The sequence below is a fragment of the Camelina sativa genome, chromosome 20 (genome assembly GCF_030686135.1).
Source record: "Camelina sativa cultivar CO46 ecotype springtype chromosome 20, ASM3068613v1".
NCBI lineage: Eukaryota > Viridiplantae > Streptophyta > Magnoliopsida > Brassicales > Brassicaceae > Camelina > Camelina sativa.
In genome coordinates this window covers 11,397,920-11,457,984 of record NC_141899.1, presented here as the reverse complement: position 1 = coordinate 11,457,984, position 60,065 = coordinate 11,397,920, and the positions used below count along the sequence as shown (strand labels likewise).

The window sequence follows — 60,065 nt, the reverse complement described above, 5'->3', positions numbered from 1 at the left end:
CTTCCTAAACATTATGAAATTCTTCCTAGACTAAAATAAATGAATTTTTGAACCTTCTTCTATTTATATGTTGCCTTAATGTATCACCGATTACTCAACTATGATGAATTTCATTCACTTTATTGTTTTTAATCACTACTCCATTATTTTTATGAAGAGCATCCTAAATTTCAAAGTGTCCTTCTTGAATATTATTGTAACTTTCCTGAAATTTGAATAAATGTGTTTCTAAATCTCTATTTATATGTGTTTTGCTTTCAATATGTCAAATATTACTAGATTATTCCATTAGTGAGGGATAATGATTTCATTTTGTGCACATTCTGATGTTTGGAAATCTAATTTGTTCTATGAAAGTCATCATGAAGTTCAAGGAAATCCTTGTTGAAAATCATAGAAATCTTCCTGAATTTCATAGAATTCTTCTCGAATTTCATACAATCCTTCCTGAATTTCATAAAATCTTTCCCAAGTTTTATACAATCTTTCATGAAGTTCAGTCACAGTTAAAGCAAAGTGCTAACATAAAACACTAGTGTACTGAAACAGAATACAAACATGCTCATAAGACAAAGATAAGGTGTTGTAACACATAATTTGAAACAGAATACAGTAGAAGCATTTGGCGATTTACTGCACAAAATTAAATCACAATAAGAAACATTACCTAAGATTTGATTTTTCATTAGTGATCTACAATTTGTTTGAAGCTAACACACCACCGAACTCAGTACAAATACTAACACTGTTTGTAACTGCTTAGTACAAAAGAACAACATCCAAAGAGAACATCTTTGCGAAGCTGAGCACCCCATCATCGTTGAGAAGGTTATGAAGGAAGAACAAGTGTTCTTTAGTGAGAAGAAGATGACAGGTCTTCCCCAATTTGTCAAATGTTGGAAGAAACTTCTTCTCTAAAAGACTCCCACCATTCTCAATTATAAATGTCTGAAACTTTATTTCACTATTACAAAACCAATGTGATGAACGATTTTGGTAAAAATGTAATAGAATCTGGAAAATAAAAAAATTCTTCAATCCCAAGCCCATATTCAATCAAATACAAGCTTATTACTAATCAGAGTTTCCCCAGACCTGGACAAATTCTCGACTTTGATAACCTATCCTCCATAGAATTGCATAAATAACCCTCACAATTCCCCTTCAAACAGCCATTGTTTTCCAATTTATCAAATAAACCATGGTCTTCTTCCCAGAAAAAACAAATTAGAGCATTGAAATCTCCTATAGAGCAATCAACACTCGATAGGATACAATATAATTTACAATCAGGAGTATATGACGAGCAGAGCAGATCCGTACCATAGTCAATAGACGGGTCGGAGCTAGATTCAGGAGGCGGAGATAGAGGCGAAGTCACATTCTCCTTTCCCGGATCATGACTGAGTCTGGGCTTTCTGTTTGCAGAGCGGTGAGAGATGTTTCTGTTAGCGTTTGTAGGTTGAAGAGGTTTACAAATCTAAAGCTGGGAGGAAGAATGAATTTTGAAATCGTCATCGTCATCTTCGTCGGAGTTCCACATAAGTTTCGTCAAGTCGAAAACATGTAAAACGATCGTATGAATATCTTATTTATTTTATTTTTAATAATTTTCTCCAAAATTTTAATTGTGCTAAACTTGGAATTTTTAATAGTGTGTGCTAGTTTTGGAACAAAAACCTAAAATAGTGCTATTTTTGAGAATCTCCCATCTTTAATTGTATTTGTAAACTATTCTCATTTTTCAAACATTTTTTTTTTTTTTTGACATCAAATATTTACTTTCCTTTTTTTTTTTTTTTTTTTTTGCCAGCAGAATACAAGATTAGCTCAAACGAGCCAATTAGAAGGAAAATTGTTCACAAAGGTAATTGTATGCGACTCCACTCTAGCTCGACGCGCCAGTTTGTCCGCTCTACCATTTTGTGTATGGGGATCTGAACGACAGAGAATGAGAGGAACTCAGCCTTGTCTTCTTTAATAACGTCTAGATATGTCTTGAAAGCAGGCCATTCAGAAGGCGAATACCATCTTCACCAAGTCAGAACAGTCTGTGAGAAAAACAACTTTCTCATTATCCGCACCAATCATACAATGCATTGCCCATATGAGGGCTTCCACCTCTGCATGGAGGGGTGACAAGCTACGGCGAGAGTTAGATGCACCCATAGTGGGAGATTCTCCCTCAGGAGAAATGCAATACCATCCTCTACCCATAAGCTGGTCAGTCGCCTTCCAAGATCCATCTACAAAGCATCGGTAACTAGATCCATGACCATGAACCGTGTCATAGGTCTGAGCCATAGACATAGATAGATGTCTAGGGCCACCCTGAGGGAAGGATCCTAAGAGATCTTCTTGGGCTAAAGACCAAAGCTTTGATTCCTCTTCCGCTATCCGTAAAATTGCTACCGGATTGGCCTTCCAGATATACCATAGAATCCACAGAAACACTTCCACCGAAGGAATGTCCTGAAATCTCCAAAATACTGAGTCCATATTATCATAGACAGAGTTCGAAGGAAAGCAACCCGAAGATGTCGGGAATTGGGACAAACCCCAAACCTGCTTAGTCGTAGGACATAAGAAGAGGACATGATTGACTGTCTCCTCCGCCCCTCCACAAATCGCACATTCCATATCACAGCTTAGTCCACGGCGCCGTAGATTAGCTGTTGTTGCCATACAATCCGTAATTACTTGTCACAAAAAGTATTTAAGTTTTGGTGGACACCGAATCTGCCAGGTAAATGCCTATAAAGAAATAGTGATTACATTCTTTTAAAAAGGAAATTAATATGTTCATATATTTAATACTACTACTATATTACTATTTATCACATTTATTTTACTTATTTTGATGTTTACCCATATTGTTCGTTAAAATTTATTTACTTGTGTCACCTATATAGTTACCGATTTGTGATTGGTTTAGTTATCAAATAAAAATTAGGGTTTGAATCAAACAGTTTCCAGTTACATTCCAGTTAATACCCACCCAAATCAAAGACCCAACTAATCAAATCAATCATCCTCAATCTTGGAGCTCTGTAGCTTCTCTCGTCTTCAATCAAACATCCCCATATTTGAACCCATATCAAAGTTGTTTCCTTTTTTGTTTTGTGTGAAGCGCCATGACTGAAGTCCTTCACTTTCCTTCATCTCCAACCGCTTCTCCTTCATCTTCTTCTTCTTCTTCTCATTCACCTTCTTCCTTATCCTACAATGCGGCTCTCCGGAGCAGGAACAACAACAACAACAACCCAGTTCCTGGATTCGCGCAAGATGTTGACTTTTCAATCGAACAACAAGATTTGACAAGACGGAGCAGCGAAGAAGATGATGATGGTAATGGTGGGGAAGATCAGATTTCGTTGTTGGCTCTTCTTGTCGCCATTTTCAGGAGATCTTTGATTTCTTGCAAGAGTAATCGGAGGGAGCTCTGTAGCATGGAGATCGGATGGCCTACCAATGTCCGCCACGTGGCTCACGTCACCTTCGATCGTTTCAATGGCTTCTTGGGTTTGCCTGTTGAGTTTGAGCCTGAAGTTCCCAGGAGGGCTCCCAGCGCCAGGTACATTGTCCAAATGAGTTTCCTGCAATTAGAGATTTCAAGAAGAATTTAAGGGTTTCTTAGCTCTCTTCTAGAGATTCATAGGTTTCTGTATTGTGGTAGAAGACTAGAAGGTACTACATTCATGGTTAGGCTCGTAATTTGATCTTCAATGCGATTAAGATCCAATCTTTATCTTGCATTTACTCGTGAGCATCGGTTGTAGATTGGATACAGAATGCTTCTGATTAGGCTTCCTTGTCTGTTTAACCTCTCTACTTGTGGAAGCCTAATCAGAAGCTTAGAGCTTTATGTTTCTGCTACAACATATATTAGCTCATTACTTGTGTAAACCGTTTCAAGATTGGGCTATTGACCCATGTGAATGCATCTTGAATAGCTTAGCTGAAGTTAGATTATGACAAGGATTGCATTGTTCTTCCAACTATTTTACATGCTTGATTTATAAGATCAATGTTTAAAACTGGAAAAACTGTGCCTATGCAATTGTAATGCTGCTCTTGGCTCTTGCTTGCTTATCTCATCTCTTACCTCGTTTGCTATCTCAATCATTTTAGTGCAACAGTCTTTGGGGTATCAACCGAATCGATGCAATTATCATATGATTCAAGAGGCAATTGTGTACCAACCATTCTTTTGTTGATGCAAAACTGTTTATATGGTCAAGGAGGCTTGCTGGTATGTTGCCTCATCGAGTTTCCTCCAAAGTGGAATTATCATAAGCTTTCCATGTAATTTACTTTCTGTTTTCTCAGGCAGAGGGCATTTTTAGACTCACTGCTGAGAATAGTGAGGAAGAGGCGGTTAGGGAGCAACTAAACCGAGGATTTATACCTGAACGAATTGATGTTCACTGTTTGGCAGGGCTTATCAAGGTATGTAATTTATGCAGAAGCACAGATTTCATCCACAAAAATTGTAATATTTTTTTTTTTTTTGTTTTCCTTTGAATTTTCTGTATCAGGCATGGTTTAGAGAACTCCCTACAAGCGTTCTTGATTCGTTGTCGCCTGAACAAGTGATGCAATGCCAAACAGATGAGGAACATGTCGAGCTTGTTAGGCTTCTTCCACCTACAGAAGCTGCTCTGCTTGACTGGGCCATCAATCTAATGGCTGATGTTGTTCAGTATGAACATCTTAACAAGATGAATTCACGCAACATCGCCATGGTTTTCGCACCTAATATGACACAGGTATGTCTTCTGCAACAAGGTTTTATTATCAAGTTTTACCAGTGTGAGTCATATTTAAACAAAAAGATTGAGAAAAATAATCTTATTGTAGATGGATGATCCGTTGACAGCACTGATGTATGCGGTTCAAGTGATGAACTTCCTCAAGACACTAATCGAAAAAGTTCTAAGGGAAAGACAAGACTCAGTGGTCGAGCAAGCTCATGTATTCCCTTTAGAACCTTCTGATGAGAGCGGTAACCAGAGCCCTTCACAGTCTTTGGCTTTTAACACCGTTGAGCAAAGTGACGAGACGCAATCAGACTACATTGAAAACACAGAAAATCAGAGCTCAAGCAGCGAGATATCAGACGAGTTAATCTCAGAGAGCAATGCATCTGAACAGAGAGAATCAGACTGTGGAAAATACAGGACCAGGAGATTGAGCGACTCGGATATACAGGTGCTGACTCTGGCTCCTCCAGCTCAGTGGCCTGTGAGTAGAACAAAGGTATTAACCAACTTGAGCCGTGTAGGTTCGAGGGTAGAACGTACTGAAGCTTGGCGGTGAATTAAAACGAGCAGAGAGAGAATCCCTTGAGGAGACTGTGAGCTTGTTCTTCAAAATCAAATGTTGCTTGATTTGTTTTGTATGTGTTAATGTGGTTTCTGTTGGTGACATTGTTCTACATTTTTGGTCAATGTTCTCAATTGCCTTCTTTGTGATAAACCGTCCATACCAATACTTAACCAAATTTGTAAACCGGTGTCTCTCTCATGCATCGGCAACGAAATTGTGAAGCATCTTCTCCCTATCCGCCTTTGGTATTGTTTGTAAAAGCTACAAATTAATTGCATCTATGGAAATTGAAATATTGAAATAAAAGTTGAGATCATGGGAGAGATGGATTTAAAAATTGGTTCTTCAATGGACCAAGGGACCATTTGAAACAAACCCCCATCAAAAAGTGCATAGACAAAAGCATATTGTAGAGGGGAATATCATTAGAGGATAGTTGAATTCAACATATTTGTATAGTCATGTAATTTTTTTTTTGTAGTGGGTCAAAAAAAAGTTGCACGTCAATTGCATACTTTATACACGTATTTGGAATTTTGGATACGCCTTTTCCCAAATCTTGATTTTATTGAACATTACTTTTGAAGGAGAAAAAATGGCAAAAAAGCAAAATCAGAATATTAAAATTGAGTATTTTGTAGTATACTGATTATTTATTATGTGAATTTTTTTTGCTAAAATATACTATTATATTATATTATGTGGCTTTGGTAGAGTATTTAAAAAGGTATTTTGAAAAAGGGAGAACTGGTAGTATTTTTTAAAAAATTAACGAAATCCCCTGTTTTAAGAAATAAAATGTTAACATTTCAATCGTCGATCATACATTATTACAACATAAAAATCAATCTATCCATTCTAAAGTTAAAAGTTCTAGATACTGTATTTTGGTTGATTAATTGCATCAAAAACACTTCTCCACGAGATCATATTTTCTGACAATTATATTTTAAAAAAATCTCTTTACAAATTATCATGCACTATATTGGAATAATATCTTGACACCATGATTTATTATCTTTTATTCTTGATGATCATACTTTTTTTGTTGGCACTTGGAATTTCTCACGTGGGTTATAGTTTGTATTTTAATTATTTTTTCCAACATATATATTTTTTTTTTTGATAAAGGCAAATGATGTTCGATTTCCAACTAATTTATGTTTATTGTATTAGCTTTTTTTTTGCATGAAAGATTTAGGCTATAATGCTGATAATGACTTGACCATATAACATATATATTGTTATTTTGAAAAACTACAGTGTTGTCCATTCGTACCAATAAGAAACAACTTTTAATGTGTTTACTTTTGTAAATAAAAAATCATATACATTCTAATTTTATTGAATTGTTTCTGACGAGAGATATGAAGAATAAGAATAATAGATGATCAACGAAAGTTAATTATTAAAAAATATTTAGAAAGCTTGGGATATATATTTTTAAAAAGTTTACCAAACGTTAAATCAACTCTCCGAAACTTTCACGAGTAAGATTCTTTTGGTCTTCAAGTGATATTCCTAATGGCTATAAATCTTACGAGGAGCAAAATGCTCCAATACGTACTAGGAGACATCAAGGCTCCATTCTATGGATTGGGTATCCCATCAGTCGCTGACGATTAAATCATATTTTTTGTGGACGTTGATTATATAATTCGTATAGAATTATTCGCAAAAAAAAAATTATATTGTCTACGTGTGTTTGGGAGTATATATGATAAAGATATAGATAAATGAGGTAAGGACGAAGAAGATGTCGTTGGTCATTGACCAAGTGGAAAAGGTGAAGTCGTGAGTGATATCTGTTTGGTGGATAGATTCGGACAGGGCTCCACGGACCACTGTTATGGAGACGTTCGTCATACATCACAAATTCATGTCCCTTTGTTTTTCCTTTTCCCTAAAGAAATACATGAAAAGAACTTATCATTTTTATATTAAACCAATATATGTGTAAATATATAAGTAACAAAATCAATACAAATTAAATTAATATTGGATTAATAAATATCTCGATGCTCGATATATCAGGATAAATTGAAAAATCTATCTATATATATAAAGTTAACTTTGCTCACTTCTCCTTCCTCCACATCAGCTTCCACCTAATCATTTTTTTCATAAAAAATATTATTTTTAATATTTATTTATTGCATATTTATTATTTATAATTAATAATAGTAAAAAATAAATAAAAAAATTAACTAAATTAATTAAATCACATCATTACTTATTAATGTGATTCATAGAAAAAAATGCCAAATTTATTTACTAATTATATATGGTTGACGGATTAAAAAAACTGAAAAAGTTAACGGCGGCGGCGGGTTTGAGAGAGGCTCAAAAGGAAAAATGGTACATATTAGGGTTTGAGAGAGGCTTAAAAACTTTTATTTGTACTTGGTGTCTTTTTTGGGCCACTTTTGGGCCTTGACTATTGGTGTAGAAAAAGGCTTCAGCTTTACGTCTACTAAATAAAGTGGAATCTTCAAAGTCAAACAGTGTCGGATTTGCTTTTGGCATGGCATGATGACATGTATAATATGTGTGATGTGTAATAACTAAACAGGATGACATGTTTTTGGCATGGCACGATTTGTTTTTGGCATGGCATGATGACATATGTAATAACTAGACCTCACCTTTAAGCTTTTTTGGTTTGGTGGAAGAGGGAACTGATTTCGGAGGACTCGCTGTGAACACCGGTAAATAATTGTAGGCACCTAAAAAAAGAAGACGAAAATGTTCCCAGCGAAAATAATAGGGTAATCTACATATATAAAGTTAACTTTGCTCACTTCTCCTTCCTCCACATTAGCTTCCACCTAATCATTTTTTTTTTTGCGTAAAAAATATTATTTTAAATATTCATTCATTGCATATTTATTATTTATTATTAATAATAAAAATAAATAAAAAACAAATTAACTAAAATTAATTCACATCATTACTTATTGATGTGATTCATAGAAAAAAATGCCAAATTTATTTACTAATCATATTGGGTTGACGGATTGAAAAAACTGAAAAAGTTAACGGCGGCGGCGGGTTTATCTATCCAAAAAGAAGAATGGTACATATTAGGGTTTGAGGGAAGCTTAAAAACTTTTATTTGTACTTGATGTCTTTTCTGAGCCACTTTTGGGCCTTGACTATTGGTGTAGAAAAAGACTTCAGCTTTACATCTACTAAATAAAGTGGAATCTTCAAAGTCAAACAGTGCCGGATTTTTTTTGGCATGACATGATGACATGTATAATAACATGTGTAATGTATAATAACTACACATGATGATATGTTTTTTGCATGGCATGAATTATTTTTGGCATGGCATGATGACATGTGTAATAACTAGATCCCACCTTTAAGCTTTTTTGGCTTGGTGGAAGAGGGAACTGATTTCGGAGGACTCGCTGGGAACATCGGTAAATAATTGTAGGCACCTAAAAAAAGGAGACGAAAATGTTCCCAGCGAAAATAATAAGGTAATCTATATATATAAAGTTAACTTTGCTCACTTCTCCTTTCTCCACATCAGCTTCCACCTAATCATTTTTTTGCATAAAAAATATTATTTTTAATATTCATTCATTGCATATTTACTATTTATAATTAATAATAGTAAAAAAATAAATAAAAAATGAATTAACTAAAATTAATTAAATTTAAAATAGTTTAAATAATAATATAATATTTTAGTAAATAATAAAATTAATAATTATCTAAAAATGAATTAAGTAAAATAAATGAAAATTTTAAAATATTAAAAATAAAACTATAAATTTGTTTTAGTAATAATGTTATTATTAAAATTTTATAACCAAAAATGATTATATTCCAAAATTTAGAATGGGTTAATGAGTTTTAGAATGTAAGTAAGAATTTAATGCATGGTGGAGTAAAAAAACAAGTTATGTAATTGTATTTATAAAAATCTAAACATGTGCAGGAGGTAAGTCCATTTGCAGAAGGCACCATCACACCCGGGATCGAGTCCCGGTTCCTACGAATGTAGGAATTTGGCTAATAGGCTGGCCAGTTGTGGCCCAATGGTTGACAAAAAAAAAAATCTAAACATGTAAATAAAATTGAAGTGAAACATTAGTTTCTAAGAAACATATACCATAAAGATTTATTATTAAATTTTACTTATAAGATAGAAAATATTAATTACTTAACTTAACTTAAATTAAAAGTTTTGATCTAAAACAAAGACATTGTAAGAGGCACACTTTTTTTTGGGAAACATATGAAAAAGAATTTTGAAAAGATAATCTATCTAAAAAAACAAAATCAATGGTCAGGAAATATAGAAAAAATGATATGTAAGGCATTACAAAAAGTGGCATGTGATTTGTGTAGCATATCTCATAACGTATATTATCAACTGGAGCTACAATTTTATAACATGATACAAAACATATATAACAAATATAACATATATATATATTATCAAATGCTTTTAACCCAAAACATTGGCAAAAACAACATATTTAAAGTACACTATGTTTTTTTTAGAAGAGGAAGCTGGGGTTGCATCACAAAATTAACATCTGTAAATAACATATGAGATTTTAGAAAATATGTAACTTGGATTAGTGAATAGATATTCATTATGGGGTTTAAACATTTCATCATTTAAGCATTCTTGACTTACTCGGAAATTCTATTATGGCAGATGATGCATTTGGACAACCTCATTGTAGCGACATAACACTAAAATTGTTTCTGAAACTTTGTATATTCGCATTTAATGTAGGATATCGATATGTTGAAATGGTCTCTATAATTAGGTCAACGATCGTCATTGACGTTAGAACTTTTAAAATTATGTTTTCATGAGATATGAATATGGAATGAATTCTTTTAAAGATAAAAGGTCACAAGATTGTCAACAATATTATTGCGACAGTAGACAATATATGTTATATATAGATTAGTAAAATAAGTACGACACTTATAGATATTTATCTTTTAATCTTCAAATTATATTCATATTTAATGATTCTTACTGATATAAATTTTAACTAAAATCGCAAATAAATATAACAAAGAAATATTATCTTCAAAAATATAGGGGGGTTTTCAAAAATACCTCTTTTTCTATGTCACTTTTCAAAAATACCATTTCATGATGTCTATTTTCAAAAATACCCCTTTTCAATATATAAAATGACAAAATTATAAATCCTAAACCCCTAATACTATAAACCCTATCCCTTAAAAACTATACCCTAAATGTAAATTGGAAACCCAAACCTAAAAAAAAAATCTAAAAATTAATTTAACATGGTGTAATTGTGTAAAAAAGGGCAAAAATGAAAATGTATAAAATAATGGACATTTTTGAAAATGGATATGCCAAAAAGAGTATTTCTAACAAATTGTCAAAAATATATATGTTGTATATCACTGAGTAAAGTAAGTTTAGTATTTATATAAATTTATACTCAAAAGTTGGAAAGATTATATTTGAGCTTAAGAATTTCTATTGATAAGAAATATTTAAAATTAAAATCCCGCGCGTGCGCGGGTACAAATTCTAGTATCTTTATATAGTAAACCTTTTTCAAAAACAAATCATCTACCACAAATATTTTTAGAAATGTGTATCGATGATCTATGGCAATAAGGCAATAAGTATGGTGATTGAACCTCCAAAACATTTTTATAAAATCTCTCAAAATTGTGTAAAATAATAACTAAGAACTAGATTTTATAATCATTTTTGTAAATCCTTTCAATTTTTTTTATAAAACTCTATAAAAAAAAATATAACTGAAAATGAACAACATTTGATAGTAAATATTAAAAAGAGTATATTTGAAATTCCCCAATCAAACTTCCACTATGTGGCATACCTGCAGCTTACATATTTTAATTTACCGTGGTGGAAAGATGAATATCCAGCCCATGCTGAAACGGGTTTTATGAGCCCACCGACCATTCCACATTAACAGACATCACCACCTATTAGCACAAACTACACCAAGTCCTCTATAATGTTTTATTTATTGTCGTGATAGTGTATGAATTTAAACTCGTGTACAATTTAAATATCTTGAAATAATTTATAGTAAAGTGACCGATACATTTATTGATATTCAATTCATTCTATACGGTTATGTTGTATATTTGTGATCTATGTGTTTAGCTAGTCTCCGGCCATAACACCTGGTTATAAGAGAATATCGTGAAATTAGATTATGTGGTTGAGGATCACGAGGCTCCCACGGCCCAACCAATCACATCGACTCAACTATATATCTCGAATCTGTCGTGGTTTGCCACCATTGGAAAATTCAATATTTCTTTTGTCCAGAAAAATCAAATGTTGTTATCTCTTGAAAAATTCCACGTATAGCTTAAGTTTACACTTCACCTAATCTTTCCTTCTTTTTTTCCTATCAAACAAACCTTAATAACAAAAGCATTGAAACATAGGAGATCCTGAGTTTTAAGATAATACTTTCAGCTATTTGTATATATTAAAACAAAAGATGCGATGTTTTAAGGAAAAATCAAATCCAACAATATATGAAAAGAGAAATGAACAGTGGTATGATTCCATAATATAAAGAATATATAAGTTGTCCATACTAAATTATTTCGCCGTGCCCAAATAAATCATAGCCACCAAAATTGGCACCACTTGGTCGTTCCTCTTTATTCCATTCTCCTCATTATTCTTTCACTAGAAGAAATCTTGATTTATTTACGTATAATAAGTAATATTTACAGTTACTGTGTAACAAAGGCATGGAAATGTGATTTCAATTTATTTAACAATTTACCAAGACAAACATATAAAATTATATAGTGTATACGTCGTCTGTCATGCTAGCTAGCTATATCATTTCCATTATCATTATTAATTCCGCCATTTGTTTTTTTGTAGTCTAATACCAAAATCTCTCATCTCTCTAATTAATCATTACTAGTAATTTACAATGTAATGCATGCAAATAAAATGGAGTACGTCATATGATATAATAATACGTACGTAACATATATAATATAAGTATAACATACAAAAGGTACTCGGTCTAGATGACTAATTAGGACGAGTAATATTAATTCCTTCACTTTGAAGTTGCTTTTGTTGGTAGGCAGCAACTAATTAAAACTAATAAAACTATGCTTATCAAAGTCACAGAATCACCTAGAACAATATTGTCATCATTCATTACCATCGTCAAATTCAAACTAAAAAAGATGTCAACAGATTAATATTTGAATACCCATTTGAATATTTGAATATAACAAAACTTTTATCATATTTATTCCAGTAATTTTCCTCACTAAAGAATATATATTTGACAATACCATCTTCTCCTTCATGCTCATCTCGTGTCCTCTCTTCTCTCTCTCTTTCTCACAACCTCAATACCAACAAAAATAAAATAAAAACAAAGAGGAGAGCAAATTCTCAGTCTCTTCTTTCTCCATAACAATGGCTGCCTATGGAAGCTTTCACCGAATATTCGAGAACCCAAGACAAAACAACTCTACAAAGTCGCTTCTTGATACTCTCTCCTCTACTTCACCTTGGAACCCAAGCAAAGGGCTCCACCTCACCACCGACCACCACGACGAAACGCCGCCTCCGTTTACAGAGATATTCGGTGAGCTTCATTTCAGGGAAACATCCCACTCTTCTTACGAGAAAAACTCGACCGAGAACAGCAGTCTACAGCTGTGTACTGAAGGTCTAGGGTCAGAGAGCTATTACGGCTTGGAAGACGAAAAAGTCAACGGTAAAGGAGAAGAAGAAGTTGATGACGAGATGATTCAAGTGAAGGGTAAAGATGAGGGAAGCAGCTATGAAGAAGAGTGGGAACCACGAGGGAAGGAACGTAGAGAGTATCCTCCGGCGATGACGAGGATGAGCTTCAAGACGTATAGGAAAGAAGGGAGGCTTGTGTTGGAAGAAGTTAGGATTCCGAGGAGAGAGTTTCTACGAGCCAGCCGTGAAGATGGTCGACTCAAGTTGAAGTTGGTTCAACCTGAGGATGACGACCATGACGAATTAGAGGAAGAAAATGAAAAAGATAAGCATGAAGAAGAGCAATAATTTTTGCGATTTCTCACAGGATTTTATCCCTTTATTCCGCAAGATCAAAATGTAAAAGCTTCTTTATGCGGTTTTGTAGTTAAAATCATGCTTTCGTTGCTCAATTATTTAGCCGAGTTTTTATTTACTACTACTCTAACCCTTCTACAATCTAGTTCTACCAATGGCAAGAACTTTTTATCATCATGAAGAAGTTAGATATACTTTTGTGATCCATGAAGAATAATTTTTGAAGTAATAACAAAATATGGAAATAAGATGCATTCAAATTTTGTTCTTGGCCACATAAAAAGAAGTTAGTATATTAAAGCCAAACCTCTTAAAATATAATGTCGTCATATTAAACTAAATATTTTTTTTTTTGATAATATTGTGAATAATTAACTAAAATTTTTGAATTTGTACAAACTAAAAAAAGTAAAATAATCAGTTTTTGTAACACAAATATTATTTTCAGAGTCAACGCAGAACGTGTAGTGAAAAGGTTTTTTGGCTGTCGATTCATGATAACCAAATGTAAACGTGTGTACCAGAATGAAGTTTTTGTTTTTGTTTTTTGTAAATGAAAAATGATCGTAACAGAGGCCCAGAGATGAGGTTGATGTTGTAAATAAAAGCCCAAATGCTGAATGATTTATTTGAATGTTACCAATTTGTTTATTTTTGTAAAGTGCTGTTTAAAATTAATCAAGTCAATAGATGATAGTCTTCTTTTGTGTCCTCAGGTCGTCTGGAGTAAGATAAACATATTTCCTAGAAATGATGATTACTTGTCGCCAAAAGATGAAACATATAAAGACAGAAACTGTAACTCATATACAGGTCTAGCGATAAGCTAATTGTTATTTTAATCCTGTTTGACATTTTCTCATATAACAAGAAAAAGATAAAACATATACCAAAAAATGATTATTTATTGTCTTTTTTTATATGTTAAAAAAATGTTTGATTTTTGTTTTCATTTTGAGAATTTGTTACTAATACTCTTTCTTTGATATCCTTTTTTAATAATACCCTCTTTCATGATCATTTTTAATTATACTCTTCCATTATTTTTTAAAGACATTTTTGCCCTTGTTTTATAATTATACCTTCGCCGTCGACCTACTTCGTCTTCGTCTTCGTCTCTTCTTCTCTCCTTCTCCGGTCGGATCTCTCCTCCGCCGTTATCATTGTTTTTCCCATCGTCTTCGTCTTCGTCTCTTCTTCTCCCATCGTATTGAGCAATTGAATTTTTAGGTCTTATAAAGCAAATCTCTCCTCCGCCGTTATAAATTGAATTTTTTTAGGTCTTAATCACTTGCTCTTTTAGATCTGTTCGTGATAATAAAGTCTTTTTCTCCCATCGTGTAAGCTTGTTTCTGTATTTTTGTTTTGATTTCAATTTCAATTTTGTGTTAGCTATTAGATTGTTGTTTCGATTTCAAATTAGATGTCAGAATTTTTTTAGGTCTTAACACTTGCTCTTTTAGATCTGTTCGTGATAATAATGTCCTTTATTAGATCTTTGGACATCTACTGTTATTCTTTGATATAGTTGTTCGGATCTCTCTTCTTTTAATGTAGTTTTATTGGTTTGTTTTCTCAGGATTTGTTTGGGTGTACAAATGATTGAATTGTATTCAGTATGTGGTTTGTGGAAGTTGAACAACAACATTCATTGGGAATTTGAGATGGATAATGAAAGGGGAGCTTCTTTGATTAACATTGATGAGAATACTAGATTTAGTGAGTTGGTAAAAATTCTATTAGAAGATTTTGACATTGATATTCAGGCACAATGTTTAAAGCTTAGTTATTCATTGCTTGCTAAGTCTTCTACTATAGGTAGTATTCCTATCTTTATTAGAAATGATAGGCAGCTTGAAGCTTTTAAACTCAAATATGCACAAAGTAGAGGAGTTCTTCATCTATGTTTTACTGTTGAGGATTTTTGTGAGATTGTAGAGCAGGTAGTTTTAGTAAACTCATTCTCTTGTTCTTTCTAATATTGTTTTAGAAAAGTAACTAATTTGAGGAATGTTTCTTTATCAGGGTCAACCTAGCTCTACTCCTTTTATTGAGAGTGTTACTGCTGTTACTCAGGTAACTTTCTACTTTAGAATTTTAAATTATTTATTGCTTACAAAACCTTATAAAAATCTTTGAAAACACTTGTAAAACGTTTTAAATACTTTACAAATCCTTTCAGGATCAAACAAGCTCAAATTTGTTAGTTGGGAATGCTATTGATGTTTATACTCATACTCAGGTAATTTACTGCCTTTTCAACCCGTTTTAAAAACCTTTGAAAACAGTTGTAAACCTTATTAAATCCTCTGAAATCACTTGTAAAATCTTTTAAAAAACCATTGATTTGTACTTTCAGGGTCAACCAATACCAAATCCATATGTCGAGAGTGATCCTCCTGCTGCTTCTTCAAGTCAACATACTGGCACTTCTGTTGATTTTACTGCTACTCATTCTCAGGTAACTTACATTTAAACACTTTAAAAAACCTTTTGAAAACGGTTGTAAACCTTATTAAATCCTTTGAAATAACTTGTAAAACCTTTTAAATAACTTGTAAAACCTTTTAAAAAACCATTGATTTGTACTTTCAGGGTCAACCAATACCAAATCCATATGTCGAGGGTGTTCCTCGTTTTTATTGTTCTCCTGTTGCTTCTTCAAGTCAATATTCTGGCAATTCTGATGATTTTACTTCTACTCATACTCAGGTAACTTACATTTAATCACTTTAAAAAACCTTTTGAAAACGGTTGTAAACCTTATTAAATCCTTTGAAATAACTTGTAAAACCTTTTAAATAACTTGTAAAACCTTTTAAATAACTTGTAAAACCTTTTAAATAACTTGTAAAACCTTTTAAATAACCATTGATTTGTACTTTCAGGATCAACCAATACCAAATCCATATGTCGAGGGTGTTCCTCGTAACATGACAACCTCTGTTGGGTATCCATCTGGTTCTTCACACTCAACTGGTCTAATCGATGTTGATTCACTGTTTTGTGGAAAGTTATTCAAAGACAAAACAGAAATGAGAAGTCAGATGCGGATGTATGCAGTCAAGCATAGTTTTGAGTTTCATACTTTTAAGTCAGACAACAAGAGGTATGTTCTTAAATGTATTGATGAAAAATGTAGTTGGAGGCTACGTGCAACTAAGGCTAAAGCATCAGATAGCTTTGTTGTTCGAAAGTATATTAGTCAGCACAGCTGTGACTCTGCTTTAAGGAATGTTAGTCATCGCCAAGCATCTGCAATGATGGGAGAAAAAGACTTTATTATCTGCAGACTGGCTTTCTACGAAATCTTCTCTAGCAATATCTCCATCAACATTTTGTTTGCCAGCCTGCCACAAAACAAAAGAACATATAACAACATCATTTTTAAGGTTTTACATTCTGTTTCAAAAGGGTTTTAAAAGGTTTAAGTCACTATGGTTGCCCTTTAATCAGTGTTATGCTGTAAATCCGTTAAAAACACTTTTTAAACAGAAAAACTTTTAAAATAGATACTGACCTCTTCATTTATAACCTCTTCATTTCTATTCTGTCCATCTTCATCTTCGTGAGACTGCAAAGGGAAAAGAAAAAAAAGAACCTCAGTTTAAAGAGTTTAGTGTCCAATATATGCGAAAAGGTGCGATCTTGTAATCTTACTCCTTTATCCTTATCTTCCCCTGATATGGTTTTGACAGCTTCTTCAATGGCTTCTAGTCTTTTGTTGAAGTCATCTAACATAAAGAGGATTATGTCAAGTTTTTCTGAATCTGACAAATTTTTCTCCATTTTCTCTTGTTTCTCAAAGACTGGCAATTTTTCCCCCATTTTGTCACCCAACTCTCCCAAAGCATAGTAAATATCAACTAATCTAGAAGACCATTCTTCTTTCTTCAACCTATAGCCTTTCATAACCAAGCCAATAACTTCTTCAAAATCATTGTCATCTTTATCAACCAAATGCTTATATTCTTGTGGATCTCCAATTATTGTTTTGACTTCAACCTACAAAAATAATCAAAATCCATCAAAACAAAACTCATCAAATATAGATAACCAATGAATAATCAAAACTACACTTTTAATAGAATTCAAAACTTACACAAGTTGCTTTCTTAATAGCTTCAACAATATCATCAAACTTTGTATATCGACTTGATTGCCAGTTGAGAATCAGTGGATAAAATGTTCTGGAAAAATTACATCTTCTCGCAAATGTATCACCAAAAATTGGAACAGTACTCAAGGCCCATATATATAATGCCATGGGAAATCCCTTGACACTATACTGACCTTTTGACCAAGAATCTTTATCGAATTTCTGAATGCATGTGGCGAGAATGTTATACGCTTCCTTGCCCCATGGTTGGGCTGTATACATCTCGAAATCCGATGCATGCTTAAGCCTAGACAGAGGTATCTTCTCTAATGAATATGGTGTCATCAAAATACCTTCTGTTAATACCACTGCAGCGAGGCATTCCTTTTCCTTGTCATCCAAAGGTTCTTCACCCTCTTCCGGTTCATTAAATAGTCGATATTGAAGTTGAGTTAAAGTGTAATCTCCTCTCACCGCCCAAGAATATGGTTCACTAATTGGATCTTTGCTTGGTTCTCTATGAATAGGTTCGCATTGAATCCCTATGTTTAATAAAACAATGATGTTAGTTTGTTCAAACTTGCCTACTATAAACTGTTTCTAAAACCCTTTTAAATCCCTTTTAAAAGAGTTTTAAAAAGGTTTTAAAACTTCTAAAACGGGAAAACCCCTTTTACAATAGTTTTAAAAGGTTTTAAAAAGGTTTTAAAACCCTTTTAAAACCCTTTTACAATAGTTTAAAAGGTTTTAAAAAGGTTTTAAAACTTTTAAAACTTTTAAAACTTTTAAAACCCCTTTACAATATAAACCCTTTTACAATATAAATTGTTTGTATTAAAAGGTTTAAAAGGTTTTAAAAAGGTTTTAAAACCCTTTTAAAACCCTTTTACAATAGTTTAAAAGGTTATAAAAAAGTTTTAAAACTTTTAAAACTTTTAAAACGGGAAGAACCCTTTTACAATAGAGTTTTAAAAGTGTTTTAAAAGAGTTTAAAAGAGTTTTAAAAGAGTTTTAAAAGGGTTTAAAACTTCTAAAACGGGAAAACCCCTTTACAATATAAACCCTTTTACAATATAAATTGTTTCTAAAACCCTTTTAAATCCCTTTTAAAAGAGTTTTAAAAGGGTTTTAAAACTTCTAAAACGGGAAAACCCCTTTTACAATAGTTTTAAAAGGTTTTAAAAAGATTTTAAAACCCTTTTAAAACCCTTTTACAATAGTTTAAAAGGTTTTAAAAAGGTTTTCAAACTTTTAAAACTTTTAAAACGGGAAGAACCCTTTTACAATAGAGTTTTAAAAGTGTTTTAAAAGAGTTTAAAAGAGTTTTAAAAGAGTTTTAAAAGGGTTTTAACGGGCTTTTAACAATTTTAAAGTTTAAAGGGGTTTTAAAAGGTTTTAAAAGGGGTTAAAAAGGGTTTTTAAAAGGGTTTTAAAACTATTGCAAACACTTTATAATTACCTGTTGTAAGGAAGAACTCTCTCAAGGAGAACCGAAGAGGTTGCATGTCCACTGTAAACCATAAGTTTCTCCCTCTTGTCTTCAGCCTTCTCAGCATCAAGTAGTGGAATATTTTCCCAGAAAATTTGATGTCTCTGGCTGAAAGTTCGATGATGTGCCCAAGGAAGGAAGATTGAAGCTTCGTGAAAGATGCTTTTCCTAATGCATGTTTAACTTTGGCAACTAGGCTTAAGTCCGAATGTTGACATATGTTTGCTCCAACAATTGGTTCTAAACCCATACCATATGTTGGTTCTGGTAGTGCAAGGGGTTCAAAATCACTTGATGCCATCTGTTAAAGAAACACACTTAATTAGACTTTTCAACGGATTAACAAGAGTTTTAAAAGGGTTTTTAAAAATCAACATCACACGTTATCGATCTGAAGTCATCTTATCAACACACTTTATCAACATAATTCAACTACGACCGATCTAAAAATTGATATCAAATAGTTTAACAGGGACTTTCTAAAATCCAAGAGATAACAAAAATCCAAATTTACAAGTCTTTACTAATTTCAAATCCATATCAAACACAATTATCGATCTGGAATGCATCAGATCTGAATCTAGATCGATATCAAAGAAACTGAAGGGGCTATTAAAAACTGTTTTAAAAGAATATAAATCCAAATTTAAAAGAGTTTACATATTCCAAATTGATATCAAAGAAATCTAAAAGCCCTAAATTTAACAAAGCGATAGTCCAAATTGATAAACCCAGAAAGAAACAAAGAAAGAATGAACCTGCCTGCGATAGAACCAGAATCAATGTCGGGAATTACGTGTACGAGAGACGAAAGCGCAGAATCGCCGCGAAGAAGGATCGAGAATCGCCATGAAGAAGGATCGAGAATCGCCGTGAAGAAGGATCGAGAATCGCTGCGAAGAATCGCCGATGAACGAAGGAGAGAAGATCGTCGGTTGAGGAAAGAGAGAAGCACGGCGAAGTGGAGAGAAAATTAGGTTTCCTTCATTAAGGGTAAAAAAGTCTTTTTTACCAGAAAAAATGGTACCCTTAAAAATGGACCCTTCCCAAAGGCATTTTTAAAAAGTGGAAAGAAAAAGAGGCATTTTTGCTTTTCTTCCTTTTATTTTTGTTAAAATGTTACTATCATTTTTTGTAGTTACCAACGTCTCATACAACTTGAATACATTTTTAATGCAAATTCGTTATTGGCAAAAAACCCCACGCTCACTCAATTTATTATAGAAAACTCCTCATGTAGACAGTTTTATATAAAGTAAGAAATATATTAAATCCTTTTATATTATTTTTGATAGTATGTGTTTGACTTATATTATTTTTTTACTTTAGTTTTTTCTTCTATCAAAGAAAATATTAGATCAAAATAATATTAACGAATTAATTTTCAAATTTGAAGGAAAAAATTTACAAACAAAAACATTATTAATCTGAACTAAGTAATGACCCGTGCTAATATACACATTTCAAATTTTTGAGGATGTTATTAACGTTCTAAGATATATTTTGATAAAGAGTATTAATACTAGTATACGAAAAAATATTCATAACGATGTGATTGTGTAAGAAAAAACTATTCGTGAAATGGATTAAAATATATATATGGTGAATATGAAAATAAATATTATCTGATCGAACAAAATCAGACAATTTGCAGAAAACATGATTATTATGTATAACTAATATCACACGTTAGTAGACACACACACCAATATTTTTTTTAATAATCATCACGTGTTATAAATGGGACACAAAAGCTCTAGAAACAGTAAAACGTTACGTAGCTAATTCGTATTAGGCTGGAACGGACCAAGTCTCAAATCTACGTTAGCCACAAGAAAAGACACCTCAAAAACTATCAGTACGATGACAATTCTGTCGTCGTTAAGAAATAAATGCGGAGATTTAATTCTTTCTTGTAATTATCTGTGGCTGATGGCTCCATCGATCGATTTGTTTTCTTTCTCCTCTAGACTTTTCCTTAAGAAAAACTAAAGAAGTCTACGGGTTGACGAAAAAAAAAAAAAAGTCTACGGGTTGTCAAAACTTCCACCAGTTTTTATAATTCTACTTTTTATATCCAAAACTTACAAATTAACTATATAAAACTAAAAATAATAAATTTTCTAAGTAAAACTTTAAAGATAAACTAAAACTTATACTCGTCGTTGCAAGGTTTTCATTTAGCAAATACAATATTGATCTACAAAAACCGAAACAGACATAGATGATTAATATACATTCACCAAGTTTTGTAGTATGTTGATAAATCTTTTGGTTTTGGGTTCTTCTTTATTGATTCTTTATATCCGTGAATGTATATTAATTGGTGGTGCTTGTCGTAAGTGGCTCGTGGGTAGCATTTAAACACATGAGTTGGTGCTTCTGTCTACCTAGTGATCGAGCACCTTTTCCCAAACCAAACAAAATTAAATGACAACCAAAAGTGGTAGTTTGCCAAATTAACTTGTTTCAAATTGCATTTTGACAATTCTATATTAATAGAAGCAACCTCATTTAGGAAAAGTCTCGAGTTGACTCGTTTCTCAAGTATAAGTTGAGATTAATCAAGGTCGCAACAACACTTAAAAGCGAATTATTTGATGGGGACCCCGTGCACCTAACAACCCATGACGGTGATTATCTAACTACTGTATATTGGTTTATATTAGTAATTTAAGAGAGACCCCTAGTGATAGGTTAGATGACCCCTAAGGCATCTTTAAAGGGATAACTTTTTTTTTGTGTTCTTAGATTAAACATATTAGGAAAATAATCTAAGATCAGTTGTTAAGAACTTTTGCTAAAAAGTTAGTTATAGAGAGAACATGTTTAAGATCATAAGATTTAATTTTTTAGAAGTTGTTGCATATAACATTTGACGTAGGCAGCAGAAGAACCAAGTTTGTTTTGACGTCTACAAAAGTTGATATACTGAGAATAAGAGTACGCAAAGCATAGTAAAGGAGTAGTAACCTGAGGCTCTGAAAACTTGATACCGGGTATGGAAGCAAGTCCGACGAGATCATGATCAAGCCTTCGCATAACAATGATCTCTCTGGCCATAAACTTAACACTCTCTAAATCGCTAAGATCAAACCGAACTCTTTTAAGCGCAACAATCTTGTTATTAAGAAGATCACGAGCCTTGTATACACTGCTATATGTACCTTGTCCAATCTGCATCCACACAAGAAGCATTGAAGCAAGACATTCATGAAACAAGTTCATTTCATCAAAACAGAACAGATCGAAAAGACAAAAAAAAAGAAACAACAGCTTACTTACTTTCTCCAGTTTCTCAAAGGTACTTGCACGTCGTGGAGTCCAATTCACAAGTGCCTCACCAGCAACTGAGACTAACCAAGCTGGCCATCCTGCAGCCAATTCAGCCTCCTTTGAAACGGTTTCAACACAGGGACGAATCAAAACACTAGGCTCTCTCTTCAATTCCTCAGTAGGAGGATGAACATCATCTTCATCTGCATCAGTATCACCAATCTCAGAAATCTCCAGATGTTGTTTCTCAGAAAACCTACTTGAACTAAACTTGTCAGATTCAATCAACATAACTTTATTCAACCGATCTTGTTCCTCTTTAGTCTGGCTAGAATCATCAATCCTAGATGAAGTGATCCTCGAAGAACGTTTCTCTAATGGTTCTTTCCATGGTGGATTCTTCTTTGGAGACTTCCTCTTAGAGATTATACAACCCATGATAGAGAAGAAGTATCAACAACAAACAACAACAGCTCAGAATCTAAATCCCTAATTCATCATCCATAACAAAGACAACAACTTCAACGGCTCAACGAGACTCAATTTCACCATCCCTGAACACACACACAAAGCAATAAAAATCAAAACTTTGATGTCAAATTCAAACTCAATCAAGAGAGAAGATTGAACCCGATTAAGCAGAAGGTACAAGCTCAAGAATCCAAATTCATACACTGTAGAAGAACCCTAGTTGTTCCTCCAAATAGCAAACAAAGACAACACCTTTTGGGGGAGAGACAACGATCTTGATTGCAAAGACTTTAATAAACAGAACTGAAAGCAAAACCCATGAAAGAGGGAACTCGAATCAAGAGAGCAAGTGATGACTTTTTGGCGGAGACAGTGGGCTTAGACGAGGAGACAGAGGAGATGAGATCGGCATAATATCAAAGAGAAGAAATTGAAATCGCCCGTTTCGCCGTTTGGGAGAGAACAAAATAACCCGAAGAAGATGAAACAAGATTAATCTCTCGACGACCAAAATTTTGTTTCCAGTTAAATTTGAACACGTCACACAAGAACATAACAAATAACAGTTCTCAAATAAGATCAGTTTTTCTGATCTAAGCCCAATTTCTATTTTTTTCCAAATAAAATAAGCCGAGGAACACCCACCAAGTTATGCCTATAAAGATGGCCTAAGAGCATAATTATTGGGAGGCTGTTATAATGGAGGTTCTTAAATTTTTTATGAATTAATTGTGTATTGTTTTGAATATAAGGACCCATGATCTCTTAAATAAAATTTTCTCTTCCATTGGTAGATTCTTATTTTCGGTATCTTATTTTTGAAAATATTGTTTTTTAAATTTAAAAATTTTAAATAGAATAGAAGTGGTATAAATGTGTAAACATTTAAAATTTTATAAAATTAGAAAATATTGCATTTTAATTAATTTTCAAACATACAAAACATAATAAAAACATTAATACATATTACAACAGAAGTACAATACATAAATGGAGAGAATGATTAATTTTAATAGGGGTGGGCATTTAAACCAAACCGACCCAAACCAACCGAACTCAAACTGACCCAAACCAAACTCAATCCTACAATCCAACCATTCGGTTATGTTTTTTCTCAACCCAAATAGTTCGGTTTAAAACCGAACCAAACCAATAACCCAATATGTTTCTTAAATTAATTAATAATATTATTAAAATTATAATATGTGATTTTATCTATTACCACTTGCATTTGGTTTCTATATTACTTTATTTTAAATTTTCTAATAAAATTTACTAAATATAAATATAGATTTTATTATATTTAATATTAGGTATTAATTTAATTTTCTATTTTTTTCTAATTTATTTGATTACTTAACTATTCTAAAACCATAATCAAATTTATTTTGTTACATTAACTGATTTTTAAACCGAATTAAAACCGAACCAAACTAAAACCAAACTAAACTGAACCAAACCAAACGTAAACCGACCCAAAGACAAACCAAACTAAACTAATTTCGGTTGAGTTTGGCTAGAGTTTTACTAAAACCGAATAAACCAAACCGAATCGAACCCGAACTTAAACCGAAATGCCCATCCCTAAATTTTAATATTGATTTGCTCTAAATTTTGCCCAAATATTCTCAACCAAATCATCTTGCAAGCATTTATTTTTTTCTCGATCACGAACATCCTTTCGATTCTTGAGCATAGTAGTGACACATGAAGGCCTGGGTGTTGGAAGCATGTAGTCAACTTCTGAAGCTCTACTTGACTCCATTTGTGCGAATTCAGTTTCATCAAACAGAGTATACCCATCTCGTTCGTCCTCTACTATCATATTGTGCAGTATGATACACGCTCTCATTATTTTCCCAATTTTTACCTTATCCCAAATAAGAACCGGATTTTTGACTATGGCAAATTGAGCTTGCAAAACTCCAAAAGCACTCTCTACATCTTTACGCACAGCTTCTTGTTGTCTTGCAAATAAAGAGGCTTTTGGAGTTTGTGGCAGTGGAATAAATTAGATAAAAGTATACCATTTTGGATAAATACCATCCGTCAGATAGTAAGTCAATTTATACTCATGTCCGTCAAAAAATGTGTGAGTACATGAGATATTTGTGTCACGGACTTGACAATATGTGGTACACAAAAATTGTAAGCAATATGTGGTAAAGTACAATGGCTTCACGGGAACATAGAGGGACTGTCACGGACTTGTCCTTTACGCTTCACGGGAACATGGAGGGACTGTCACGGAAATCCACTTCTTGGTCGACCTGATTCATAAAACAGAACATATTCAACTAACAAACTTGGTCGACCTGATTCATAAAACAGAACATATTCAACAAACAAACTTAATCCGATTCATAAAACAGAACATATTCTACTAACAAACTTAATCCGATTCATAAAACAGAACATATTCAACTAACAAAAGCATACATCTGATTCCTTGAACATAAGCATACATCTGATTCATGTTCCAAACACAAGATAGCATAGAACACTACAAACATAGTTAATAAAACACAAAGATTCAACCCGATGACATCAAATCATTAATTAATTTTTCCTTAAGGGCTTTTTCAGTTTCAGTAAGTGAATCCTTTTTAGCAATGAGAGCTTCAAGCATCACATGTAAGCTATGTTCCTTTTTCATAGCAAACTCCTTCTCCTTCAAAGCGAAATCCGCTTACTTCATCACATACATCCGCGTAACACGTTCCAGCTGAAACTCCAAGAAAGCTTTTCCATCCTCCTCCATAGCCGGTTTAGCCTTCCCCTTTGCAGCCTTTGCAGCATTTGCAGCCTTAACACCAGGAGGATGGGGCTGTGGTTCATCTTCAACATCAATCACAGGTTGTGCGGACACATCCTCACCCACCACCCTTCCCCTTTTCACTCCATTAACTTTAGATGATGTGCTAGCACACCATTTCTGATTATATCTTAACTCTCGCCAAGCATGCTCCAAGGTAAACCTCTGATTCTGATCATTGAAGTAAATTTAGTGTGCTAGCTTCATCATATCATCTTCGTTTTGTCCACTAGACTTCTCCCTTGTTGCAGCTTCGAAACAACCAACAAACTTGCACACCAAGTTGTTTATCCTCCCCCACCTCTGTTTACAATGACGAGCCTCTCTTTTTGGCTGACCTTCAGTATTCAGACATTCCGCATAGTAATCCGCAATCCTCTCCTAAAATGCTCCACGTCTTTGCTCATTGGATCTGATCGGATCCTTGCTAGTGTTAAGCCATGCGCTAACAAGCATGACATCATCAGAAGGTAACCATGCATTCCTTGACTTCCGGTTTTCTAGAGGAGATGCAGGTTCAGATGGAGCCTCCGAACATGGACTCTCACAATGAGTGTATTCGAGGTTTTGGGTTTCAAGTTGACTGGCTAACAGATTGAAGAAGCTTGGGGGCGGACGATATGGATTCATGGAGTCGTCTGAATCCATATCGTGTGTTAAAAGGATATTGAAGAAGAAGTTTTTACGGTTAATAGTGTGGTGTGTGTTTACTTGGTGTTTTTACTATGAGGATCAAGTCTTTCAATTTATAATGTTAGTTAGATGAATTTAACTTTCACAACTAGTTGCTTTAAATTTTGTATTTATGTTTTAACCTACACTACAACAACCACACAATAAACATCTTCACAACCATAACACAAACCATCATAGTTAAATTTTGATGTAGACCTCTCTAATAGGCAAGTACTAAACATATTAATAACAACCAACAAACAAAGCAATATCATCAATGTGAGACTCGACTCTTACCTAAAATAACACCAAATTAAATGAAGAAAAAGAGGACGATGCTAAAATACCTTCCTTCATAGCCGAACAGGTAGCAGACTCTATACTCATGCACTTCCATCAATCCATTTGTCCCCATTTAACCTCAAAACAAAATAGAGACATATATCACAATCCGCAAATTACAATGAATATCAAACAAGGCCAATATACTTTGTTTTCTACAATCTAAATCGAACAATAACAATATACTTTGTTTTCTACAATCATGTCTAACCAACACAAAAGATCATTTATCAATCGGTACACAAACACAATCACACCAATAACAGAACACAAGCAGACCACAAACTGAACACACCAAAACGGAACACAAACACACATAATCAGAACACTAACAAACCAAAAAACTGAACACAAACAGACCAAATCGGATCACATGATTCTCAAGAACCCTAATCCCAATTTAAGCATCACTTATCAATCGGTACACAACACACCAATTCGGAACAAAAACAGACCAAATCGGAACACAAAGAACCAAGAACCCTAATCCGTGTAAACCATCAATTATAAATCAGAAAACAAACACACAAAGAATCCAATTTTTGAACAAACATCAAAAACTCTAATTTGCGATCCAAAATCAAATAAACCTAACTGTAAACCTAATCTTACAATTGAACTGAGAAACTTACACTCTCAATCGGATTGATTCCAGCATTGAATCGCCTTCCCCTTTGCAGCGCCTCCAATACAACCTCCACGACGATTCACTTCGCCGCCGCTACAGTCGCCTCCACCAAGATCTCAGCCGTGTCAAATCGCCTCCGACCAAACACGAGACTGATTCTATAACCTCCGATTAAAGCAGACATCCTTTGTCGGATCAAGACTTCGATCGCGAGTGAAGGAGAGAAAGGGAGAAAGAGAGAAAGGGAGAAAGAGAGAAAGTGAGAAACAAAAAAATGGTGGTCTGCATCCTAATTTTTTTTATCCTTTTGTATTTTACAGCCCAACCACTGAAATAAGGACACATAGCGTCCCTTAAAACCGAGTTCAGACTGTTAAATAAGAGGCTCCCTTCAATTTTTTCTTTTCTTCTGATTTAATTTCTTCCTACTAAATTCTAACAACCCCACTAACAACCCCTGATGGAGAAGGTCTAAGGCCCTAAACTATATATTTATATGTTCCCTATTAAATTCAGTACTAGTGATGCTCTACTAGTCATGGAGACGAACCTCACCTTGGTGTCCTTTATTTTCCGAACTGGTACATGGGTTCCATATCTAGAATTCCGAACACTTAATTCGTTATATAGTTTTTTAAAAATTTTAAATATCAGTTTACTTAGAGTACCACAAAGCTAGTTGATATGGGAAGCTCCTGCTCTTAATCTTAAAAAGTTATAGGCACAAATTTATCATCATCTTGTAATTAACTCCGAAATATGTGACGTGGAAATTTTCCGAATCTCTTGAAACATGGGGCATATAGTCTGATGGTTATATCGGTGTCACAATCTAGTAGTATATACATGGGTGAGTTGTTCACGAAGGAAAAAAAAAAGAAGCTAAAATATCAATACAGTTACATTCAAATATCTCCAAAATGTACACTTTATTTGATTTTCGGATCTGTGGTACAAAGTATCACGGTATGTATAAAGGTCATGTAGTGTAATCATACTCGATAATTAAATTTTGGAAAGTAATTTGCAACTATAAGATAATGCATGTACCAAGATAACTAACTTGCAAATGGCCGAACTTATGTCATGAATTAACGAAAATACCCCACAGCCAAGTCTTCTTCATCTCTTTGAACATGTTACATATACACTTAAGTCTGTATATGTAAATAAATTAAGTGTTATCTGAAATTTCTAACGAGAATTGTTACATGTACTTCAATTTTACAACTACATACCTCCCAAAATAGTTCGATTTTTTTTGTTAGGTCAAATATAGTTTCTTCTTTAACATCATACTTTTATAATATTACGCAGAAACTAGATAACAACCTGCACTATGTGCGGGATAAATCTATGTAGATAAAATTAATATTAATTATAAGTAAAGTTATTTTTGAGGATCTAAAATTTGTTTGTGTAAAAACAAAATATATAATCCATGAGAATATGTTTAGATCAAACTACTATGTATGAACTTAATATATAATCCGCTCTCTCTTCAATCTATGCAAGATTTTTTTTTTTGTTTGATTTTTTTGTGTAAGTATATGTTTCATGGAATAATATACCAATGGTTTTAAATAAGTTAATTGCCTGTGATAATTTAATTTTGGAAAATTAAATATGTGAATAGTAATCAGTTGTTTTAATAGGTGAATAAATTTGGGTTTTGAAAATGTTTTAGATCCAATAATGTTATAATAATTATATATGTTATAAGAATGACTAAAATATATTTTTAAATTGAAATGTTTGATTTTTTTAATTAATTGAAAATGAATATTCCTTAATTATATAATAGCAATTATGTGTAAATATCCATAAAAATGAGGGCAATAAATTCATTGATGTCTCGAGCTCTCTAACGACGACACATCAGCATTTTCTTGAAAATGCTTCTCAATTAATATATAGGGGATAATAATGATTATTGTGATAATTTAATTTTGGAAAATTAAATATGTGAATAGTAATCAGTTATTTTAATAGGTGAATAAATTTGGGTTTTGAAAATGTTTTAGATCCAATAATGTTATAATAATTATATATGTTATAAAAATGACTAAAATATATTTTAAAATTGAAATGTTTGATGTTTTTAATTAATTGAAAAGGAATATTCCTTAATTATCTAAAAGCAATTATGTGTAAATATCCATAAAAATGAGGGCAATAAATTCATTGATGTCTCGAGCTCCCTAACGACAACACATCAGCATTTTTTTGAAAATGCTTCTCTATTAATATATAGGGGATAATAATGATTATTGTGATAATTTAGTTTTGGAAAATTAAATATGTGAATAGTAATCAGTTATTTTAATAGGTGAATAAATTTTTTTTTTGAAAATGTTTTAGATCCAATAATGTTATAATAATTATATATGTTATAAAAATGACTAAAATATATTTTAAAATTGAAATGTTTGATTTTTTTAATTAATTAAAAAAGAATATTCCTTAATTATTTAATAGCAATTATGTGCAAATTATACTAAATAAAAGTAGGAGCTATAAGCTTCTTAAGGTGTCCAAATAGGATTTTAAACAACCAATAAAGATTAGCCATCTCAGTAATTAACAATTTTTTAAATTTCCAGAATTTCCTATATTAAGAATTATTTTAAAGAACCTATCATGATTTGACATGTTATTTATTAACATTTTCTAAGTTTCCAGAATTTTAAATTTATGGAAATAAAAGAACTATGTACAACATCCCACATCGGCTATAAATTTTTTAGACAATAGCTGAGAACCATTATAAATAAGACTAATATGCTTTCAACTATGAATGAGCATGAAGCTTGATTTACCAGACATCCAAGTTTTAAAATTTTTAAAATTTAAAATATTATAATTATCTATACTAATAAAAGTTGGAGCTATAAGCTTCTTACGACGTCCACATAGGATTTTAAACAATCTATCGAGATTTGACATGTCACTGATTAACATTTTTAAAATTTACAGGATTTTCTATATTAAAATTTTTAAAATGACCAACCATTATCAGATATAATATTTAACATTTTTAAAATTATGTAAATTTTTTTAATATGAAAAAACTTATAAATAAGTGTATGTACAACATCCCACATTGGATATAAAATTTTTAGAACTGGGTGAGAACCACTATAAATAAGACTAATATGACGAACACACTTTTTATTAGCTATACATGTGTTCATATTACTTTCTTTGCAAGTAATTTGCAATTTTATAGTATTAAGATTTTGGTTCAAGAAGTTTCAATACATGTGGATCTTAAACCGAATAAGTATACATGTGAAAATATCAATAATTGAGTGCATGTGGTGACTATGCTGATCCATGAAATTTTATGAGAAAATAAGCAATGATTTTGGTCTTGGAGTTTGATGGGTTAACAAATTATTAAGTGGAAGAATGTGAGAAAGCAGATTACGAAGAGGAAGAAGAAGAGTATAACGAAGAATCAGACGGTAAAAGTAATAATGAAAATTTGACAATAAAAATGACGAGAAAGAATATAAAAAGTAAGAAAACAATGGAAAAAAACACGAAAACAGAGATGGTGTTGTCAATTAAATATGAGAAAACAAGATTAATTCATGATTCAAAAAGTGTTTTGTTTGTTTGGCCGTGAAAAAAATGGTTTAGTATATGCAAGGTCACCAGTTCGAATGTCTGATCTGCCTCTCCTGGACGTCCAGTTAAATCCATGATTCTTTTGATCAGATTAGATTTTTTAGCACAACTGATTTTTATATTTTTAAAAATTTTGGTGTATCGTAAATAAAAGTTTGGCCTTAATAGTAATTTAAAATTTTCTATAAGATAATATTTCATATCTGTCATCAATAATATATAATTTTCACCAAAATATATCAAATAAACCCACGCGCAGCATGGGTTCAAAACCTAGTATCTATAAAAATAAGGGCAATAAATTTATTGATGTCTCGAACTCTCTAACAACAACATATCAACATTTTCTTGAAAATGTTTCTCTATTAATATATAGGGAATATATAAGGGATATATCTTCTCTAACCCTATAAAGTATGATTAATCTGAGTTTGCTTTTAAAAAAATACTATTTTCTAAAATTGGTAAGCCCAAATTAAGGAAAAGAAAAAAAATACTTTTTACGAGCCCAAAAAAAATACTATTTTCTAAAGATAGAAACTAAGGAAAAGAGACCGAAACTTGACGTCAAGACGAAGGCTTGACTTGTTCAATACACGTACGTCGACGTACGTGGCTCGTAAAAAGTTTACTAAACAGTAAACACAATAACGAAAGTAATCAAACCCACACACACAAAAAAGAACATCGTTGTCGTTACCAATCTCTCGTACAGTGAGTTAAAAAAAAAAAAGAAAAAAATAGAAAAACGCGTAGAGAACTTTTCTCCTTTCACTCGGAGAAACCAATCTCTACTTCGACAACTTATTTAATGTCGATGAGTCCATGACATTTAAGTTAATAATTAATACAGCTAGCTGCAATTAATGTGTTCGCTATATCATACAGAAATGGCAGACGAGGTTACAACTGGGTTTCGCTTCTATCCCACGGAAGAAGAACTGGTTGCGTTCTACCTACGGAACCAGCTCGAAGGAAGGAGTGATGTATCAGTACACCGAGTCATTCCCGTTCTTGATGTCTTTGAGGTCGAGCCTAGTCATCTTCCAAGTACGTTTTACGTTAACCTCTCTCAGATTAATGTCGTCGCTATAAACTATTGCATCAGAATTCATCATTACGAAAGTAGAGTCATTAGGGCATAATAAAAGTTAGGTTTTCTAGCACGTAAACTTCTCCATTTTGATGTTCGGTTTTGTTGTTTTAGAAAATTGTTAACCGTATCTAGATCGGTTTAGTCGGTTTATTCAGATTGAACACATGACTATATATGGTACGTAGTGTTGGTTTATTATACTTACACTGTCTTGCAGATATGTCGGGAGAGAGATGTCGAGGAGACGTTGAGCAATGGTTCTTCTTCGTGCCAAGACAAGAACGCGAAGCTAGAGGAGGTAGACCGAGTAGAACCACTGGTTCAGGATACTGGAAAGCTACTGGATCACCTGGTCCAGTGTTTTCCAAAGACAACCGAATGATTGGAGTCAAGAAAACTATGGTTTTCTACACTGGAAAAGCACCAACCGGAAGAAAAACAAAATGGAAGATGAACGAGTACAAAGCCGTTGACGAAACAGTCAACGCTTCCACAGCTCCTCAGGTACTTTCACTTGCATATATATAAAAGTTTTCACTGAAAAGATTCTTGATTAAAGTTTGTAATTAACTTTTTGTTTTCTGGATTTCTTGAAATGTTTGTAGGTGAGACACGAGTTCAGTTTATGTCGTGTCTACGTAACAACAGGAAGCTCGAGAGCTTTTGATAGACGTCCTCCTGTGGGAGTTTTGCCGCCAGAGAGAATGCTTACAAGTGAGGTTGCAGTAGCTGGGACATCATCGTTTCGTGTCGAAAGCTCGCCGGAAACTTCGATTTCAGGTGGAGAACAACATGTTGATCTCTCTATGAATGTAGATTTGGTTGAAGGATTAACGGAACCAATTTGGGAATGGGAACAGCTGAGTTGGCCTTGAAGCTTATATAGATTGGCATTTATAATCAAGCAATGTTTGAATTGCTTATAGTTTCTGACCTGAAATATTATCTTCTCATTATTTTACCTTGTAATAACGTCATACTTTGAGCAAGAATAAATGACCCAAAAAGTTGCATTTGAGATGTTTCTCTAGAGAATGTGGGAGCCATGAGCACGTGTGATTTGTAATTCAGAAACTCAAAAAGTCCAACACCTTGACATTATAGCTAACCAAGACGGAATAATCAACGAAGTGGAAAATATAGTGAGACAAAATTTAGCAAAAAAATAGTACTCCTACTAATTATGTGACTAGTAGTAAATTTTGATAGGCAGAAAATATAAAAGGTGCAAACAAGGTGATTAAGTCTGATTAGTTTACTCATCTCAAAATTAGCATATTCATTGAACCAAAGCCAGTAAGTTGTGTGATTGTGTAGACTTAAACCGAACCCAACAATACAAAAAGGCTCATACAAACCGTTACATGGTTTGGTTCAGAGAGATTTAAACCAGATTCTTCATCTTCTTTGGAAGTTTCAAGCTCTGTCTCGATTCCTCAGTCTTGTGTTTCCTCGTCGTTCATGTATTTCTCTTGCACAGCCGCAACTGTGAAGACTATATCGTTAAAGAAACAACTCTGGTTTAAACTAAACTCACAGCTACTGATTAGAGAAGCAATGGTTAAGAAATAAAAAATTTTATTAAAAAAGGATATCTGTTATAATCCCAATCAGTTTGACCAACTGCAATCTTGCTGTATTCAACCACACTTGCATCAATCCCGGAAAATATATATCCATTGCTCTTGTCAATGAGCTTTACCAGATTCCCAACACTTTCCTTATCCTGAAAACAAAAACAAAATAGTGATAAAATGCTTGCAGAGAGAGAGAGAGAGAGTGGTTCAGGGGAGATAAAATAGTGATAAGATGCTTGGAGAGAGAGAGAGAGAGAGAGAGTGGTGCAGGGGAGATCTTAAACCTGAATATCCAAGGTTGTAAAATTTACAAGACTGAAATCTTCAATGACGCTACACAGCTCTTTTGTTAGCTTTCTGCAATAAGACCATCGAACTCATCAGATATCGAGAGTGCATTTAAGCGGTAACTGATTGACCATTCCAACTTCCATGTATATTCAGAAGATGTTTTATATCAACCTGTACTTAGCAGAGCGAGGATCTTGACCAAGATGGTGCTCCAAGTATGATAAGTCTTGAACATCGGTATAGAAATCTAAATTAAAAGCTACATGACACCAGAGATGGTAGTTAGTGAGTCTATGTTATACTTTTGCATAATCGATGTTACGAGAAAAAAAAAGATACCTAGCTTCCCGTAGCTGCCAATCAGATCGATTTTAGACAAGACATTGACATGTGGGAGTTCCATATGAAGCATTGTGGATAAGGAGAGAAGCAATGCGCTTACATAGTTCCCGGGATCACTACATAGATGGGCATCAATTAGTTGCACAGCAGTTAACTGCAGAACAAACAAACAAACAAAAAAAAAATTCATCAGATTATATGTAGACTCTTCAGTAAGGTTCATTTAGCTAGTAAGGTAACAAGTATAGAACAGCTCATACTCTAAGGTTTAATGATTTTATCAGCTTCGTGAGAACATTCTTGGTACTGTTATGAATGAAGAATAACTCCACTTGGCCAGGAAAATCAAAGAGAATGTAATGGTCTGCAAATGTTTCAAAAACCTTTTCACTTTAACGAAGTGACATTACGTTAAAAACAAAAAAGGAGAGACTTATTGTGTTGCTAACCCTTGAGAAGAGGCTTTAATTTCGATTCCAGCCAGTCAATGTTTTTCTCCAAGTACTCCATACAATATACAAGACCTGTGTCATTAAAAAATTTGTTATTGAATTGACCAAAGATAAATAAAAATATTAAGACGAAAAGAAGAATCAAGATGGCAAAATTCACCTCCATTAGGACCAAGCGAGTGTTCCAGCATAACATCTTCTAACTTAATCAGGTCTTCGATATTCACAGCACACTCATAACTAAGATTAATGTCAAGAAACAACTCACACACCTAGAAAAAATTTCATGGCTACACGCCAATTTCAATCATATTTAATAATTTTGCATAAAGAAAAGGATACGGTAATGCATCGTTCGCAGGATCCAAATTAACAATAGCAACCTTCCTGCCGAAAACAAAGAAACTCAATGTTAAGAAGATATACTTCCGGAGAAGTCCTCACGAATCTGGAAAATCTCTCTTGCAAGACAAAGATGAGGGGCAACAACATTTCACATGTCTAAGCTAAAATTTCTGGAATTTGACACTCTTGTAAATTAAAGTTTGGAACTTTGTAAATTTCACAGAGCTAGAGACAGAAAACAAATGATACGATACAGCTACAAAAGTAAGCTTCTTTCTTCGATCCAAAAAGAGAAAAAAAGAAAGAATATGAAACCTGCCGATAAGAGGGAGGAACTGAGACATGCCATTGCAGTAAGTGGTCTTGCCTGATCCAGGAGGACCTATCACTACTTGTCCAAACACCATGGTCTTGGAGAAACAGAAGAAGAATGACACCAATCTGATTAGAACCAACCAGAAAAGAAAAAAGCACATTACTTTCAAAGCACAATGAATGAATACTCAGTAGAGAACAACAAAACCCTTCAAAACAAGGGTCTGTCTTTAATACTCTAATCACTGAGCTCGTAGCAGGCAACAAAAATTAGAAATCGGATAGGTCATCTGTTCAGTCGGAAACAGAGAACACACAATCCTGCCATTATTATCAAACCCAATTCCTAACCCTAGTTTATCATGAAACAAACACTTCACTGGAGAAAGAAAAGCAGAGAGCATTGATTCGAGAACATAACCATCATCTTAGACTCAACCGTATACAGAACAGAAAAAGAGAGAAGCTCGCCTGTGTAATTCGTCGGACGGTCGGAGTTAGAAGAGGCTCACCTCAGTCGCCTGTTTCGCCGGAGACTCGTCGAAGTAGGCTCGCTCGTCAACAATGGAGAGACTCGCAATCGGTATATTTAAACGTGGGTCTTCTAATGGTTATACTCGAACCGAACCGGAAAAATCATAATTAAAAAGAAGTAACCGATCGGGTTTAAGTGGTGTATCCGAATCCGAACCGAGAAGCGTAATTTTGGCCGGTTCGGTTCGGGTAATTTGCCTAGGGGGTTAAAATGTTAGAAAATATAATCTGTAGGTGACAATTAAAAAATGTAACAATAGAAAAGGGGTTATATACGAAACGTTTGCTCATAACCCTATAACTTCGTATTTTTAAACTCTGCTCAGATCGCAGCAAAGCCGACGTTGAACTTTCTCACCGCCGGAGCGCGTGATCCACACTCTCTGACGTTATCCGATTTAAGATTCTCCGATGGCGATTGTATACGCGGCTGTGGCGAGAGGTACGGTGGTATTAGCGGAATTCAGCGCCGTTACGGGAAACACAGGCGCCGTGGTGCGACGGATCCTCGAGAAGCTGTCGCCGGAGATCGCCGATGAAAGACTTTGTTTCTCACAAGACCGTTACATCTTCCATATTCTTAGATCCGATGGTCTTACCTTTCTCTGTATGGCCAATGATACCTTCGGAAGTAAGAATTTTCTCCCAATCGTTGGATATGTTTTGAGATTTATGGTTATCGAAATTTGCCATGGATTTGAAGTGTTTATTGTATATGATTCACGAGTTTTAAGGTCGTCTTCTCTGCGTAACTTATGTTTATGGTGTTGGTGATTGGATTTTGTAGGGAGGATTCCGTTTTCGTATTTGGAAGATATTCATATGAGGTTTATGAAAAACTATAGAAAAGTGGCGCATCAGGCTCCAGCTTATGCAATGAATGATGAATTCTCAAGGGTTTTGCATCAGCAGATGGAGTTCTTCTCTAGTAATCCTAGTGTTGATACTCTCAATCGTGTTAGAGGAGAAGTCAGTGAGGTATAATTCTTCTTTAGCTCACATGCTTCTCTATATCTGTCTTTGGTGGAAGTGTAGTCAGTTTGTTCCACGGTTCAAGGGCTCCTATATAACTATTATTTGATATCTCTGGTGGAAAAGGTTAGTTTTCTCATTGTTGTGTTTTCGGGTTTTACAGATTCGATCAGTCATGGTTGAGAACATTGAGAAAATAATGGAGAGAGGTGATAGGATTGAGCTTCTTGTTGATAAAACAGCAACAATGCAAGATAGTGCATTTCACTTCAGGAAACAATCTAAGCGCCTCCGTCGAGCTCTTTGGATGAAAAACGCTAAGCTCTTGTAAGGATCTCTGTCTCTTCTTGATTCTCTTGATTTTCTTTGGTTTTTGGTAGTTACTAGGTACACCAGTATACATTCTTTGTGTGTTTAACTCGCCTTTTTGCATCATAGTTTACTAGTATATTTCTTCACACATACATTAGTTCTTAGCTTGGGAGATTTCTCCTCGACAAAATACCAAAGTATTTGGAAAGAGTTCATATCCCTTATTATTGGCTGATAAAAGCTATACTGCCTTAGTTCCAACTTTGCATAGAGAAGTGTACTATGTATTGTTATTATGCTTTTCGTGTGTTCCAGATAATTATAATTTCTCATCTCTCGGTTTTAACTATCATTGTTTGTGTTCGACAGGGTACTGCTGACGTGCTTAATAGTTCTTGTGTTGTACATAATAATCGCATCTTTCTGTGGAGGCATTACTTTACCGTCGTGCAGATCTTAATCTCTAGCGGCCTTATCTAAGGTAACCTGAAACAGACCACTGTTTTTGTAAATCAAATCAGTCGCATCCTTTCAGTTTCCAGTCTTGGTTTTTGCAATGAAAATGAGAGTGAGTTTGAGGTTACATGTCATGGATGGTCCTCCTCGCTTATGTAACTCTTGTAAATGTCAAAATGATACAGAGGTTTTATTGAACACTTGCCTTGTCTTGTAGATTTTAGTCACTTGAGTGAGTTTGTTCCCTGTATTTCCAATACTCTTATCTGCTGTTTCTTTTATAATTCTTGCATTTGCAATAAACAATCACATATTCGTTATTTATATTGTTAAAATTGACTTTGAGTTTTCATCTTGGTTTACATTTCTGGATTTACAAATATTTGCTCCTTTCATCCCTGTCTCTGTTTTCATTAATTAAACCATATTAGTTGCTACTACATTTTTTTTCGCAAATTTGTCATAACTTGTTACGACTTATGTAAGCCGTCGCAAACTTAAGTTCTTATTAGGAACTTAGGAAAATATTATGTCGAAAACATGTTGCAAGGTTTGCAAGAATCTTGTAGTAACCAATTGGAGAAGATCATTAGAATTATGATTTACCACTAAAGCTAAAACAATCCAATCTAATTAAACCGTCATATTCACTTTTAAACTGAACTGAATAAGTTTCAGTTTAAACCAACCTTCTCTCTCGATGAAGACAGTACTAATAACATAACCAAACTACAGGAAAGGTAAATAAGCACATGTATGTATATCGCTCTATTAAATGGTGGTAGTTGGAAAGAAACACTTACATCCAAAAAAATTCAAGATTGAATGAAATAATCAGCTATATAGTAGCTGGATTGATAGACAATGCACATGCATCGGAACAAATGTATCCAATGTATGGATCACAAAGCTTTAAAATAATAGGCGCTGCGCATCTGGAGTGACAATTTGCACAGAACGGGCGAGAACTATGGTTGTTAGGAACCACTTCAACTTTAACTCTAATGTAGTTGATGATGCGTCCTGGCATGAGACGTGAAAAGTCTCCAAGTACACATTTGATATGTGCAGTGACCCCGCAATCAGAGCAAGTGTAGAACCACTTACTTGGATCTGTTTCCGCCTCGCAAATATCGCACCAATATTTCCCGTTTGCATTTTCGCCATAGCATAGGGAAAGAGGATGATCGTCGCAGCTATGTTTTACCACTTTTGGTAGATCAGTACAGTGTAAATCCAGATCAAAGTCACAAGTATCACAGCAAAGCAGATGATCATATATCTGTGTATAGCATGCATCACAACAGTGATTGTCCTTCTTTTCGTAATATAGAGGATGTTTGTGACCATCATGAATGACCGGTTCAGAACGTGAACCACAGCGGACATCTAAAACCCACCAATCAGAAACATACCTGAAACCAGTAGACTTCATTCTACAAGCCTTACAGCGGAAAACATCGTGGAATCTAAAATCTTTGCTAGCGAATGTACGTGGTGGTCTGGACCATAGTGTGAATGGTTTTGTGTTGAATACAAGTCGTTTCTTTTTTGGAAGATTAGCACACTTCTCATGGAGAATGAAACGACATTCCTCACAGTTATAGACCGGATCGGAATACACAGGAAGGACGCATGCTTCACAACGTGAGCCTTCGTCACGATTGATATTGTCCTTGTTGAGTCTTAGATTATGCTCTTCATGACTGAAATGCTTGATCAAGTTATCACTCACCACTTTGAAAGGTGCAATATCTTCGTTATCCTCAGGTGTCCCTTCGAGTTCTACTCCATCCCATACGTCTTTTCTTGTTGCACATAGTGAATGAGCAGCGTAGTTGGGGCAAATAGCGCAAGAATAAGCTCCATTGTATTGACTCATATCTTTTCGACAAATCCCGCATTTCGAATACCCAACGCCGAGATGATGAGTAAGAGAGATACGATGATCGTGACGGTTTATGTTTATGACACGTGGTAAGTCAATACAAGTTCGATGGACAACAAAGCCGCATTGAATACACATGTAAGGACTTCGATCACCTTGCATCCCGCAAGCATTACATTCAAATGAGATTTGTCTTGACAAGAGGACAAGTCGATGCTCGTGCGTCTTATGATGCTCGATAGCGAGAGGTGGTGGATCTTTTGTACAACACCGGCATATGGTGAAGTTGCATATCGAGCAACGATAAAGCACATTGTTTGGTCGATCTCCACATAGAAGACATGTCTTCTCGGCATCACTATCTAATGATTCGTATAGGATTAATTCGAGAGGATGTTGAGGATGAGAAGGATGATTTACCTCTTGGGAAAGATTGACACACTCGACATGAAAGCTGACTTTACATTCAAGACATGCATAAGAACATCCACCATTATAGCCCTTGCAAATTCCACATTGGCGCTGACCTGGCGTAGCCGGTTCTTTCAAGAAGACAACTGGATGATGATGAGACTTCGGATGCTCAATAGTAACCGGAAATGGATTTATCCCACATGTGAGATCCACGGCGAAATCGCATTTTGATGAACAACGGTAACCAAAAGCAAAAGAAGACTTGCCACATAGATTACATTTACATGGTTCTTGTAGAGAACGAGTGTGGAGTTTGAGAGGATGCTGAGGATGAGAAGGATGGTTGAGGATTTCTGATGCAGCCTCGGCACACTCTTTGTGAAAGAACCAACCAGTAGAGGAAGGCTCGTTGCAACGGTAGCCACCATAGATGTGACCTTTTACTTTGCAGCCTTTGCAATAACCTTTAACAAAACGAGACGAAATGGTCAAAGGATATTTGTGAGTTTGTAGTTTTATGGGTGCAGTTGGATCCATTTTTTTTGTGGTTTTGATCTTTCGTGATTCAAATGCTGTTTTTTTTTTTTTTTGGAGATCTCAAGGTGAGTACTCCATATACAAATGCATATTCGTAAAATATAACAAAGACTCGTCATGTATGAACACCATCATATGATTTGAGAATTCAACTAATATACTATAATATATATAGTTGAATTATTACATATTGATATTCCTAACTAGATACAACCTGCATTAAATTATCTTATCATCGTAAACAACCGATGAATATAATACTAACAAAAAAAATTAATTTCCTAAATTCAACATCTAACATGGTAACAGCTACGATATATAATTATTAGGTAGCAACTAGCAACCCGCACAATGTGCGGGATAAATCTATGCAGATAAAATTAGTGTTATGAGTAAAATTATTTTTAAGGGTTAGTGTTATGAGTTATTTTCAATGATCTAAAATTTGTTTTTGTAAAATAATATATATAACTCGTGAGAATATATTTAGATCAAACTATTATGTATCAGTAAATATATAATCTGTTTTTTTTTCAATCTATGCAAGATTTTTTATTTTGTTTAAATTTTTTTGGTGTAAGAATATGTTTTATCCATGAAATATAATACCAATGGTATTAAATAACTCATATAATAGTGATTATTGTGATAATTTTATTTTGGGAATTTGAAATATGTGAATAATAGTCAGTTTTTTAATAGGTGAATAAATTTCGGTTTTGAAAATGTTTTAGATCTAATATTGCTATAATAATTAAATAAGTTATAAAAATGATTAAAATATATTTTAAAATTGAAATGTTTGATTTTTTTAATTAATTGAAAAGGGATGTTACTTAATCATTCAAGTTAGCAATTATGTGTAAGTAATCATTAAAATGAAGGCAATAAATTCATTGGTGTTTCGAGCATTCTGGCGACGACACATCAGCTTTTTCCAGAGAATGCTTCTCTTTTTTAATATATAGAGGATAAATATTGAATCATTTCTTCATATTCCTTATTCTCGAGTCTTGAGATCTATATATATATATATATATATATATATATATATATATATATATATAAAACTTCCATGAGCAAATGAGTTTTAAATTTGACAAACTGTGCAACATAGTTTAGATATATGTGCTCACAAAACCTCAATTATACCTGCACAAAATAAATATGAGTTATAAGGGAGAGAAAAGTTACAGTTTGTGAAGGGTTCCTAGGAGAAGTGCAATCAGGCGATAATTTATGAGATATGAATGGAACTAGACAACATATTTACACAACAATATGTTTCCTTCACTCCGCAACAATCTACAAAGGTAATCGATCGATTGATTCGGAATGCGATTCTCGCCATAACTGAAAGTGCATCAGAGCTCTGAAGGTGACAGGAGCTTGCGAAGTGTCTCAGAGTGCTGATATGCTGACGTGGCAGATGGGCTGACGTGGAGAAAGATTATGGGATGCCGTGACAAGATACGTGAGAAGGAAGCAAGAAGAGATCGAGATATACTCAAAGATATTGAGAGTATATCTTCTTAGAAGAGATAAGGAAGGATATTTCTTAAGGATAAGGAATATTTCCTTTTAGTAGAGATTCACAAAGATCTAGGTTAGAGATCGTTTTGTGGGGGGTATAAAGTAACGAGGGCTAGCCGCAAAAAGAGCTAGCACTCGTGGGGAAAAGTTGTGAGATTTGTAAACCTTCAAACAATCGTAAAAAGGCTTTGAAGGTGAGTATGTTTATTTTACTCTTTTAGATCTACACAGGATGTTGTGTTAGATAAACAGGAGAGTAGGCTTAGGTTCACATCTTGTAACAAATGGAGGTTTTTATAAGATTGAATAAAAGCGTTTGCTTGGCGCGTTTCCAAGCGTTTGAGTTGATCTGTGTTCTCTATACCTTTACAATTGGTATCAGAGCAAGCACCTGATAAAAAGTTCTGATATCCTTTTTCAACAGGTGAGATCTTGCGACAAGGGTATGGAGAAATCACTGGATTTTGTTGCGGTTCAATCACCATTGAAACTCGATCCTGAGTGCTTTGGTTTTTGGAAAGTGTCAATCAAGCAGGCCATCTCAAGCATCGACATGGAAGCTTGGTTTGCGGTGGAAGATGGTTGGTCACATCCTACGGAAAAGGATGAGAAAGGAGAAATGGTTCCTAAGCACAGGAAGAAATGGACAGTCGAAGAAAAGGCAGTGTCCAAACATAACTCACATGCACTGTCAGTTATCTTCAAGTCTCTGCCTAGGGCTATCTTCTGCGGAGTCCAAACATAACTCACAGGCACTGTCAGTTATCTTCAAGTCTCTGCCTAGGGCTATCTTCAATCAAGTTCAAGGATGTGAAGCCGCCAAGGAAGCATGGGATATTCTGGTAGTCATGTTTGAAGGTACAAGCAGTGTCAAACGTACAAGGCTGGATAATCTTGCATCAGATTTTGAAAACCTTCACATGACTGAAACTGAGTCAGTCGCTGATTACAGCAGTCGACTGAGTGGTATTGCACATGAGGTTGTTGTTTTGGGTAAACGGTACAAGGACAAGAAGCTGGTCAAGAAATTTCTCAGGAGTCTGCCTGATAAGTTTCAACCACACAGGTCTGCTATAGATGTGTCGTTGAATTCTAATGAGCTCAAGTACAATCAAGTGGTTGGAATGATGCAGGCGTTTGAGATTCAGCTGAAGAAGAAAGAAAAGGTAAATGAGAAATCTTTTGCCCTTAAAGTCATAGAAGAACAGAAGCTTGCAGAGACTCAGGAAGTTGCAGATGAAGAAAAAGTGGGCTTGTTGGTGAAGAAGTATTTTCGCAAGATGGAAAGAGGTCAGCGAAAGAGAATACCATCGCTCATGAAATCCGATACTGATAAGAAGATCAGGAAGAGTGACAAGCAAGAACGTCAGTGTGCTGAATGTGAGGGTTTTGGACATTACAAGTCAGAGTGTCCAAACAACAAACGTAATAGTTCTCTACAATGCTATGGGTGCAAGGGTTATGGTCACACCAAGTTTAATTGTCCTTCACGAGAAAACAAGCAGAAGTCTTACATTACTTGGAGCGAAAGTGACTCAGATGAAGAAGTCAGCAAATGAGAGGTTCTTAACAACTTCCTTGCACTGCTGGGTGTCATTGAGGAAGACGAAGAAGATGATGTGGTGTTGGAAACCAAAGAGTTAGATGAGAAGGTGCAATCTGATTCAGATGGAGAGGAGGCTGATTTGTCAGTAGAAGATCAGATAGAGCTTCTCATCAAGACAGTGTTACAGAAGACTCAAGACAATACCTAGTTAACCTCTGAAAAAGATACGTTGCAACTTCATATTGCAATGATCACTAAAGAACTAAGTGAAGAAAAGGCCAAGACTCTGCGTCTCGAGAAGCAGTTAGAAGAACAGGTGAAGAATATCAGAATGATGAATAAGGGAACTAAAGATTTGGATACACTGCTTAGCACTGTAAGATCTAGCAATCTGAAGTGGGGTCTGGGTTATCAAGGAACAAACACTAACACAACCACGAAATTTGTCGAAGGTATGGGGTCTGAGCCCAAGCTGAAAGAGAAGAAATTTTCACCAACGACTAGAGTATATGATCAGGGTCCTGTGAAGCAGAATCCAAGAATCCCTAGGATGAGAGTGCACCCTGAGGTGGATACTAGACCGCCTTATGGGTCAAGTGGGTTTCTGCAGACGGTTCAAAGACCTGTTCAGCTCAGTAGAAGAAGAGGATATTGGTACTGTGGTCATCTAACACACTACAAAGCTCAGTGTTATCAGTTCCAAAATCGTGTGTCCAGGCTGGTTCAACAGGGTGAGTTCTATCCAGCTGTGAGAAGGAACACACATGGATATGTCAAGAAAGATGATCTCTACTGTCAGGTGGCATTCACAGCGGAAAAGACAGAGGTTGATCAGGCCAAGTGGTATTTCGACAGTGGATGCTCCAGGCATATGACTGGTGCCCTTGACAATCTATCTCATCTGGAAGATGTTGCTGGAGGAAGAGTTACTTTTGGTGATGGAGGAAAGGGGACAATCCGAGGAAAATGTACAACTAGTGGTGATTCTCAACCACATCTTAAGGATGTTTTCTTGGTCGAAGGGTTGAAGGCAAATATGATAAGTATTAGTCAGTTGTGTGATAAAGGTCTGGATGTCACATTCACCAAAAAGGGGTGCAAGGCTGTTGATCAACAAGGATCAGTGCGACTCAGAGGCAGAAGATCTGGTAACAACTGTTACATGTGGAAATCATCAATGCAGTGTTTTAACACAACTGCTGAGTTGGACACAGAGCTGTGGCATCAGAAACTTGGTCATCTTAATATTCACACAATGATGAAATTGGCTAATCAAGAGGTTGTGCGTGGGATTCCTAAACTGAAAGGTGATCCACATTTCATATGTGGTCCTTGCAACAAGGGCAAGCAAGTCAAGTTGTCTCATGGGCCAGTGGCAGACATTCGAACTAGCTATGCACTTCAGCTGGTTCATATGGATCTGATGGGTCCAATACAAGTTCAGAGCATTTTCGGAAGAAGGTTCATCTTTGTCATGGTTGACGATTTCACTCGTTACACCTGGGTGCGATTTCTGCATGAAAAATCGGATGCCCTCGAATGCTTTCGCATACTTGCCTTGCAGATTAAGAGTGAAAAATATTATATTCAAGCTATTCGGAGTGACCATGGAGGAGAGTTTCAGAATGACAAGTTTGATCAATTCTGCGGGTATCAGGGCATTGTTCATCAATACTCTGCTCCAAGAACACCAGAACAGAATGGTGTTGTCAAACGAAAGAACAGAACACTGCAAGAAATGGCACGAGCTATGCTGCATGGGAATCAAGTGCCTCATCGGCTCTGGGATGAAGCTGTCAACACTGCTTGTTACATCATCAGCCGTGTGTATGTCCGACCAGGGACCAGCAAGACTCCCTATGAGTTATGGAAAGGGAAGTCTCCAACAGTAAGCTACTTTCATGTGTTTGGCTGTCTATGCTACATTCTGAATGACAAGGATCAGTTGGGTAAGTTTGACTCAAAGAGTGATGAAGGGATCTTTCTTGGTTACTCAGGATACAACACTGCTTTCCATGTTTACAACAAGCGCACAAGATCAGTTCAGGAAACGCCTGAGCAAGGGTCTGACAATCATAATAACCATGCCAGCCCTGGGTTGTCAGCAGACGAGCTTACTCCATCTTCTCAAGTTCATCGGAATCACTCCTCAGGTGATGTTATCGGTGCGATTCAGGGGGGTAGAGTTACCAGAGAGAAACTGGTTGACTTTGCTCAACTGGCTGGAAAGAAACAGAAGGTTGTAGTTCCAGACACTGTCTCTCAGGACTCTGAGATCGTTCAATTTGCCTGCTTTGTTTCCACTATGGAACCAAAGAATCACAAGGAGGCTCTTCGGGATGAGTTCTGGGTCGCTGCTATGCAAGATGAGCTGGAACAATTCGAGCGCAGCAATGTGTGGGAACTCACTAAACGATCTGCTAATGTCAATGTAGTGGGAACAAAGTGGATCTTCAAGAATAAGAGTGATGCCAGTGGATGCATTGTGAGAAACAAAGCGAGACTTGTGGCTCAAGGTTACTCTCAAGTCGAAGGAGTTGACTTTGATGAGACTTTTGCTCCAGTAACAAGGTTAGAATCTATCAGGTTCATGTTTGGTATGTCATGTGCTCTCAAGTTCACATTACATCAGATGGATGTCAAAAGTGCATTTCTGAATGGCATTTTAAAAGAAGAGGTGTTTGTAGAACAACCAAAAGGCTTTGAGAATCCACAACACCCTGAGGATGTGTACCGGCTGAAGAAAGCGCTATATGGTCTCAAGCAGGCTCAAAGAGCATGGTATGAGAGATTGACTACGTTTCTTCTGGATCAAGGCTATGTTCGTGGAAGTGTAGACAAGACTCTGTTTGTCCTCAACAGTGACAATGCACTGATGTTTGTTCAGATCTATGTGGACGACATCATTTTTGGTTCTACTTGTCAACCTTTGGTGCAAAGGTTTGTGAAAAGCATGTCAGAGGAATTTGAGATGAGTATGGTGGGAGAGCTGAACTACTTTCTGGGTTTGCAAGTGGAACAATCAGCTGATGGAATCTTTGTGTCTCAAAGCACCTATGCTAAAGAATTGGTACATCGATTTGGTCTGGGGAAGAGTAAAGAAGCTAAAGTTCCCATGGGAGTCAATGACAAGCTCTCTAAAGATGAGGGAGGAGAGGATGTGGATGAACGGCTATACAGAGGTATGATTGGAAGCTTGCTCTATCTGACAGCTAGTAGGCCTGACATATGTCTGTCAGTAGGGATATGCGCACGGTACCAGGCCAAGCCCAAGATGTCCCACTTACTAGCAGTCAAGAAGATCATCAAATACGTCAAAGGGACAGTGAACTTTGGTATTGCCTTCACCAAGGATACCAATACCATTCTGAGCGGATACTGCGATGCTGATTGGGCAGGGTCTGTGGATGATCGACGAAGTACAAGTGGAGGATGCTTCTTTATAGGCAACAACCTGATATCATGGCACAACAAGAAGCAGAACAATGTCTCACTATCAACCGCTGAGGCTGAATACATTGCCTTGGGCAGCTGTTGTACACAGCTCATGTGGATGCGTCAAATGTCCTCCGACTATGGTATGGATTCTGATACTCTGTTGATTCATTGTGATAATTTGAGTGCAATAAACATCTCTAAGAATCCTGTCCAACACTCTAGAACAAAACACATAGATATTAGACACCACTTTGTTTGTGAACTAGTTGAGGCGAAACTGATTGAGATAGACCATGTGAGCACCGATTTTCAGCTGGCTGATTTGTTTACTAAGCCTTTGGACTTCAACAGATTCAAAAATCTGAGGAAGTCTATTGGTGTTTGTGAACTCTAACTTTTTCTCTGAGTTGTGTTGGTCTAAGGCAGGAACTGGAGCTAGGACAGATCATAGAAATCCTGGAGTATATAGAAGATCAACTTTCTGAAAAGATGTGGGAAATAGCTACCTGTCATGCCGGTATATCCATCCTGTTAAACGTTGTCATGATTTAAGGAGGTCAAAGAGCTGTGAAAAGACACGCACAATCATTCTAAGGTTCAATGACCGGGGGAATGATGAGTTCAGAATCAGTGACTGACACAATCAAATGATGTCACTGAAGCTCAAGATGCTGAAACAGTCATCATAAGGCTGTTTGGAGAATTAAAAGAAAAAAAAAATAAAAAAAAGGTGTGCTCTTCAAAGAGATGAACTCCAACTGCCTTAACATGTTGGGATGGACTGAAGGCTAAAGGCATGCCAGTGTGAAAGACTTACCCACATGCAACAGTCCTCTGATCTTCGACAATTCAAGAGGTTGTGATAGTTCCTAGTGAAGGTTCTGAACAAGTGGCATTTACGACAAAGGTCTGGTTAGTGTTCTGATTTTTGCACTGTTTGATAATAATAATAAAAAAAAATTAATGCTCATGTGTGTTTAATTCTCGATATGGGTCCCTCAGAATTTATCATTAGTGGCTGTGCGTATCTGTGTGTTTGATTCATGAATCTGCTAAATTGGGTTGTAAAAGAGGAAGAATGAGATTTACTAATGCACTGGTATTAATTGTGATTGAATGAATTAACGATTAAATGCAGTCAAATGAGGAAATAGATGCGGTGTACACTGATGTTTAATTGAGTGGTTTCAGGAAATCTTTAATGTTTTGGCCGAGTGTGTGCAGCCCATTGAGACTCACGGGTGTGTATAAAAAGGAGCGGCTAGGGTTTTGGCGTTTTCCTCATCACCTATGCGATTTCAATCCTGTGTCGATTAAACTTCTATTCAATCTCCTTCTTCTCTTGTCGATCAATCCTCTAAACATCATGAAGTCCATCTTTAGTGATTTCCACTATGATTCCAGTTCGGATGAGGAGCTCCACACTCCACCGTCTTCGTTGCCTCCGCCAACTCCACACATTCTGATCGATCCCGCGACAGCCATGGTGGTTTACCAGCCTCACGATGAGTCCGCCACTACAACTCCGACTCGGGTGGATCCGATTTCCTCGCCTTCTCATGGGAATCACGAGACATGCGACTCTTCGTCTTCTCCGCCGAGAGAGGTGACTTCTCGATTTCCGGTGGTAGATCTTACCGGTGGCCTGTACTTGCTCTGCCGTCTCTGGGAATCTCGTCGCGTCTACGGAAAAGACAACCGCCTGCTGATCTCGACAGTTGTGACTCCAAGCGACCATCTCTTCACAGAGATAAGGGCACTTCCACCGCATCTCGAGGAGCCTCGTCAAAGGACTTTGATGCCAAACGGTACATCTCCTCAGAAGCTGCACGACGGTATGGGTTCTTTGCCTCTCGAACGCTCGCTCTAGAGGTCTGTTACCCACTAGATGCTGCAGACAAGGCTAGGGAGTTCAAAGATAAAGCTGGGCTGCTTAAAACCGTTACTCAAATTGGCTCTTACGACTCGGAGGTGGTCTATGAATTCTGGGCGTATCTCCCAACGGTCAAGATTGAGGGGGAGTCTGTCGACGTGCTTGTTCGAGACTGGGTCTATGAGTTCTCTCCAAGCCAGATCAATGCCCTGTTTGGTCTGCAGTCTGTGGATGTGCGTGAACAGAGGTTGCAGATGGCTGCAATTCTGGAGGAGGATCTGGCTCTGTTCCTGATGAGATCATGGACGGCTCAACCGAACCACACGGACCTGAGGAGCAGCTTGCACCAGAGGAAGCACCGGAGGAACAGCTTGTACCAGCGGAAGCAGCAGAGGAAGCATTAACCGTTCCGGCGGGTCCTATAACAAGGTCACGGTCCAAGAGGTTCAACCAAGCCATCACTGGACTACTAAAGGAGCTGGACAAGAAGCTAGAAGACGTGACTCAAACCACTTGGACGTTGCTCACAGCGTAAGGTGTTCGGTAAAGGGTAAAGTGTTACTTTGGTGCTCTTTTTCCCTTGGTCAAGTTTTGTCCCATTGGGTTTTCTTGACAAGGTTTTTAATGAGGCCTAAGTAACATTTTCAAGCCCCCTTTACCAGCCCAATTCGTGGTCCAAGGTTCCCCACAAAGGCCTTGGCCCATTTTCTATCTCTTTCTCATTCAAACTTTGCATTTATTGCTTTTGTAATTTCCTAGACATCTTGCATGAGCTTGAACTTGAACTTGCAAGGTTGTCTAGGGTTTTCTGTCCTCTATCTCGTCCTCCCCTTCTCCTATTTTAAGACTATGTATCTCTCTTTTATTTCTCATCAAACATTTTAATCAAAAACTTCTTTTCTACTTGTTTGATCTGAGAAGTGTGTAATATCTTCTCAACTTGTTTTCTTCTTAGTGTGTCATATTTAAGTTGAATTCGAGCCTGAAGTCTAAGAGATTTCCATCTCTCTTGGAAGTTCATTTCAATCCCCTTTTCATCCGCTGCATCATTTCACCATTCCATCTCTATCGATCCGCTACATAAACCACCCATTCACCTTCCATTTGATCGATCTATTGCATCTTCAACCCATTCATCTTCATCATTCCGTCCATTCACCTTCAAGACCTTGCGAGTGTGTTCTTGGGAGCAGATTCCTCTTAGGAGTCTATCAGTTCCTCTCTGATGGCAAGGTCAAATCCTGCAAGCAGCTGGTGTCCACTGCGATCAAGAACCTGGTCATCATGGATCTGCATCGAATCTGCAGTAGCAACTGGTCTCCCACGGTGAACACGGATTACATCTCGACGAACAGGGCTCTGGTGATCTACATGATCATGCATGGGATTTCGTTCGACTTTGGACGGATGATCTATGATCAGATTGTTCAGTTGGGGTTACAAGCTCAGTCTGGCTTCCGGTTGCCGTTCCCCAGTCTCATCTATCAGTTGTTGACTGCTCAGCGACCTGTCGCGAGTCTGTCATCGAAAGTTGCAAAGAAGACCAAGGAGAAGAAGACTGCATCGGTCCCTGTTGAGCCAATTTCTCAAAGTGGTTCATCTGCAGAGCGGAAAGCCATCCGGTTGGCAATCAAGATCCTGAAAGATGCCTTGGAAGCTGGTAAGTAGTTTCTTGCCTTGGTGTTCGTTTGAAATTCTGGTTTTATTCTGTTAGTATTTTTGACTAAACTGTGCCAAACAAGCAGGCAGAGCTGTGCCGAGGTCAATGGTGGCCAGAGGCGGAAAAATTAGACTTATTCCAATGCGCAAAACAAAAATGCATTCTTACAATAATAACATAAAAATGTTTACCAAGTTAATATTTTCACATGGTAAAAGTAAATAAAATATTAAAAAAACAGTTCTGAAAGGTAATTTTTCTCTCTTTCCCATAATTATTAACCAAAATTTTAAAACCAATTTCTATTACTAATTTCCTTCTGATAGATAATATATTAAATAAAGTAAGAGATTGTTTTAGGCTAATTTATATTGCTTTTTTTTTTGTAGACATTTTATAATGCTTGTTTTGTTTGCTTTTGTGTTCTTTTAACATTTTTCTATGTTAGTTGCTTATTAGGCTAAGGATATCTGTAAATATATTTTACCTAGATTTAATCTTATGAATCTTAGGAAACTAGCTTTATACACACAAGACTTTACAACTTATTTCAGTTTCTTTATTCTTATTGCTATTTATACTGAGATAAACGTAAAGGATATGCAGTGTAGTTATTATATACTGAGCCTAGATTTAATGAAAGGTATCTTGTAGAAAATTTGTAGAAAATATGCCTCTAAGTGTTTCTCAAAAATCTGATGCCGTAGGCGAAGGTTTCTAAATTATAGCTTGAGGCACGGCTCTGCAAGCAGAGGGAGATGAGTCTGATTCAGAGGCCTGAGGGGGAGATTAATCTATGAGGGAGCAGTTGTTTTTGTTGCTAGTCGTTTTCTTTGTTACTCCTATTTGTTTTCCCCTTATTAAAACTTGAGACTTGTTTCGTTTAAGTTTTGAACAATTTATTTTAACAAGTCCCTATCAGTTAACCGTCTTGTGTTGAGTGCTGGAATATTTTGCTAGTACGGTTGTGTTTTTGCCTTGGCTGTGTGTCTGTGTGTTTTCAGGTTTGATGCTGTGGTTGCTTGTGTGGCAAGATTCAGTCAAAAAGGGAGAGATTGAAAGTGCATCAGAGCTCTGAAGGTGACAGGAGCTTGCGAAGTGTCTCAGAGTGCTGATATGCTGACGTGGCAGATGGGCTGACGTGGAGAAAGATTATGGGATGCCATGACAAGATACGTGAGAAGGAAGCAAGAAGAGATCGAGATATACTCGAAGATATTGAGAGTATATCTTCTTAGAAGAGATAAGGAAGGATATTTTTTAGGGATAAGGAATATTTCCTTTTAGTAGAGATTCACAAAGATCTAGGTTAGAGATCGTTTTGTGGGGGGGGGGGGGGTATAAAGTAACGAGGGCTAGCCGCAAAAAGAGCTAGCACTCGTGGGGAACAGTTGTGAGATTTGTAAACCTTCAAGCAATCGTAAAAAGGCTTTGAAGGTGAGTGTGTTTATTTTACTCTTTTAGATCTACACAGGGTATTGTGTTAGATAAACAGGAGAGTAGGCTTAGGTTCACATCTTGTAACAAACAGAAGTTTTTATAAGATTGAATAAAAGCGTTTGCTTGGCACGTTTCCAAGCGTTTGAGTTGATCTGTGTTCTCTATACCTTTACAATAACAACGGCACAACTTAGGGTGATTTAATGATGATTAACAAAGAAACTTGCTGCTTGGGATAGCAGAAAAGGCACAAGTAGTAAAAACAGTAACGGTTGAGCTTTTTTCTGACAAAGCGTTATGACTGTATGTTGCACAATTATTTTTTAAATACTTAAGTCTAATTTATCATATGATTTTTTGTTTATTTTAATCTGGCATTTTAATCAATCACATAGCAGTAGCACCATAACAAAAGATAATCCAAAAATTTACAATTTTAAAACCTAAAAACCTGAATCATACCCTTCGTTTTGTAAATTATTAAATATCTACATAAAAATAATATGGAAATAATGTCAATTTTTGCAAATTAAACATCTACTTACAGTAAAAAAAAAATACACATGTTATCAAAAAGATCTTTACTTCCTTTAACACAATTAAATTATAAAAAATGATACCAAAAAAATATCCATCTACTCTAATTAATCAATAGCATTATTGTTGTAATTTTCATATTCCTCTTTGCCATCTACTCTAATTAATCAATAGCATTATTGTTGTACCCACGATTGCTCATCTCGGATAACGGACAAAGGTCCAAACCAAACACACAAGATGGGCCAAGGGCATAGTACGGATCGTCCCACTAAGCCCGATGGAAGGTTGGAACGTAGTGAAGCATCCCTCGAATCAGTTCGCAGTTCGGACTCGGTCAAAGATTCCCACAATTAATCGAAGTGATTATGGTGCGAGATTTACGTAGAAAATTTATTAGGCATTGATTGTAATGAACTGATATAAATATGTAAGGAGAGCCATTGTATGGGGGATCGAAAATTTTCTCTTGCGAAATAATATACACACTTTTTCTTAGCACTTTATCTCTAAATTTAGTTCGAAACTATAACGGTGGTGGGTTCCTCCGTTCAGAAACACTTCGGAAGAAGCATTTCGGTTTTAGTTCTCACAATTATGTGGGTTAAATTTTACTCAAATTAATAAAAAAACATACATTTTATTTTATTTTTATCGGATGGCCCCAAGGAACATTAAAAACATACACATAAAGGGGTGCAATTGTATGTTTGGTAACTTTCATTTGTTCTACCAAAACTAATTTGTATGTTTTTTTTGCTTTGATCGTCTTCAAATTATTAAAGAAGTTCAGGAGAAAAATAAAACAAATGCAAACCAAAACAAAGAAAATATTAAACCAAATCCCAAGAAGGCTTCACACTCCTTTACGCTGCTGACGTTCTTTATCTATTCGGTCGTAGAGCCAAGCCGAACCTCCCAAAACTAAATAAAAGGTTAATCAACCATCTCTTGTAACACTACCGCTATCTCCCTAGCCAACCCATTAGCTTTTGGCGCTGAAAGATGAAAAGAACCCAAATTTATGGGAATGAATTTATTTCGTTATTTATTATACTATTTAAATTTGGAATATTGTAATTTAAAGTATTTTAATTTGGGTTTTATCTATGTAAACAATAGAGATACTAATCAAATGTGATCTTAACAAATGTGTGTAATCTTTAGAGTGATGGATCCATTTTTGTGGTTTGATCTTTCGTGATCCAAATGCTGTATGTTTTTTTGGAGAGATCTCAAGAAACAATTTAAGTGCCTGCGTCGAGCTCTTTTGATGAACAACGCTAAGCTCTTGTAAGGATCTCTGTCTCTTCTTGATTCTCTTGATTTTCTTTGGTTTTTGGTAGTTACTTGATACACCTGGTTTTATTCTGTTGGTATTTTTGACTAAACTGTGCCAAACAAGCAGGCAGAGCCGTGCCGAGGTCAATGGTGGCCAGAGGCGGAAAAATTAAACTTATTCCAATGCGCAAAACAAAAATGCATTCTTACAATAATAACATAAAAATGTTTACCAAGTTAATATTTTCACATGGTAAAAGTAAATAAAATATTTAAAAAATAGTTCTGAAAGGTAATTTTTCTCTCTTTCCCATAATTATTATCCAAAATTTTAAAACCAATTTCTATTACTAATTTCCTTCTGATAGATAATATATTAAATAAAGTAAGAGATTGTTTTAGGCTAATTTATATTGCTTTTTTTTTGTAGACATTTTATAATGCTTGTTTTGTTTGCTTTTGTGTTCTTTTAACATTTTTCTATGTTAGTTGCTTATTAGGCTAAGGATATCTGTAAATATATTTTACCTAGATTTAATCTTATGAATCTTAGGAAACTAGCTTTATACACACAAGACTTTACAACTTATTTCAGTTTCTTTATTCTTATTGCTATTTATACTGGGATAAACGTAAAGGATATGCAGTGTAGTTATTATATACTGAGCCTAGATTTAATGAAAGGTATCTTGTAGAAAATTTGTAGAAAATATGCCTCTAAGTGTTTCTCAAAAATCTGATGCCGTAGGCGAAGGTTTCTAAATTATAGCTTGAGGCACGGCTCTGCAAGCAGGGGGAGATGAGTCTGATTTAGAGGCCTGAGGGGGAGATTAATCTATGGGGGAGTAGTTGTTTTTGTTGCTAGTCGTTTTCTTTGTTACTCCTATTTGTTTTCCCCCTGTTAAAACTTGAGACTTGTTTCGTTTAAGTTTTGAACAATTTATTTTAACAAGTCCCTATCAGTTAATCGTCTTGTGTTGAGTGCTGGAATATTTTGCTAGTACGGTTGTGTTTTTGCCTTGGCTGTGTGTCTGTGTGTTTTCAGGTTTGATGCTGTGGTTGCTTGTGTGGCAAGATTCAGTCAAAAAGGGAGAGATTGAAAGTGCATCAGAGCTCTGAAGGTGACAGGAGCTTGCGAAGTGTCTCAGAGTGCTGATATGCTGACGTGGCAGATGGGCTGACGTGGAGAAAGATTATGGGATGCCGTGACAAGATACGTGAGAAGGAAGCAAGAAGAGATCGAGATATACTCGAAGATATTGAGAGTATATCTTCTTAGAAGAGATAAGGAAGGATATTTTTTAGGGATAAGGAATATTTCCTTTTAGTAGAGATTCACAAAGATCTAGGTTAGAGATCGTTTTTGGGGGGGGGGGGGGGTATAAAGTAACGAGGGCTAGCCGCAAAAAGAGCTAGCACTCGTGGGGAACAGTTGTGAGATTTGTAAACCTTCAAGCAATCGTAAAAAGGCTTTGAAGGTGAGTGTGTTTATTTTACTCTTTTAAATCTACACAGGGTATTGTGTTAGATAAACAGGAGAGTAGGCTTAGGTTCACATCTTGTAACAAACAGAAGTTTTTATAAGATTGAATAAAAGCGTTTGCTTGGCACGTTTCCAAGTGTTTGAGTTGATCTGTGTTCTCTATACTTTTACAATAACAACGGCACAACTTAGGGTGATTTAATGATGATTAACAAAGAAACTTGCTGCTTGGGATAGCAGAAAAGGCACAAGTAGTAAAAACAGTAACGGTTGAGCTTTTTTCTGACAAAGCGTTATGACTGTATGTTGCACAATTATTTTTTTAAATACTTAAGTCTAATTTATCATATGATTTTTTGTTTATTTTAATCTGGCATTTTAATCAATCACATAGCAGTAGCACCATAACAAAAGATAATCCAAAAATTTACAATTTTAAAACCTAAAAACCTGAATCATACCCTTCGTTTTGTAAATTATTAAATATCTACATAAAAAATAATATGGAAATAATGTCAATTTTTGCAAATTAAACATCTACTTACAGTAAAAAAAAAATACACATGTTATCAAAAAGATCTTTACTTCCTTTAACACAATTAAATTATAAAAAATGATACCAAAAAATATCCATCTACTCTAATTAATCAATAGCATTATTGTTGTAATTTTCATATTCCTCTTTGCCATCTACTCTAATTAATCAATAGCATTATTGTTGTACCCACGATTGCTCATCGGATAACGGACAAAGGTCCAAACCAAACACACAAGATGGGCCAAGGGCATAGTACGGATCGTCCCACTAAGCCCGATGGAAGGTTGGAACGTAGTGAAGCATCCCTCGAATCAGTTCGCAGTTCGGACTCGGTCAAAGATTCCCACAATTAATCGAAGTGATTATGGTGCGAGATTTACGTAGAAAATTTATTAGGCATTGATTGTAATGAACTGATATAAATATGTAAGGAGAGCCATTGTATGGGGGATCGAAAATTTTCTCTTGCGAAATAATATACACACTTTTTCTTAGCACTTTATCTCTAAATTTAGTTCGAAACTATAACGGTGGTGGGTTCCTCCGTTCAGAAACACTTCGGAAGAAGCATTTCGGTTTTAGTTCTCACAATTATGTGGGTTAAATTTTACTCAAATTAATAAAAAAACATACATTTTATTTTATTTTTATCGGATGGCCCCAAGGAACATTAAAAACATACACATAAAGGGGTGCAATTGTATGTTTGGTAACTTTCATTTGTTCTACCAAAACTAATTTGTATGTTTTTTTTGCTTTGATCGTCTTCAAATTATTAAAGAAGTTCAGGAGAAAAGTAAAACAAATGCAAACCAAAACAAAGAAAATATTAAACCAAATCCCAAGAAGGCTTCACACTCCTTTACGCTGCTGACGTTCTTTATCTATTCGGTCGTAGAGCCAAGCCGAACCTCCAAAACTAAATAAAAGGTTAATCGACCATCTCTTGTAACACTACCGCTATCTCCCTAGCCAACCCATTAGCTTTTGGCGCTGAAAGATGAAAAGAAACCAAATTTATGGGAATGAATTTATTTCGTTATTTATTATACTATTTAAATTTGGAATATTGTAATTTAAAGTATTTTAATTTGGGTTTTATCTATGTAAACAATAGAGATACTAATCAAATGTGATCTTCACAAATGTGTGTAATCTTTAGAGTGATGGATCCATTTTTGTGGTTTGATCTTTCGTGATTCAAATGCTGTATGTTTTTTTGGAGAGATCTCAAGAAACAATTTAAGCGCCTCCGTCGAGCTCTTTTGATGAACAACGCTAAGCTCTTGTAAGGATCTCTGTCTCTTCTTGATTCTCTTGATTTTCTTTGGTTTTTGGTAGTTACTTGATACACCTGTATACATCTATACTATTAAAAGGAAAGCATTTTTAATAAGTAGACATAGATTAAGAAATTATTACATGAAATGCCACTGAAAACTGAATAGGGATAAATATAAATATGGAGCCCAACAGATTGATATTGATAGTACCCAAACAGATTGAAATTAATAGTATTACCCAAACCAAAATAAAATGATATAACCCTTCCAAATCAGGTGCAATTAAGATGGATTCTAAATCCGTTTCCAAACCGATCCAGTCTAATAATAACAATTACCTAATATTTATGAAAATTAAATTTATTACCATAAAAACCGGTCATTTAAATTCGGAATTACATATATGTAAACATATTTAACTTGGTAATATATTTAGATATATTTCTGGAAACAACAATTTATTATATTAGTAATTGAATTGGTCAAACCTAATTTGATATTATAAATGACGTGGTTAATTAAAGAAAGTAAATATAGGATTATCAAAAATGAAAATATATAACATTAGATTTTCAAATTTCTTTAAAAACTTAACAATATTTTTTTATGAAAATAAAGCAATAACTAATAATAAGAAAATAAATAATGAAACAACTAAAAAAGGAGTATGCTCTTTTATATTGATTTCAAACTGATTAATAAAAAGAAAATATTTAAATTATAGGTAATATATATATATATATATATATCCAAAAATTATTATTTTAAAACTTATGAAAGTATTTTAATGTTCTTAAATAACAAAGCTACTAAATTTAAATTTTGTCTAAAATCTATTTTTAGAAAAAGTATTATTTTTAATTAAAATAAATAACGATTAATAGTATAAATTAAAATCTATAATAAAATTGCATCGATTATGGTGTGAATTAATTGAAGATAATTGAAGTAATTAGTGATTTTAGTCATGAAACAAATATTCAAACAAAATATGGGCGATATGATGGCAAATTTTGTGGAAACTATTAACGTACAATTAGAAAATTTAAGCAATATATTTGGCAAACAATATCTTAATAATAAATGAAAAATCTTAAACAGATATTGGACTTTTTCTATAACATTTTCCTATATATAAGGAAATATTTTTGTTTAAGTCTAGAATATATTTTTTCGTTTTTCAATTTTAATAGCACATATCTTTTTTTGTTCTTTTTGCTAATTGAAGATCTAATTTGAGTTTTATATTCTTGATTTTAGGTTCGAATAGAGCATGAAAATGGTTGTTTCTCCACCTTGTGTGTCACTGTTTCTTCAAACCAATGGTACTTTGATCTATTTATTCTTCTTTATTTTTTATGATACACCCTTTGATTGAAAATGTTTAAATATCAAGTTCTTATTAAATACTAATCAGGATATGGATAAGAGAAGAAAGAGCAGTTGATAGAACATGGATCCTCAAATCGAGTAATCGAGCTAGATGGTATGAAGCAGACTATGTCATTCTGACTTTTTCATTTTGTTTAAAGGTTAGATTTTCAAATTTATTTTAAAATTTAATCATATTTTTTTATGAAAATGAAACAATAATTAATAATAAGAAAATAACTAATGAAACAACTATAAAAGGAATATGCTCTTTTGTATTGATTTCAAACTGATTAATAAGAATATATTTAAATTATAGGTAATATATATATATATATATATATATATATATATCCAGAAATTATTATTTTAAAACTTATGAAAATATCTTAATGTTCTTAAATAACAGAGCTACTAAATTCTAATTTTGTCTAAAATCTATTTTTATAAAAATATTATATTTAATTAAAATAAATAACGATTAATAGTATAATTTAAAATCTATAATAAAATTTCATCTATTATGGTTTGAATTAATTGTACTAAAGATTATCTTTTATGTATTATTAATTTGTGCGTGTTTTTTTTGAAGATGGCAAACTTTGGTTTGATATTTTGGACTCGGGAATCAAACACATTAATAATTTTATTGTTTGGTATTTAAATTATCTAATAATTAGGGTGTGTTTATGCAGAGTTTTAACCATGGAGAATGTTGGATCACACAAGAAACAAGTACAAAACCATATTACCAGGGAGTAGTACAATTAAGAGACTTTAATTGTGACGTGAAGACTATACTACTTGTGATTGATTTTATTGTGTTTAGACTTTTAAATGGAAAAACATGTAATCGTATTAAGGAGCAAGTGTATACATCCACACATATTAAACTATTTGAAATAGACTTATTGTATATCAACAATTTCATACCCAATATTTACGAAAATTATATTTAAGAAGTTTCCATAACTATTTCTATTAACAACAACATAACTATATGTTCAGAGCCTTGCCATAGTTAGGAAAAAAGAAACATTCGTTTAGAGCATCAAATTTTGGGGAAAAAATTAGGAGCATATATTATTTAGACTTTAGTCCTAAATCCTAATAGAGTTATGTTTATATGACACTTAATGGTTATGCTAAAATAATGTGTTAATAATATAGATAAATACGAAAAAAATATTGGGCTTCGATATGGGTTTAATTAAGTAATTAGAAAACAATTACTTCAACAATTAAGGTTTTTAAAAAAGTTAATAAATATTTAGGGTAAGCAAAGAAATATATATCGCTTTCTCCTCTTTTCTGAACAGAACTCAGTAAACAAAGTTTTGTTTCGACATGTCTCTCACTAAATCAATTGTATATATATTAAAGTAAAATTATTCAAGTTTTTAACTTTTTAACACTATTTATTCTATTTTCCTAAATAGTTACATCCAAATTATTTTTATATTTGTAAGTGATTGTTGTTGTTTGGAGAAAACTGGTTAGAAAGTTGATTTTGAAAGTTTAGTTAACGAATTAGTGGAAAAAGAAAGAAAAATGCTTTAGAACTAATCTTTTGTTGGTTTGTATAGTTATATTGTTTTTGTTTTCGTTCAGCGACAACGGTATTTGTTTTTGTAGAATTTTATTTATTTATTGAATTGGGGTATTTTTTAAGTCGGATATATTTTCGTCTTCTCACAACTCTGTATGTG

General features: G+C 34.7%; 9 protein-coding genes and 2 long non-coding RNA genes across 13 annotated transcripts; 5 read left to right on the top strand and 6 right to left on the bottom strand.

Moving 5' to 3' along the window:
- Positions 1-2,013: 2,013 nt before the first annotated feature.
- LOC147918723 (uncharacterized) lies at positions 2,014-2,685 on the bottom strand. Its single transcript, XM_087503667.1, has 2 exons — positions 2,566-2,685; positions 2,014-2,472 (listed from the first exon to the last, which is right to left on the bottom strand). The coding sequence occupies exons 1-2, from the start codon at positions 2,683-2,685 to the stop codon at positions 2,014-2,016; spliced, it is 579 nt and encodes a 192-aa protein (XP_087359793.1).
- A 237-nt stretch (positions 2,686-2,922) lies between these two features.
- Positions 2,923-5,478, top strand: LOC104770574 (rho GTPase-activating protein 1). The gene is made up of 5 exons (XM_010495022.3): positions 2,923-3,574; positions 4,132-4,252; positions 4,330-4,449; positions 4,539-4,769; positions 4,861-5,478. The coding sequence occupies exons 1-5, from the start codon at positions 3,135-3,137 to the stop codon at positions 5,317-5,319; spliced, it is 1,371 nt and encodes a 456-aa protein (XP_010493324.1). The 5' UTR covers positions 2,923-3,134; the 3' UTR covers positions 5,320-5,478.
- A 1,769-nt stretch (positions 5,479-7,247) lies between these two features.
- LOC147918722 (uncharacterized) lies at positions 7,248-8,821 on the bottom strand. Its single transcript, XR_015593146.1, has 3 exons — positions 8,694-8,821; positions 7,974-8,156; positions 7,248-7,436 (listed from the first exon to the last, which is right to left on the bottom strand). It is a non-coding gene; the product is annotated as an uncharacterized LOC147918722 (long non-coding RNA).
- Positions 8,822-12,561: 3,740 nt separating this feature from the next.
- LOC104770572 (uncharacterized) lies at positions 12,562-13,532 on the top strand. Its single transcript, XM_010495021.3, has one exon. It carries the CDS (start codon positions 12,785-12,787, stop codon positions 13,403-13,405), a length of 621 nt encoding a protein of 206 aa, XP_010493323.1. The 5' UTR covers positions 12,562-12,784; the 3' UTR covers positions 13,406-13,532.
- Positions 13,533-16,462: 2,930 nt separating this feature from the next.
- LOC104772444 (uncharacterized) lies at positions 16,463-19,319 on the bottom strand. The gene is made up of 5 exons (XM_019241853.2): positions 18,973-19,319; positions 17,517-18,055; positions 17,075-17,419; positions 16,935-16,988; positions 16,463-16,764 (listed from the first exon to the last, which is right to left on the bottom strand). Exons 1-5 carry the CDS (start codon positions 19,301-19,303, stop codon positions 16,642-16,644), a joined length of 1,392 nt encoding a protein of 463 aa, XP_019097398.2. The 5' UTR covers positions 19,304-19,319; the 3' UTR covers positions 16,463-16,641.
- A 2,509-nt stretch (positions 19,320-21,828) lies between these two features.
- On the bottom strand, positions 21,829-23,419 carry LOC104770571 (putative serine/threonine-protein kinase At1g54610). 2 transcript variants are annotated; one of them, XM_010495019.3, is made up of 3 exons: positions 22,952-23,419; positions 22,288-22,832; positions 21,829-22,179 (listed from the first exon to the last, which is right to left on the bottom strand). In XM_010495019.3, the coding sequence occupies exons 2-3, from the start codon at positions 22,714-22,716 to the stop codon at positions 21,847-21,849; spliced, it is 762 nt and encodes a 253-aa protein (XP_010493321.1). In that variant the 5' UTR covers positions 22,717-22,832; positions 22,952-23,419; the 3' UTR covers positions 21,829-21,846. The 2 variants fall into 2 exon arrangements, with proteins under 2 accessions (XP_010493321.1, XP_087361584.1); XM_087505458.1 differs by having other exon boundaries at positions 22,928-23,066.
- An 8,262-nt stretch (positions 23,420-31,681) lies between these two features.
- LOC104770570 (NAC domain-containing protein 90-like) lies at positions 31,682-32,956 on the top strand. Its single transcript, XM_010495018.3, has 3 exons — positions 31,682-31,892; positions 32,156-32,442; positions 32,544-32,956. The coding sequence occupies exons 1-3, from the start codon at positions 31,709-31,711 to the stop codon at positions 32,811-32,813; spliced, it is 741 nt and encodes a 246-aa protein (XP_010493320.1). The 5' UTR covers positions 31,682-31,708; the 3' UTR covers positions 32,814-32,956.
- Positions 32,957-33,175: 219 nt separating this feature from the next.
- LOC104770569 (GPN-loop GTPase QQT1) lies at positions 33,176-35,845 on the bottom strand. 2 transcript variants are annotated; one of them, XM_010495016.3, is made up of 11 exons: positions 35,732-35,845; positions 35,261-35,386; positions 34,943-34,987; positions 34,761-34,840; positions 34,598-34,672; positions 34,409-34,512; positions 34,146-34,302; positions 33,978-34,065; positions 33,800-33,872; positions 33,534-33,664; positions 33,176-33,426 (listed from the first exon to the last, which is right to left on the bottom strand). In XM_010495016.3, exons 2-11 carry the CDS (start codon positions 35,350-35,352, stop codon positions 33,375-33,377), a joined length of 897 nt encoding a protein of 298 aa, XP_010493318.1. In that variant the 5' UTR covers positions 35,353-35,386; positions 35,732-35,845; the 3' UTR covers positions 33,176-33,374. The 2 variants fall into 2 exon arrangements, with proteins under 2 accessions (XP_010493318.1, XP_010493319.1); XM_010495017.3 differs by having other exon boundaries at positions 35,773-35,830.
- A 185-nt stretch (positions 35,846-36,030) lies between these two features.
- LOC104770568 (vesicle-associated membrane protein 714) lies at positions 36,031-37,884 on the top strand. The gene is made up of 4 exons (XM_010495015.3): positions 36,031-36,425; positions 36,582-36,772; positions 36,930-37,093; positions 37,448-37,884. The coding sequence occupies exons 1-4, from the start codon at positions 36,206-36,208 to the stop codon at positions 37,536-37,538; spliced, it is 666 nt and encodes a 221-aa protein (XP_010493317.1). The 5' UTR covers positions 36,031-36,205; the 3' UTR covers positions 37,539-37,884.
- A 395-nt stretch (positions 37,885-38,279) lies between these two features.
- On the bottom strand, positions 38,280-40,489 carry LOC104770567 (uncharacterized). Its single transcript, XM_010495014.3, has one exon. The coding sequence runs from the start codon at positions 40,371-40,373 to the stop codon at positions 38,373-38,375; it is 2,001 nt and encodes a 666-aa protein (XP_010493316.1). The 5' UTR covers positions 40,374-40,489; the 3' UTR covers positions 38,280-38,372.
- A 17,320-nt stretch (positions 40,490-57,809) lies between these two features.
- Positions 57,810-59,328, top strand: LOC147918721 (uncharacterized). The gene is made up of 3 exons (XR_015592699.1): positions 57,810-58,310; positions 58,403-58,517; positions 59,052-59,328. It is a non-coding gene; the product is annotated as an uncharacterized LOC147918721 (long non-coding RNA).
- Positions 59,329-60,065: the final 737 nt, after the last annotated feature.

Bases quoted from the DNA above. Each gene is read 5' to 3' on its own strand.
- LOC104770568 (XM_010495015.3), top strand. From the start codon at position 36,206: ATGGCGATTGTATACGCGGCTGTGGCGAGAGGTACGGTGGTATTAGCG. The intron at 36,773-36,929 runs GTATAATTCTTC...CGGGTTTTACAG, and splicing joins TTAGAGGAGAAGTCAGTGAG to ATTCGATCAGTCATGGTTGA. The intron at 37,094-37,447 runs GTAAGGATCTCT...TGTGTTCGACAG, and splicing joins ATGAAAAACGCTAAGCTCTT to GGTACTGCTGACGTGCTTAA.
- LOC104770570 (XM_010495018.3), top strand. From the start codon at position 31,709: ATGTGTTCGCTATATCATACAGAAATGGCAGACGAGGTTACAACTGGG. The intron at 31,893-32,155 runs GTACGTTTTACG...ACTGTCTTGCAG, and splicing joins CGAGCCTAGTCATCTTCCAA to ATATGTCGGGAGAGAGATGT. The intron at 32,443-32,543 runs GTACTTTCACTT...AAATGTTTGTAG, and splicing joins ACGCTTCCACAGCTCCTCAG to GTGAGACACGAGTTCAGTTT.
- LOC104770574 (XM_010495022.3), top strand. From the start codon at position 3,135: ATGACTGAAGTCCTTCACTTTCCTTCATCTCCAACCGCTTCTCCTTCA. The intron at 3,575-4,131 runs GTACATTGTCCA...CAATCATTTTAG, and splicing joins AGGAGGGCTCCCAGCGCCAG to TGCAACAGTCTTTGGGGTAT. The intron at 4,253-4,329 runs GTATGTTGCCTC...CTGTTTTCTCAG, and splicing joins ATGGTCAAGGAGGCTTGCTG to GCAGAGGGCATTTTTAGACT.
- LOC104770567 (XM_010495014.3), bottom strand. From the start codon at position 40,373: ATGGATCCAACTGCACCCATAAAACTACAAACTCACAAATATCCTTTG.
- LOC104770572 (XM_010495021.3), top strand. From the start codon at position 12,785: ATGGCTGCCTATGGAAGCTTTCACCGAATATTCGAGAACCCAAGACAA.
- LOC147918723 (XM_087503667.1), bottom strand. From the start codon at position 2,685: ATGGCAACAACAGCTAATCTACGGCGCCGTGGACTAAGCTGTGATATG. The intron at 2,473-2,565 runs GTTTGGGGTTTG...TGGAGATTTCAG, and splicing joins TATGTCCTACGACTAAGCAG to GACATTCCTTCGGTGGAAGT.
- LOC104772444 (XM_019241853.2), bottom strand. From the start codon at position 19,303: ATGGCATCAAGTGATTTTGAACCCCTTGCACTACCAGAACCAACATAT. The intron at 17,420-17,516 runs GTAAGTTTTGAA...TTATTTTTGTAG, and splicing joins CTATTAAGAAAGCAACTTGT to GTTGAAGTCAAAACAATAAT. The intron at 16,765-16,934 runs GTCAGTATCTAT...GTTTTGTGGCAG, and splicing joins AAGAGGTTATAAATGAAGAG to GCTGGCAAACAAAATGTTGA.
- LOC104770569 (XM_010495016.3), bottom strand. From the start codon at position 35,352: ATGGTGTTTGGACAAGTAGTGATAGGTCCTCCTGGATCAGGCAAGACC. The intron at 34,066-34,145 runs GTATCTTTTTTT...GGTGTCATGTAG, and splicing joins TGGCAGCTACGGGAAGCTAG to CTTTTAATTTAGATTTCTAT. The intron at 33,873-33,977 runs GTTGATATAAAA...GTCTTATTGCAG, and splicing joins CCTCGCTCTGCTAAGTACAG to AAAGCTAACAAAAGAGCTGT.
- LOC104770571 (XM_010495019.3), bottom strand. From the start codon at position 22,716: ATGGGTTGTATAATCTCTAAGAGGAAGTCTCCAAAGAAGAATCCACCA. The intron at 22,180-22,287 runs GTAAGTAAGCTG...GTGTGGATGCAG, and splicing joins CCTTTGAGAAACTGGAGAAA to ATTGGACAAGGTACATATAG.